General features: G+C 34.0%; 3 protein-coding genes across 3 annotated transcripts; all 3 read right to left on the bottom strand.

Annotated features, from left to right (window-relative positions):
* Window positions 1-5,190: 5,190 nt before the first annotated feature.
* LOC128206698 (uncharacterized protein DDB_G0274171-like) lies at window positions 5,191-12,126 on the bottom strand. The gene is made up of 4 exons (XM_052909315.1): window positions 11,900-12,126; window positions 7,877-8,116; window positions 6,564-6,713; window positions 5,191-5,484 (listed from the first exon to the last, which is right to left on the bottom strand). The coding sequence occupies exons 1-4, from the start codon at window positions 11,970-11,972 to the stop codon at window positions 5,465-5,467; spliced, it is 483 nt and encodes a 160-aa protein (XP_052765275.1). The 5' UTR covers window positions 11,973-12,126; the 3' UTR covers window positions 5,191-5,464.
* A 26,611-nt stretch (window positions 12,127-38,737) lies between these two features.
* Window positions 38,738-48,847, bottom strand: LOC128206692 (uncharacterized). Its single transcript, XM_052909306.1, has 9 exons — window positions 48,740-48,847; window positions 44,725-45,756; window positions 44,340-44,402; window positions 43,273-43,335; window positions 43,012-43,063; window positions 42,550-42,647; window positions 41,373-41,569; window positions 39,807-39,949; window positions 38,738-39,338 (listed from the first exon to the last, which is right to left on the bottom strand). The coding sequence occupies exons 2-9, from the start codon at window positions 45,634-45,636 to the stop codon at window positions 39,304-39,306; spliced, it is 1,563 nt and encodes a 520-aa protein (XP_052765266.1). The 5' UTR covers window positions 45,637-45,756; window positions 48,740-48,847; the 3' UTR covers window positions 38,738-39,303.
* Window positions 48,848-52,688: 3,841 nt separating this feature from the next.
* On the bottom strand, window positions 52,689-57,652 carry LOC128206693 (uncharacterized). The gene is made up of 6 exons (XM_052909307.1): window positions 57,479-57,652; window positions 56,285-56,351; window positions 56,015-56,170; window positions 55,432-55,545; window positions 54,913-55,031; window positions 52,689-54,186 (listed from the first exon to the last, which is right to left on the bottom strand). Exons 1-6 carry the CDS (start codon window positions 57,551-57,553, stop codon window positions 54,130-54,132), a joined length of 588 nt encoding a protein of 195 aa, XP_052765267.1. The 5' UTR covers window positions 57,554-57,652; the 3' UTR covers window positions 52,689-54,129.
* Window positions 57,653-72,089: the final 14,437 nt, after the last annotated feature.

Genomic DNA, 72,089 nt, shown 5'->3' with positions numbered 1-72,089 from the left:
TACCTCCTCACACATAGTGGGGCCCGCAGTCAACTCCTAGCAACGTTTGAACGTTACAAGAAAAAAGGCTTTCATTTTGATTTCCTGATCTGAAACAGAAACTATCGTGCCAGATAAGAAGTTAAGATTATCTTCATTGTTAATGTTTTAACAATTGATAGGCATGACTTTACCAAACTGATTTTATTCATAAATCGTAAATGCGGTAAACTCGCCACATTTTAGAATCATGTCTTCATTAAAGAAATTGCGTAAGCATAAACTTTATGATGGATGTAAACTTTGTTTACAGTAAATGCATCACGACTTGCTACTGAAAAAAATATCAAAATTCATATAGATTATATTTAATGACGATATTTGCATAATTAAACGAGCGTTGATCTTGGTTATGTGCTCTGATGGTGTGGCGATATTTAAAGCCGGATATGCGAGTTAAATGACGTCTGAAGTGGTTTATTGTTTTAGGGCAACATGTAGACATATCACTATGTTCAAATTCTTTCAGGAAAAATTTCCTTCACGGTTATAAACATTTGCAATGATTGTGTTGACAAAAGTCTTGGTATTCCTGAATTCATTTGGTAAAGATGAGGTAATATTTGAATTATTCATAACAATAGACATTGATTAACCGCAGACGGATCCTCAAATTTCCTTTAAATTCTAGAAAAGGATCATTACCTCGATATAAAAAAAATATTTTAGGTAGCGCACTAAGCAATATGTTATATCTCATGTGTAAAAAAAGAATTGAATCCACAACAACATTTCGATGTTGAGTAATATTCACAGAGCCAATGTGTTTCGGTCTCCGATGGACAGGATCAATTTCAGGGTACGACAACATAATATTCTGGATCCGCTTCTCAATATAATCATTGACAATGGATATAAAACAGTAAATAGTATTATATTTAACGAGTAATTCATATACCCTTTTAATTTATAGTTCTTTATTATCAAACGAAACCATGGGGCTACTTAAAGATTTTAATCTGGAAGAATCTTGAAGGTTTCATACCGGATGAATCTGGAGTAAGTATTATACCGAGGGTTAAGCGATTACATCTTACGAATTTGAATTAAGCATGCTTCATTTGTTTTCCACTGTTGCTCTAATAAAGCGCAGTTTTTACCTCTGTGATTATCAGTTCTTATATTGATTGTTACACGATGCAGTGGAAATGCGTGTTCTGTCTCATATGTGAGCGTTTTTTGTCTCGTATGTGAGCTTTGAATATTCAAATGCGGTAACCCTTATTTGTATTGGCAGACGAAGTAGTAAAATTACGTGTTTTGTCTCGTCTGAAAGCTACTGAATAGTCCAATGCAGAATCCATAACATATATTGACAGACGAAGCAGTGAAATTGCGTGTTTTGTCTCGTCTGAAAGCTACTGAATATTCCAATGTGGGATCCATAACATGTATTGGCAGACGAAGCATTGAAATTGCATGTTTCGTCTCGTCTGAAGGCTACTAAATATTCCAATGCGAAATCCATAACATGTATTGGCAGACGAAGCATTGAAATTGCGTGTTTCGTCGCGTCTGAAGGCTACTAAATATTCCAATGCGAAATCCATAACATGTATTGGAAGAGAAAGCAATGAAATTGCGTGTTTTGTCTCGTCTGTTAGCTACTGAATATTCCACTGCGGGATGTATAACATGTATTGGCAGACGAAGCAGTGAAATTGCGTGTTTTATCTCGTCTAAAGGCTACTGAATATTCCAATGCGAAATCCATCACATGTTTTGGCAGACGAAGCAGTGAAAATGCGTGTTTTGTCTCGTCTGTTAGCCACTGAATATACCAATGCGGGATGCATAACATGTATTGGCAGACGAAGCAGTGAAATGGCGTGTTTTATCTCGTCTGAAAGCTACTTAATATTCCAATGCGAAATCCATAACGTGTATTGGCAGACGAAGCATTGAAATTGCATGTTTCGTCGCGTCTGAAGGTTACTTAATATTCCAATGCGAAATCCATAACATGTATTGGAAGAGAAAGCAGTGAAATTGCGTGTTTTATCTCGTCTGTTAGCTACTGAATATTCCAATGCGGGATGCATAACATGTATTGGCATACGAAGCAGTGAAATTGCGTGGTTTATCTCGTCTGAAAGCTACTTAATATTCCAATGCGAAATCCATAACGTGTATTGGTAGACGAAGCATTGAAATTGCATGTTTCGTCGCGTCTGAAGGCTACTTAATATTCAATGCGAAATCCATAACATGTATTGGAAGAGAAAGCAGTGAAATGGCGTGTTTTGTCTCGTCTGTTAGCTACTGAATTTCTAATGCGGGATGCATAACATGTATTGGCAGACGAAGCGGTGAAATTGCGTGGTTTATCTCGTCAGAAGGCTACTGAATATTCCAATGAGAAATCCATAACATGTATTGGCGGACGAAGCATTGAAATTGCGTGTTTTGTCTCGTCTGTTAGCTACTGCATATTCCAATGCGGGATGCATAACATGTATTGGCAGACGAAGCAGTGAAATTGCGTGTTTTATCTCGTCTGTTAGCTACTGAATATTCCAATGCGGGATGCATAACATGTATTGGCAGACGAAGCAGTGAAATTGCGTGGTTTATTTCGTCTAAAAGCTACTTATTATTCCAATGCGGGATGCATAACATGTATTGGGAGACGAAGCAGTGAAATTGCGTGTTTGTTTTCTCGTCTAAAAGCTTCTTAATATTCCAATGAGGGATGCTTAACATGTATTGGCAGATAAAGCAGTGAAATTGCGTGTTTTATCTCGTCTGAAAGCTTTTGAATATTCCAATGCGGGATCCATTACATATTTATTGGAAGACGAAGCTGTAAAATTGCGTGTTTTATCTCGTCTGAAAGCTACTGAATATTCAAATGTGGAATCAATAACATGTATTGGCAGACGAAGCAGTGAAATTGCGTGTTTTATCTCGTCTATTAGCTACTGAATATTCCAATGCGGGATCCATAACATGTTTTGGCAGACGAAGCAGTGAAATTGCGTGTTTTATCTCGTCTGTTAGCTACTTAATATTCCAATGCGGGATGCATAACATGTATTGGCAGTCGAAGCAGTGAAATTGCGTGGTTTATTTCGTCTAAAAGCTACTTATTATTCCAATGCGGGATGCATAACTGCGTGTTTTGTCTCGTCTGTTAGCTACTTAATATTCCAATGCGGGATGCATAACATGTATTGGGAGACGAAGCAGTGAAATTGCGTGTTTGTTTTCTCGTCTAATAGCTTCTTAATATTCCAATGAGGGATGCTTAACATGTATTGGCAGACGAAGCAGTGAAATTGCGTGTTTTATCTCGTCTGAAAGCTTATGAATATTCCAATGCGGGATCCATTACATATTTATTGGAAGACGAAGCTGTAAAATTGCGTGTTTTATCTCGTCTGAAAGCTACTGAATATTCAAATGTGGAATCAATAACATGTATTGGCAGACGAAGCAGTGAAATTGCGTGTTTTATCTCGTCTGAAGGCTACTGAATATTCCAATGAGAAATCCATAACATGTATTGGCGGACGAAGCATTGAAATTGCGTGTTTTGTCTCGTCTGTTAGCCACTGAATATTCCACTGCGGGATCCATAACATGTATTGGCAGACGAAGCATTGAAAATGCGTGTTTTGTCTCGTCTGTTAGCTACTGAATATTCCAATACGGAAACCATCACATGTATTGGCAGAACACAAGTCGAATAACTGAATGTGAAAAGTGGTTACCTTAATATGTTTTGGTAGACGATGCGTTTGTTTCTTCTTCTTTATGGCGATTGGGCCTTTGTGTACCCATTTAAATAGCTCATATTATATTTTAAATGAATATTGTTTTTGTTCTTTTATTTACAATTGTATATCATAAAATAATAAAGTTGGATTACATTTTTATATTAAATATGGTTTAATACTTAAATCAAAATGTGATGTGTCTGGTGACTACACCTATATGCTGCTTTATTGCAAGACTTTTTGTTTTTTCAGGAATTGGCTCATTAAACATAAAATGAAGAAGTTGCAGAATTGTGAAATAAATTATTACAATAAGGTCCCGCGTGAGGGAATGCAACGTTATCTGATAGTATACTTTTTGAATGCTTTGCCTTTGACGGCGTCTCTGAAAGGTCTCGCCAAAACACAGATTTAAAACATTTTTCACTGAATGTTCCGACTGTTTACTTAAAAAGGTATTTTGATGTATATTCGTTGTGTTTGTACATGTGTCTCTCGTTCAGTGTCGTTAAGACCCTACCTTATGTTTCTATGCAGGGTTAATTATAAGTTACGGGGTTAGTAGGTTTACGCCATTTTGGTACGATATAAATTTCCAAAATATGGGGTCACCGCGTGACCAGTCCTGGACCAATGGCGCTGCGTCATTTATGTTGGAGGCGTAATATATTTAAATGTTTGACTACTGTGAGGTTACAAAGATTTCTATAGAGTAATATTTAAAATAAAACTAGTTCAAATTCTCCCGCAAAGAAGAGTATAGACTGATCCTGTGTACAAGGCATAAACTGCAACATGCATTTACAAGGATAGTTTTTATGCCAGTCTGTATGCGTGGTTTTGGATGGCGTTTGTATCTCGTTCAGTGCATGTTTATATCTGGCTTAAAACGGGGTTTTCCAGTGGTTATTCTGGATGGATTTTGGGCTTGTAACTGTAGTTTCCATTGGAGTTTTGGAATAGCGTTGAAGTTAAAGAAACGTTAATGCAACAGAAAGACATATCATGATAGAGACAAGAGAGCAGTCTCTGTTTCTAAAGGAATATTGAATTCCTATGGGGTTTGTGTTGTATAATTATTGCTTTGCGCTAAGGTGCTTGAACAGTAATTTTGTAAAACACCATGTTCGGTTGGGGAGGTATTATATCCATATGTAAAACCATGTTCTCTTTCATAAAAAATAAGATGAAATAATAAAATATTCACAAAAAAACATTTGTTTCTAATCAAAAAAGGTATTAAGGCAGTAGGAAAAATAAGATGCATGTAGTTGACCTTTTTATATAATACAATCAATTATCAAATATAATCGATTTATATGTTTGGCTAATTCAGATAAATAAATATATAAGATAAAGTCAACAACTGCTGACAAAGGGACACATTTCCATATTGACTAAAAGGCACACATTGATTACAGTAACACATGAGTGTTGTTATGCATTTATTGTTCATTCTAAACATAAATGTTATATGAAATACATTGCGTGCATTAAAATTATATTTATATCATCTAACATATCAGTTTGCAATGGTTAAGCTTTAATTATAAACGACATCTAAGACACCATTGTTGAAGTGCTAAATTTGAAATACACCTAAAAAATGTCATTTATTACGATATAGAAAACCTAACATTATAATTTACTCAAAAACATATGTTACAGTCCTTGATCTTCACGTCGTTTGTAACTTTATTTTGACTTCATCTGCGATATTTTCCCACTGCAAATAACAAAAGGTGATGGAAATGGTATGCCAAGTTGCCGCCCATTGAAAGGTAGATATCAGGAAAAACTCATGCAAATACACGCGTTATGTATAAACAATAGCCGAAATATGACTGTATGACCCAACGATTTTGAGAATGCAACGTTTATATTGGATAACATGATCGACAACAACATTTAACTACTAATATTTCTACTACTTCTACTACTACTACTACTACTACTACTACTACTACTACTACTACTACTACTACTACTACTACTACTACTACTACTACTACTACTACTACTAGTACTACTACTACTACTACTACTACTACTACTACTACTACTACTACTACTACTACTACTACTACTACTACTACTACTACTACTTCTACTACTACTACTACTACTACTACTACTACTTCTACTACTACTACTACTACTACTACTACTACTACTTCTACTACTACTACTACTACTACTACTACTACTACTACTACTACTACTACTACTACTACTACTACTACTACCACTACTACTACTACTACTACTACTTCTACTTCTGCTACTACTACTACTACTACTACTACTACTACTACTACTACTACTACTGCTGCTGCTCCTACTGCTACTACTACTACTACTACTACTACTACTACTACTACTACTACTACTACTACTACTACTACTACTACTACTACTACTACTACTACTACTACTACTGCTGCTGCTGCTGCTCCTACTGCTACTACTACTACTACTACTACTACTACTACTAGTACTACTAGTAGTACTACTACTACTACTACTACTACTACTAGTACTACTAGTACTACTACTACTACTACTACTACTACTACTACTACTACTACTACTACTACTACTACTACTACTACTACTACTACTACTACTACTACTACTACTACTACTACTACTACAACTACTACTACTACTACTACTACTACTACTACTACTACTACTACTACTACTACTGCTGCTGCTGCTCCTACTGCTACTGCTACTGCTGCTGCTGTTGCTGCTGCTGCTACTGCTTCTAAATAATAACCATCATATTTAAGGTATTCTTACCAAACAAAGGTCTAGTGCATCGGCGTCCACAACCGTAACTGCAGCATTTTTGACTTCCGGGACAAGAGTAATCTCCGTTGCATTCAGGATGCACGGATCTACAAGCACTGCCGCGTCTCTGTGGACATTGACCAGGCTTTGTACCTGTATCTAAATAGACAATGTGTGTTTCAATCTTGATCGCTTATATAATATTCAAGCTCCTGTGGTGGTATTCAATATTATTGTTATAAAGCTATGTCTTTATTCTGTCCGTTATTTTCCCGTAATTATTTATTAGCTTTAATCGTTTTTAATCCAATTGAGATAACTACTATATAAATTAAAAACATACATCTGGTCATATATTATTGATATCATTCATTGTATCAAGCAATCCGAAAAGCTACATCATTTTGCTACAAAACCGCATAACATGGATCACAATTTTATATGTGATACTACTTTAAAGGCACATTCTTGCATATTTTGTGTTGATAAAAGTACTTCATTCAACAGTAAAAAAAATCAAGAGCAAAACTCGAACTAAAGTAAAGTAAATTATTCTTGAATAACTACTCAAGAAAATGTGTGCCCTAGAATTTTATTTTTTGTCAAAATATTGAGCCATGATGCTAATCAACAAAATAATGCACACAATAAAGAGTTTTCCAAAAGAGTAAAACAAGAGTATTTTCGAATGATGTTATGCTGTTATGTGGTAAAATAAACTGCGCTGCAGATAGATAAATGACTTGAAAATTATTTTGATATTGTGGCCGTGTTTTTGTTATTTCCTTCATAAATGTTAAGTGTTAACTACGAGTCAAGGGGTTGGACCAATCCGGAATCTAGATCATACTCGCTGAATCCCTTAATTCTGTAGTAATTTTGTATTATTATTTTTTTAAGTGTTTTCTAATTGGAAATAACCTTTTATAATATGCTTTCCGATTATTATATGGATTTATCAGTAAAAAAGGAATATGATCTTTCACCATTTGAAAGGGTAAATATATCAAATTGATATTTTTTACTATTTCGACAGATAAGCCCGCTTCCAGTTCCAAATAAAACTTCGGCACTCACAAGGCTGGGAAAAAAATGTTCGTTTTAGTAATATATTTCATTTCATGAACACCAACAGTGATTATCTCACTCGTTGCTCTCACTCGATGAAATATATTACGATCTTACACTGGAATAAACAATTATCTTCTATGTTATGCTATTCAAATTGTAGTGTTAAATGTTGATAACTCATCCGAAAAAGTCACAGGTACATGCCATAATCGCAAATTACATGTATTACTTATTCTATGTAAATATCTCACTTGGTGGGTCGATGCATCGTGGACAACATTCTCCAGGTGGGACAGAAGCTTGCCGCCCGTCCGCACAAATCTTAATATCCAGTGTACAAAATGTCCTTGAGCAATCGGGTCCAACGGGCGGCGGGCAAGAGGGACAACATTGCTTATGTATTATCTGTGGCTTAGCCCCGCCAGGACATTGTGGCCGAATACATCTCGCACGGTCACAGATTGTTCCACCTGGAGGCCTTATAGGAATACCTGAAAGATAATACAGACTTTTAAGGTGGTATGATCGAGCATTAGCAATCCTCTTCCATCCAAAAGGAACATTGATGTAACCGCACCAGAAGTAACACTTTAGCCTATAAGTACCAATTTTTCATGTCATAGCTAAAGCATATGGACTTTGATGTCTTCCTGCGGGTGGCGTAGAATGAATACTAAACCATTTTTTAGTGTAAACTATCGTAGAAAGCGTAGTTCAATCATAGCATGAATAAAAAATCATTGAACACATTACAGAGCTCGAGATTTATAATGATGTATTCTTAAAAATTATTTCACAAACGTATATAATAATGATAAAGTAATAATAATAATAATAATAATAATAATAATAATAATAATAATAATAATAATAATAATAATAATAATAATTATTATTATTATTATTATTCAACCCTACTGAAACCCAACGAACTCACTAAAATTTGTGACTTAACAGTAGACCCGTTATTCATTGGGCAGTATTATAGTCTGGTCCGCTCTTAAAAGTGTGACTTAACAGAAGGGTCGTTATTCGTGGGAGATTATTGTAGTCAGGCCCGCTCTAAAAAGTTAGACTAACCAGTAGCGTCGTTATTTGTGGGAGAATATTGTAGTCAGGCCCGCTCTAAAAAGTTAGACCAACCAGTAGCGTTGTTATTTGCGGGACAGTATTGTAGTCTGGCTCGCTCTAAAAGTTAGACCAACCAGTAGCGTCGTTATTTGTGGGAGAATATTGTAGTCAGGCTCGCTCTAAAAAGTTAGACCAACCAGTAGCGTCGTTATTTGTGGAAGAATATTGTAGTCAGGCCCGCTCTAAAAAGTTAGACCAACCAGTAGCGTCGTTATTTGCGGGACAGTATTGTTGTCTGGCCGCTCTAAAAAGTTAGACCAACCAGTAGCGTCGTTATTTGCGGGACAGTATTGTAGTCTGGGCCGCTCTAAAAAGTTAGACCAACCAGTAGCGTCGTTATTTGCGGGACAGTATTGTAGTCAGGCTCGCTCTAAAAAGTTAGACCAACCAGTAGCGTCGTTATTTGCGGGACAATATTGTAGTCTGGCTTGCTCTAAAAAGTTAGACCAACCAGTAGCGTCGTTATTTGCGGGACAGTATTGTAGTCTGACTCGCTCTAAAAACTGTAACCTAACAGTAGGGCTGTTTTTGCGGGGAAGTATTAATGTCTGACCGCTCTCACAACTAAGACCAAAAAGAATAGCTGCTATTGATGGGGCTGAATTATTGTCTGAACCGCTTAAACAAAAGGTATTTTTTATGGTATTTATATCTTAAAACAACAACTTTATAACGGATAATGCCACCAATGATGTCTGCAGTACAGGTCTAGTTTAAAGGTCAGTCATCTGGCACGTAAGCCATCGGCAAGCCATCGACGATTAACACCTGGTGTTGGCACTAATTTACGGGCCAATGACCGTCGAAGTGTTGTCCAATTGCCTGTAGACTAATGTTATGTTAATCAATTTTAACCGTTGGGAGAGTCAATGATTTTGAAGGAAGCAAAAAATGTGCGTCTGTTTCCAGTATATCGCTGTTCGTCTATTTCATGTAAATCTTTGCGCGTCTATTTCCTGTTTATCGCTGTGACGTCTGCGCATACGCTGTAAACCTTTATTTGACTAATGAGGTCATGAGGTACGATCTTCTTAGGGCACTATATGTATTTATCGACTGAACTTCGTATGTCTATTGAACTCAGATAATATTCACATGGGAATTGATCACTAAAAAGCGGTACCCTCACATACATGAATGCCGACAACTATGCGTTCTGCTTAATTTGATATATTGACATAATCCACGTCAGGAACTTTATGACGTTTACTTAATGAATGTTATTTCCAGGTGACGAAATGCGGCGATCATTATTAAAACAAAATTCAGCGCAAAAATATTTTAATATTTCTTTGCATATTAAAAATAGCTTAAAACTTGGAAGAATGATAGTGGGAAACAATTATTTTACCAGAAATAACGATTAAATCACAGTAAACAAATATAAACACATACCTCAATAATTAATTATTAAAACGTCAACATTGTCGGTTTTGTCAAAAAGGAACACAAGCATATTTTCTTTTAGCTGCTCTCTCTCCATGATATTGTTCTTTTTTGACAGTAAATCCATTCCCATTGTAACCATATCAAATCACCTTTTCGAACATTTAGACGGCTTTTATCAGCAGTGATAATTAAAAGAAGCAAGCGGCTAAGTGGTTGTATTTGCCGCTAAAATATCACGTGACCGTAACTTCCTTATATGGGGTTGTGTGAGTCAAGGAGTTGTATGCGTTCTTGCTAGCGCTCTATGTGTATGTACATGGTCAAAATTGAACAATAAAATATACGTTAAGAACACAGTTTAAATTCGGATACTTGTGAAATTCTCGGAATAGCGCCATTTTTACAACATTGTATTCCAATAGTTGATATAAGAGGGGTTTCTACTCTTGCAGAATTGCATGCTTCTGCGATGAGAGGGGTAACAAGGACGATGTTTGTTTAAGCTGGTATCATTTTTTCGTTTAAATTGCCGAAAAATTACAGTATTATATTCGGGGTTCATTCGATGTAATTAAAGTTAAACAAACAAGTTTCCATAAGCTATTGACATTTAGATCCCCCATTGGTCAATAATTTTCTTTTACAGTTTAATTACACACATGTTCGCCTTAAATGATTATATTCATTCGGTACCATAATTAAAAAAAAATATACCTTAAATATAATCAGTGAATACACAAAAACATACTATATATATATATATATATATATATATATATATATATATATATATATATATATATATATATATATATATATATATATATAACTTTCAATGCAAAGCAATTATGTTATAAAATAAATAGATAAATAATTTATCGCTGTTTATCTGACTCAAACAAATGTCACAGACATGCAGTTTGTATATATATAACTTTCAATGCAAAGCAATTATGTTATAAAATAAATAGATAAATAATTTTTCGCTGTTTATCTGACTCAAACAAATGTCACAGACATGCAGTTTGAACATTTTGTTTAAAAATCCATGACAATTATTAAAATAATGGATAAATTACAAAGCATAGCAATTCTATACATTTCATATAATTAGGAAAAGACAAAGCGATTTCATTAATCTATCTGCAGCGCAGTTAATTTCTAAGTTAAACATAAAGTTCGAAGATTTGTTGCAAAATTCCAAAAAAAGTCCATTTAATTAGTTTGATAAACAATATTTAAAGTATCTTATTATAAAATATGTTTAATTTCAATGCATAGCAATACTATGAATTTCTCAATCAAACATGTATAGTGTGTTTACTATAAATTAATTTAAGGAGTAGATAGGATAGATTGTGTTAAAATTTTAACCACTGAATGTTATAAATTAGTTTTGTGGACCATGAAGCTTGTTAAACTGTTTATTAATTTTGATGTCACTTAAAAAACACCTAACAAAACAAATAAATGAGCCATTTTAAAGTGCTTTATTTAATTTGAAATAAACAAGCTAAAACTCATAGTTTATTGGTAATAGCAACATGTACATGACGTTATCGGTTTCAAACGTAGTCATTGCAAAATATAAAATACAATCATAAACAAATAACACACATATTTATATGTCATATTATAAGAGTGAAAACGTATGGTATGAACTTTAGATCAAAGAGCTATGCTACTTACTTGTGATGAGTGGAACGCATTTATATATAAAAACTATTACAATGTTTACAACAGGTAAATCTTACCTCCACCGGCATATTCTTGTCCGCAAATAACTCCTAGCACCGTTAAAACAATAACAATGAGAATTGATTCCATTTTATTTTCTTAAATTTTGATTTTCTTAAATCAAAAACGAAATGCACCGGATCATTCTGTCGTTGTTGACTAATAGCAACATTTAATTATATCTCTGATTGATTCATAAATGTGGTCAAACCTTCCCCATGTAAAACAATGTCTTAATTCAAGAATTTACGTCAGATGAAATTGATTGATATAACGTGTCTCATGATTGTGTTACAAACGAGCATGTATCCCAGTTAAAATAATTAATTAAGATTTTTTTGCACTATTAAACACACATTTGTTGTTGTGATTCTCTAGTTTTGCGCAAACATCCCAAGACGGAAATGCGGTTATATGGGAGACCGCAAGAGGAAAATAAAATTGACATGCCATCATTTTAAAACAGGATATTGTAAAAATTTCAGAGAAGTGTCTCCCTTCGTGTAAACATGTTTAGCAGTTTTCTTTCCTCCTTATCTAATGTATGTATACGGATAGGTCAGACGTGCTGATGGAAAAGATGACCGAAAATTACCTGCGAGGTTCACCCTTCAAAAAACTCCCATCGAACAAATGACCATTGGTACCACTTGTCTGTGAATATATTAACACAACTGGTTATCTACTTATGATTTGCGAATTTCACTAGGTAAGTGGTAACACGAATGGTATTTCGTAAACCAGATATTATGTTACTTATTAAGTGGAATTCGCAAACCATAGCTAGGTAACTTGTTAGCGCCTGACTCTGGAATGCATTTAAAGCTAAGTGGTAACACGAATCTTATTACGTTTACCAGTTAGTATGTTACTTAAGAAGTGGAATTCGCAAACAATAACTAGTTAACCTTTTAATGTTGTACAACTAAAAAGGTTAAAGGTGGCAGTTCTGGGCATTTTCAAGCCTGTTGTTAGTCCTATGATATTCATCTTATCATAAAAGTAACGCGAATATAAACTAGATAGCTAGATAATTATCGCTGAAATTAAGTGGTTAAAATGAAACAATTCGCGAACGTTAACAGGTTATATTACAGTTGTTATATGCACCATTAATTTGCATATTGAATTTGTTTAAAATTTCCTTTTTAGTTGCATCAACTTTTACCTATGTAAATCGCGATAGCGTAGTATTGTGTTTTGAATGTATTTCGTAATGATATTGCAAACGCATACATTTTGCAGCTGTCTAAACTATCGCTTATCATTCAAACTTAACAACATGGTATCAAAATTGTAAACTGTGATTTTGAATCTGTTATCATTCCTAAGGGGATAAAAACGTACATAAAGACTTATGTACGGAGTTGATATTTTAGATGTTATGACTATGATATGAATTCAAGCAACTATATTATATGCAACATGCCTGATAAGGATACAACAAATTCAGAAAAAAAAACTCGCATGTCTTTGATATTATCTATGTATTATCTACATATTTTGAATGCGTTTGGAAAGCCAAGAAAAATAAATCGGCCTCTTCCCTTACCTGTGACAAAAATGTGTTTCTGGGACGATATTTATTATTGTCTTAAGTCTTCTGTTCAAACTTAATACATACTTATGACATTTCCTGCTTCTCTTTCAGGTAATTTAGATTAATTTTACTTATTTCAGCTTTGTGATGTGGCAGTCTGCGACTGTTTCTTTTGCAATGTGCATTTTCCATGCTTAACATTGGTCTGTTCTTTTACTCTGCAAATAATATGAGTAAGTTCACAAATACTCGAAACAAATCTTCTCAACATTGAACTTAAGTCTTGATGATCATGCTTTTGTTTACAACTAACCCAGTGCCAACTATTAATCTGTTAGTTTAAACTGTAACAACAAGAGACGTTCATTTAAACACTGTTTATCCGAATTCGTCAAATAAAAAATTCGCAATAACGACGTTTCGGATAATCAATTTCAGAAAATGACAGCGTACCTTATAGATTCGATATAATATTAAGTCGTGAAGATTGCAATGTCAGTTACACGTTATCTACATGTTGCATTTGGTTTGAGTGATCCAGGGTCGAGTGGGTTATGTGGCCATCGAATTTGATGAAACATTTTCAAATCATTTTCAGATTCTGTAAAACAGCAATGATATAGATAGATATGTATCTTTACAAGCAAAACCAGCGAGCTGTTTTTGTCTCATTTGAATATTGTTATTATTATATACCACGTGATAAATTAGGCGGGATTGGTTACGAACAGGAAAGCAAAATGGAAAATTAATTAATTTCAAGTATCTAAAACAATTTTGGAACATGGATTTAATGAGTAAAGGTGCTATGTTACATTTGTAAAATGATATAATGACTAAATCGAAAAATAAGAAGAGGAAAGATAGAAATAGTAGTGACAATGAAATCAACAGTCGGAAAATATGTAAACAAAGAGGCCCGTCCGGGGGCTCGGATTACAGTGAACTTCCAGTAAGTGAAGTACTTAGCAGAACTAATTTTGTATTATATGCGGAGGATAACTTGGACAGTAGTGTTTTTGTGCAAACTGCAAGTGAGGAACCCTTTACCATGGCGGAAAACAACCCAGAACCTACCAACCGGGATCTAATGAACTTATTAACATCTATGAGTGGTAGGCCAGAAACTGTTGAGAAAAAGTTGGGGGCCATTGAATCGATCGAGAAAAGGATGGTTAATTTTGAGAAGGAAGTTACAAAACTTTGGCTAGCCCTTGATGATCGGGTGAAGAAGGTGGACGAGCGGGTGACGCGTCTGGAGGACAAAGTGGACGGGGCGGACATACACGCGGCGGAAGTGGCGGAGAGGATGCAGCGACTCGAGAAGGAGAGAAACACCCTACGTGACGACGTTTCATATCTACAGTCACAATCGATGAGAAATAACTTAGTGTTCACTGGGGTGCCCGAGGATAACACCAGCGGGAGTGAGACGGCGGAAGCCACGGAGAGGAAGCTACGCCAACATCTACAGGACGCCTTCAAGATCGCCCGCGAGATGGCCGAGAGCATCCGGTTTGAGCGGGTGCATCGGTCACCAGGCGCGCCGGTGACGGGGAAGATCAGGAACATTGTGGCCAAGTTCACTTTTTCAAGGACAGAGAAATGGTTAGGAAATCGTGGAAACAGCTGGATGGGACCGTGTTTCGTGTTTTCGAACAGTTTCCGCCGGATGTAATTCAGAAGAGGAGAGTACTAGTTCCGAAGATGAAGGAGGCGAGGCGGCAGGGGAAGCGCGCGTACCTGGCCTACGACACCCTCTACGTCGACGGAACCGCAGTACGTGCGTAGGGTCACGAAGGCGGTGAGGTTTCGGTTTAACATGGAACGTACATGGACTCACTGATTGTAAAAAGAGTTCTTCTGATTTTATTGATATTATTAGTTCACATGATATTTGTATTTTATATGAAACATGGACAAACTCATCTAGTAACATTGATCTAAATGGTTATATTTCAAAACATTATTATAGAAAATTTCAACATCGAAACGCTCGTAGAAGCAGCGGTGGTGTTTTAGTTTATTTTAAGGAGCATTTAGAAAACGGTATTCAAATTGTCAGAAACCATTATGATTCTATTATTTGGCTAAAACTAGACCATAATTTCTTTCATACTGAAGAAGATGTGTATATATGTCCAAGCTATATTTTGGGAGCTGACTCTCCTGTATATAATACTATAAATGTTGATCTATTCGATATTCTAGAAAATGATATAACATATTTTTCTGAAATTGCCAAGGTATATATTGCTGGCGATTTAAATAGCAGGGTTGGTAATAAATGTGATTTTATTGTACATGATAATGTAAACACTGTATATGATGATATTTATTATGTTCCAGACTACACCTCTGTTAGGGCCTCAGTTGATACGGTTAACAATAGTCATGGGATCAAATTGCTTGATCTTTGTAAATCTTCATGTATACGCATTGTCAATGGTAGAATTGGCGATAGTTGTAAACATACATGTTATTCTCATAACGGTTCTTCCGTCATTGACTATGTATTGACCAAGGAATGTAATTTTTCATTGTTATCTAAGTTTACTATAGGTGATTTTACTGAATGGAGCGATTATGCCCCGTTTCATTTTTCATTGTATTGTAATAATTATTCACCGAGTTATGAGACATTCAGTGATGTTAAATATAGATGGGATAATACGCTACGTGAACAATTTCGTTCAGGATTAATTACAAAATTGCCTGCATTAAACGATATTGTTGAAAATATAGACTATACAAGTAGAATGTCAATTAATAGTGTTTTAGATAGGTTTACAACGACTATCCGTGATATTGCAGATCCGTTATTTTCTAAAGTGTTTAGTTATAGTAATAAACCATCGTTTGATGATAATAGTTGTATGAAAAATGCTGATTGGTTTGATAACGATTGTGTTGATGCAAGGCTATTATACCAAGAGGTTTTACGTTGTTATAACATAGACAAATCTGATGTAAATAGGATTACTCTTTGTTCACGAAAGAAGTATTATAAAGATTTAATTCGTAGAAGGAAACATTGTTGTTATCGACAGAAAATGAAGGAAATTGAAAATTTAAAGAGAAATAAGCCAAAAGATTTTTGGAAATTTTTCAAGACAAAAATAAAGTAAATAATCATAATATTACTTTGGATCAATTTAAAGATTTTTTTGAAAATCTTAGTAATAATACTTTTGATAGTAATAATAATGAAGCAGAGGATTTCTGTTCAAACCATGATTTTAATGAAGATAATTCTACATTTCCAGAATTAGATCAACCTATATCTGTTAATGAAGTACACATGGCAATTAAGCATTTAAAACATAATAAGGCTGCTGGTAGCGACTGTATACTAAATGAATACTTTATTGATTGTGTCGATATTTTATCTAGTCATTTATGTGATGTATTAAATGGTATTCTATTGTCTGGTTATTTTCCTGAAAAATGGACTGAAGGTGTTATAATTCCTTTACATAAAAAAGGTTCTGTTAATGATGTTAATAATTACCGAGGAATTACACTTGTCAGTTGTTTTTCCAAAGTATTTACTACTATATTAAATAAGCGTATTGAAGCATTTTGCAAATCTAATGATACTATTTCTGATGCCCAATTTGGATTTCGGAAAGGTTGTTCTACTGTTGACGCCATATATATATTGACGTCCGTTGTAGAAAACTATTTAAATGAAAATAAACGTCTATACGTTGTGTACGTTGATATGTTTTGATAGTATTTATCGCAATGCCCTATGGTTAAAAATGTACAAATCTGGTATTAAAGGTAAACTGCTTAGAATAGTAAAGGATATGTATGAAAATGTTAAATCATGTGTGAAATCATGTACTTCTTACTCAGACTATTTCAGTTATGCTATTGGCTTGCGTCAAGGGGAGATAATGTCCCCAATATTGTTTTCTCTATTCGCAGAGGACTTGGAATTTTACCTACTGAATAACGCTGCGTCTGTTTATTCAGGTTTAAATATTGATGATATTGTGTTAATTTTATTACTCTTTGCAGATGATATGGCCATTTTAGGCAAAACACCAGAGGAGTTACAAGAACATTTAGACAACCTTAATTTATATTGCATTGCATGGGGACTAAAAGTAAACACAATTAAAACAAAGATTATGGTATTCCGTAAGCGGGGTAGAACACGTCAAAATGAGACATGGACTAATAATGGCCATAACATTGAGGTTGTAGATAATTTTAATTATTTAGGTACTGTTATTAACTATACTGGTACTTTTGTATTGAACCAACAACATTTAGTTGGAAAAGCCCTCAAGGCTATGAACACATTGTTATATAAATGCAAGCAATTTGATCTTAAACCTAAAATATTTTGTCAATTATTTGATGCCTTTGTTGGTTCTATACTTAATTATGCATCCGAAGTATGGGGTTTTAGTAAATCCAAAGAAATAGAACGCATCCATTTGAAATTTTGTAAACGATTGTTACAAGTGAAATTTAATACATGTAATGCTGCTGTATATGGCGAACTAGGAAGATATCCTCTATATATTAATAGATATGTACGCATTATAAAGTACTGGTTTAAAATTGTTAATAGCAATAATATCATTCTGAAGTCTATGTATAATCATGCACTTGATGATTACAATAATAAGGGTTATACCAACTGGGTTTCAAATGTGAAAACTTTGTTAAATAATTATAGTTTTGCATATGTGTTTGATAATCCCAATGCGATACATGTAAATACATTCATTAGTGAATTTAAAAGTAGAATCGTAAATACATTCAACCAAGAATGGTGTGTAACTGCTAGTAATAGTCCAGTTTTAGATATGTATAGAGTGTTTAAACCCACTTTAGATTATGAGCATTATCTAGATATTGTACCTAGAACTCTACGATTGTATTTTGTTAGATTAAGGGTTTCTGTACACCCTTTAAGAATTTAGACAGGAAGGTATGCTCGTATAAATTTACCTCGCAATGAGCGTTATTGCTTATGTTGTAATACTAACGATATAGAAGATGAATACCACTTTATTTGCATTTGTCGTTGTTATACTCAATTACGAAAAAAGTACATTAAACGTTTGTATTATGTTAATCCATCTGTATATAAGTTCCATAATATGCTTACTTCAACTGATAGGTTGGAGGTCATAAATGTTTGTAAATATATGAAAGAGGCATTCGTTATTAGAAATACATTAATTAACATTGTGACTTAACTTTATGCAGTTTTTTTTCCTCACTGCCTATGCTAAAAATTGATCTATATACTATTTATTACTCATACATATTAGGTTTGATTGAATGATTTTATTTAATTAGTTCTTTTGATCTATAGTCTATTTATTATTCATAAATATTAGTTTTACTGTTTGAAGTCATGAAATTATTTCTTTTGAAAGTTATAATGTTTAGACACGATTTGTGTATACTATTATGTATTAAGACGATATACTATTGTATAAGTCTAATAAACTGTCTGTTCTGTTCTGTTCTGTTTATATACAGACTACATCACCAAAATAATTTGCTCATTTTCTAACATCGATGTGAGTAACATACGCGTGCTCAATGTCATTTTTTAACAAGCGCTAATTATGCTTCATTATCACCTCAAGCTGATGCCTGAGTGCTATCGCAGTATGATGTTGTTGTTGTTTTTCGAAAAAGCTATTTCGGATAATTGATTAAAAATTTAGATTAGCAAAGAATGAATAAAATAGGGACCGAAAAATAATTTCGAAATAGCGATGAATTCGGATAAATAGTGTTTAGAATAGCGGTGTTTAAATGTACATTTTTTCCCAATTTGTACGCTGTCAGGGAGCATACTTAGTATCCATCAGCTGCCTTGCTATTCATGATTCATGTCTCGAACGTGTTAGTCAAACTTTATGAAGGGGCTTGTTTGATAACCATTTTCCCCCCAATAATCATGTCATTCTTACACTTGGATAGGAGGTGTGGACAAGTATGCCTCATAATAAAATCATTCAATATGTCTTTATTCTAGATAATGCCAGCTGATAAAGGTAATAGGGAAAAGTCCGGATCTTTACGGTATAAATAAATATTTTTTAATTGAGATCAAGCTAATCTTTAAGTCAATCAAAGCAGCTTTAGCAAATACTTCCAAGTAATGTGACAACATGTATATGCAGCTTAATTGATGGACATCTTTGTTAATGGTACCAATAAAGGAACGTGGGGGTGCAAACTTGTGAAGATTGTGTAAAGCGTAATGTTCAATGAAATAACTTAAATATTATTTATGCACTTACCTAAGAATACTTCCGCGCAGTTGTACCATATATGCCGATGTCGTTTTCGTGGTTCGAGAATGGTGGACCGCCTTGGGAAGACTTTCTTCGGTCGTTTTCTCATTCCAATCAACGGTCAGCTCATACTAAGAGTTCAAATCTTCCTGCTCATAAATATTGTACCATCGGGGTGCGTCATGTCGATTCGCAGCTCGTACCGATTTTGGCGAGTTATGTAATTTAATTTTCTGAAGGCCAAGCCAGAAGTTTGTATTAAAACTCCCGAAGCCTTTTTGCTATGTTATCTAGTTTGGGAAGATGTCTGAGTCGGATACTTGGCTATATTTTGCGGATACTTACCTTGATTACTCCTGTAGTGGAAACATTATTGGCCATCTCCTTTATAAATTTGTTATTGGAATGTATGACAGTAAATACCATTTAACAGTAAACCCGACTGTAATAGACTTTTGAAAGAATTTTCGTTAAAACTATCCTGGGTTTTTAATAGGTCTTAATGATTTGATACAATGATTTGTATTCCAGAAAGATTCAGGCCAATCGCTTGATAATTTAAAAACAGCTTAAAGATAGACTAAATTTAAGTTACTTATAACTTTCACTTTGAATTGTAATATTTCTTAGGCTACCATCGAAACAAATTTTCTGATGTAATAAGAGTTCTGCTAGATGGCAAATACATCGCAAACAAACATACATCTATATTAGCGATGCCAAATGCCCAATGTTAATACACATTATATAATAATTAATTATTCGAGGTTGACTGCTAGATATCTTGCGCGATAATATCAGAAAGCCAGGCAACTTAAGATGAAGATGCGTTCTCAAGGATGGAGTACCAACGGCTAAGGTGTGAAAATGTAATCTCGAGCCTCCAAAGGAAGAACGATCAAAAAGAAGACGTAAGGTCGGCACCATATTTTTATACGCGCTCTCATTGTTTGTCAATCAAGAGCCAAATACATAAATGCAAAGGGTTGAACCCTACTTCTTACCTGCTGGGACAAAGAGGAATATTTATCGCCGTTTGTTATGAATCGAAGAAATACTTCATGACCTCCAAAAACAACAGCAAGAGAACCTCGGTTCAAGCATTTGGTTATGTCGAGGACAGTGACCTATGACGGCACAATATCCTTGCAGTATTACATGTGTGCCCGAAGAACGGCTGGACAGATGGAGAGAAAAAAAAGTGTACCTTGAAGATTCACTTCGATACCGGGCACATGTAGCAACGACTAGTTTGAACAACTACAACAAATAATTATGAACATTGTTAGAAAGTTTCTACCGTCTAATTAAACTGAGCTGTTTTAGTTACAACAAAGCGAATGACCACAGCAGACCTATGATAATTTCTATAAAGTGGCACAGAACACTCAATGACTGAACGTCTTGCCTTTTTCTAGGGCACCAGTGGATACAAAAGGTGACCCTAGGCTATCCACCGGCACAGCAGGGTATGGTCCTAACGGAGGAGCAATTCATGGATGCGTTATACAGTTCAGCTCTAGCAACGATGCTTTGCTCAACGCAATACAAATGAGGCATATTATCAAGCTAAAAAACATATTGTTTAATCGTGATGTTGTCCAACAGTTGTTTAAATGCTGATTACCAGACCACAAGTAAAGTAAAATAAGTTATAGCAGAACAGTGTACGTGCGTAATACAACGAGCTTTGTGAGTCGAAATGACGAGAACACAATAGTTAATGGTCGGGTACGAATGGAGGTTAGCAAAAACAAAATACATTATAGGAGGAAAATATTAAGGAAATGTGAAAGGTTACTATATATGAAACCTCAGTGGTAACCTAAGTAAAAGTCATACCCATCAATACAGTAATGGTCCTTGTGTAAAAGACGGACCTCGTGCAAATCAACACAATAGAGAAAATCGTGAAGTGGCGTATCACTCGAAACACACATACACAATCATTTGCCTAAAGAGTAGGTTTTTAAACTAAGCATATTCCAAGTAGAACGTACAACCCTTCCGAACGAAACTGACTTCATTGCATTAGTCGACACACATATATATATTTAACGTATGATTTACACGTTCTTGTGAACTGCACTTTATACTCCATTCAGAAAGGAGCATATGGAAATAAATATAAATACCGTGTGAAAAACGGTGCTAAAGTGCTCAAATATAAATGTTTAATGATAGATAATTCGTTATGTTTAATTCCTTTATTGAAAATGAACGAAATTGCATGTCGTCCATCTCGTTACATTTTATTGAATGTTTAAGATTCCCTGCTTCTATTAGAAAAATAGTCCACTAATGAAGAATATAAATCCATAGCCATGTATATACTTGGAAATATATTGAAATCGACGTATATTCGGCCTATGTTTTGCCCGGAACAACAATTATATAATGCACTGTCGGACCGAGATGGGGGAGTAAATCAGATATATGGCCTATGAAGTGATTAAATTGTTCATGCGTTAATATAACAACATAATTATGATAAACTGTTTCCGGTTAAATGAAATTTCATTTTTAGATGTTTGCGTCTTTTAACACGGAATTTCAATTTAACATATTTACTGGTACATTAATAAAGAAATTCAATAAACACATACTGAGTAACTTCATTCATTATCAAATTAATGAAATACAAACTAAGGAGATGGTAAATTAGTTTACAGTCAGCTGTGTTACCACAAGGAGTAAGGTGTTGGTCCAAAAGTTTTTTTTTCTGCAAAAAATCGACTCGATCTATTGGAAATTCAAAGTGTCTATTTTAAGACCTACGCGAGGGTAGCATAATCATATCACCCGGTGAAAAGCGTTATGTCAGGATAACAGTATCGATTAGATAATGTCGTGAATAAGATGATTTAACATGGACAGGTCACGTGAGGTATTATATTAATAGAGGTGTAATAATATAAATTGTCACTATCGCCATTACGGAATATTATATGACTATGTGTAACAGAACAACAAATTTTATAATTATTTATTTTTTTCTGTTTTTCACATTTTGCATTTGATTACACTTGGTTAAAGTAAATGCATACTTTGATAAGATTTACCTTTTACGTGATTTCTTTATTTAGGATTGTTCGGATAAGAGTAAGGTTTGTGCACGTAAACCGGTTTAAACCCCCAGTAAATTTACATTAAACTGACCGTTCCAAGGCGGTACCTAACAATCGTTGATACACATAGCTAGGTTTTGTATATTATATATGCACTGTGCTGTTTTTTGGAGTTTTGTGCTGTTGTTCCATGTTTCTTGTTTTTGATTTTTTGTTTTTGTGTTCTTTGTCTTTGGCGTTTACTCAGTGCCATTAAACGGGGTTTATGTTTAAACTTTTGGCTACTGAGCTTGTTTCTGTAGTATTTCACATAAGTATTGGAGACACGATTCGTGATGAATATGCGTATTGACTTATGGGTGGAGCCTGTAATATGTATCGACTCATGGGTAGAGACTTAAATATGATACAAAAAACTCTGATGCTCAATACATCTTGGGAATGAAACTATGGTGATAAATCGACAAGAAATTACTAGGGCATGAGTAGAAAGTTCGGAGCCTAGTACCTGATCTTCAATTACCCGCGGATACCCATATACAAATATCACACTGCAGAATAAATACAACATACACTAGCAAATAGACGGTTGAATTGACGAAAGAAAAGTACAAGGATTCATAGACATTTTCATAATGAAGTTAAGCATTAATTATTAAGTTCCTGATCGAAAAGGGAACACAAGACTAGAATCTTCCATCGATGTTATAAATAAGGATAGAACGTTTGTTTTCCTTAAACATTATTAATTAATATTCTTGACATACTATTTGATAATGATTGTATATGATTGTTTAAAACAGCTTTCAAGAAATTACTGTTATTCGTTGTTGCATGCATATAATACATAAATTTATACACATCCATACACATTATTCACTCTCCATGATCTAGTGTCTGCATGCTTCTAAACCGGGAGTTTGGGGGTATAATATTTGACGCTAAAATAATTATAATTATACAGTCACATATAGTACATATAGCAATAAACCCATCATCCAAATAATCTCACCATTGTTTTTTTGAATGGTACAAGGCTCAACTATACGTTGCAAAGGCCTTTTCTATGTGTTTTATTTACTGAGTCTGTATATGTCTTGAAGGTCTGGGTCTTTTGGTAACTTCATCACGCTTTAATAAATATTGCTGCGACAATTTCATTGAGTGTATTGTTATATATATAATGGGTAATTGCTTGTATAACTTTCTTGATAATAAGATCATAAACAATGTCTTTTATGTTAATTATTTAATTTTATTTCAGATAATGGTGGCTTTCTTCTAATTATCATCTCGACTGACGTCTGGGAGTTGAGATATGTGCTGAATGTCAAGGCAATATGTGAGGCCCTTCCCGTAAGCCTCGTTTCCGAAATGTCCGTTGAGGTTAGACTGATGACAGGCTTTGTACCACCATGTACCTAGAACATAGGAAATTAGGCTAAACCCAAGAATGTTAAAGTGTGTATATATAGTAGAATTGCAGCTGCTGAGAAGCAAAACCATTTTTGTGACACGGTTGGTGATATAAGTACCAGATCGACACATATCACCTTGTCTCATGAAGTAAGTCATTCAGCATACACAGTCATATGTACAACTATAAGTTCCTCGCTTTGGACATTTTGCAGTCCAATGTTCATGTTTTCTTCCAATTTTTTGAGTTGCAGTCAACAATTAACAAGACACAACACGTTAATTCCAATACGCTTTCAGTACAAACAAACATACATACCTTTTCATCAACATTATTAATTCCTCTGGGGAGAGTTCCAAACCTAGGGAAGCAGCCATACTTTTCCAACTGTTTGGCGGTGGTGCACCAATAATGACGGAGATACAACGTCTCGTTGTAAGAGCTTTCGTAATGACATATTCCATAAGGTGTGACCTATACAAAAAACACGGTCAAGCAAATTGAATTTGATCATTGATTGTGCCCATGTGTAAAATAACAAGGTTAACTTGTGCCATATATATATATTTATTTTGAGTTTTCATAGTATAAAAAAATCGTTTTTAAAAAAGCATATAATCAAACATAAAAAAAAAGATCTAGGAAATTGGTAAACTGTCGATGATGAGATGTCTAATTGTTAATGATAGTTTACTTAAGTATATTAACTTTAAATAGAACATATCAAAATGTATTGTGAGTGTGATCTCAAATCTAGCGTTGCTTACGCAACACTGCGTATGTACTTTGAGGTCAAAACGAGCATCTGTTCTCCGAAGACATTGAAAATGAAAACCACTGTCAACGCGGCTAAATCGAGGATACATTCCATTTCTTATTTACTTGTCCGCTTTATCACTCTCAAAGACACCATCCCTTTGGCCATTTATCCAATATCAGACCGGTGAATCCCAAAACACAAACAATTTTTCATAAAAAGTTAATTATAATATCTAAAAAAAGTCCAGCACTATCCTTGACAAAGTAAACGTTTCTGATCTCCTATATAAATGAGAGCAACATTTAATCCATCATTAACTGACCTGTTCACATCGTTCAATATCACCGTTTACCCCTCTCATCATACATAGTATGTCCATATTATCACCAACTTCATATTACCATTCATTTGATTCATATCCCCCATTTTATTAATCATATTTCATTTTGATAATCTTCGAACGTATATGTAAACGTATTAATGAACACAATTTGGAAGATGAAGGTGGTATTTCTCGGAAATAAATCGAGCTCTGCAAAGATTTACACAATAGTAAGACCGCTAACTTGTTCAAATAAATCAATTTAAAAAAAACAGGTCTGAACTAAAATCTAAGAACTGTGTAACACTTGAAGTAAAACAGAATTCCAGCATAGTAAAGAACCTGAATTTAGGTTCATGGAGCTTAACATACATTTAGAGAGTATGACAACACATATTATCCATCAACGAAATTGAATTGATTACAGCTAAAATTGCAATTATTTATAAAAGTTTTGGAACCAATTTATTTCAACGTTTGCTAACATGCTTCCATACTGATTATCTCATAAAAAACGAAAAGCAAGTATGTATTTTTAAGAGAAAGAACAATGACAAAAATGTAAATATCTCTTTTAAATAACAGCTGCAAAAAGTCCGTGGTAATTCGATATCAGATTTGAACAGGCATCGTAATAAAAGTAAAAAAAATGTTTTAAGTTAGCAGCAAACAACGCCATATAACTAAGATTTCTTAATCAAATCATCGAGTTTAATAATTGTATTTTCAGCAGTTTTCAACGCTAAACATTCCGAGGTTGCATTATTTTTGTGTATATGATAAATATATATGAAATGCAAATGTCACTTATTGTTTTATCAAACACTCGTCAACATAGAAATTCTTAAATGAAGAGACTTAATGTAAAGATGAAAACATGCCATTATTTAGGCTAAACTTCATGTTCTGAAAACAGAGGTACACATAGAATTGCAGCAATTAAACAACTTCTCAAACATACGTTGTAATGTTAATATGACTATTCACTGTGCATCAAAATAAGCACCCTCACCTGAACAAACCAACTACATCAAACTGAGAAATTCTAAGAAATGAAAAAAAGCCCTGTTTTTTTCTATTGACGTTATATTCAGATATTGTACAAACATTGATGCATGGTTGTTTTTTTTTAGATATATTAATGAGCAGCTTATAAATAAATTAACTATATGTACTTTACCTGTCATTGTTTTGCTTCAGGGTCCCGAGATCATAGACCAACTTCTATCGAGGTCAAATCAGCAATACAATACAGATTTTAAAATAAAATATTTAGATTGAAGAACATACTCATTTTAAAAATGATCAGCTCAACAATGAAATGTATGGAATTACAAGCTCAATGTGTAAAATAATTACCACGTTATACAGAAGTATCCATGTTATTTACCATCACCATTCCTGTGCACATGAAACTTATCTTGTTTCCCTTTTCAAATGAAACCTTCAATAGTATTCTATACATCACAAACAAACATATATATTTCACATTTATACCCAGTATCATAGATTAATATTCGTTGTAACACAGTATTTTGGAAGAATACACAAAGAGTTTTCCGAATAAAAAAGGCGTATCCAGCTTCAAAGCTCAGTCGGGGGGATTAAACCTATATTCACACAAGTTTAAAACTTATTTTCATTATAAAGATTTTGCATTGATAGTTATACTTGGCGAAGTATTAGTTAAAATATGAATAGTGATGCTTCTACAAGTACGAATGGTGAAAAACAGTCATACAAATATGTTTAGGTTTGTAGATATACAAGACCATTTACATTCCTTGATGACTTGGAAATGATAAAGTAATACAACAATATTAGAGACATTCCTGTAGGTCCCTTGGAAAACATTTTTTATAAACATGTCCACGATAATCATGTCTAGAATATTCCATGGTTTTCAATTATCTTCCGTTTTGTCTATATAGATTGTATACATTTAAAAGCTCGCCCAATCCACCAATAATGGTAAACAAAGTATTGTACTTGTATTGGCGAAAACAAATGTTTCACAACTTAAGTTACGAGTATTTTTAAGCCGTAATCCGAATTTCTATATAATTAAGTCAAAAACCAATCATCATTCTAGCCCAACTCTTTATGATTCATATTAATATTTTAGTCGACCGAATAATTTCGATTATATTTTTTTCCAGCTTATGTTTTTTTTTTTTTAATCACTTCGGGATAATGTTTTACAATCACTTTTTTGTGAACTGGTAATACCAAGTTGTCATGACAAATATGAAATATATTGAACAAACTGGTTTTGTATGTAATGTACCGACATTTTTGCGGCAGAAATACACACAAGCCCGCATGCTCTACACTGTTGAAATGCCATCTGGGCTTGTTTAGATTGTGGAGTTTATAAAACAAGGCTTGTGAAATATTTTGATACCAACACTAATTTACTAATGAAAGATTTGTAAGGCTTGTTTACCCAAAAATCTAATTCCAAACCTGATATTTTAAAAAATGACATTGTGTTAATTTGTGTATGTGATTTGGTAATGACAATAGTCCAGATGGGGAATCTATCACTTGTTGGTAGATAGTAATAGTCGGTTTGTACACTCTATTCATTTTAATCATAACTTGTATCAACAATTAAAAGATAAAATCCCGATTCGATTTCATTTGCCCAATGAAAGGACAGCTTCGATTTACAATAAAGGACACTGACATTGTCAGTTCAGCCTATTCCAGGTCACGTGCACTTGAATGTAGTGTCCCACAAGGAAGCTGTCTCTGCCCTTGGCTGTTCCTAGCATATGCTGGGACGTTATTCGACGTCATACCGCCATCTATCACAGTGCGTGGTTTCGCAGAGGATCACACTGCCGATAAACATATCTGCCAGAGCGATCCTGGCAGCGATGAAATTGCTAAACATGAACTCGAACAATATTCCTTAATAATTAATTACTGGAAGAATCAGAACAAACTAAAGATGAACGCTTCCAAAACGGAGTTTATCAAGTTTGGTAGTCAACCTCAACTAAATAAATGCGAAACAAATTCAATCAAAGTTGTGATAACACCAATTTGAAAGCAGAAAACTTTGTAAGATACCTAGGGGCGTTTCTTAAAGAAACATTGAATTTCAAAGAACACGTGAAAAGAAAATGCCGCACTGCTATTTTGAATTACATGAGAATAAAGAGCATTAGAGCATTATTTGACGAAAGAAGCAACAGAAATTCTGGTGTTATCTCTAGTCATGTCCCACCTTGACTATTGCAACGTCATTCCTTATTGGATAGCACAGTGCGACATACAAAACATGCAGCGTATACAAAATATGTGTGCAAAACTCGTTCTATCTCGCTCTCGATATGCGAGTTCCAAACAAGCTTTATACGATCTGCACTGGTTACCTGTGAACGCTAGAATCACGTTCAAAATGTTAACTTTTATGTACAGCTGCTCAGTTGGAAACGCTCAAGGGTACCTCACCGAACTTCTAAAAATACAACGACCAAAGCGCAATCTACGCTCAACACAAACTTCAGAGAGATGTCATAAAAAACATTTAATAAAAGAAAGACTTTCGCCGATAGAGTTTCAGTACCGTTGGTCCGAAACTCTGAAATGAGCTTCCAAGTAACATCATAAACTCTGTATCTTCAGACAGTTTTAAGAAGAACTTGAAAACGCATTACTTCAGGGACTACTATGCATTGTTCTAAATAAACACCGTGTTCGTGAGCGGACTGTTTTAATCCCAATCAATTTTTGTTTTGTGCAACATTTATGTCTATATTATTTAATCCCTTTATAAATATTCAAAAAAAAGATAATCTATGATAATCTTAAAAATGGGCCACACAGTACTCACAAAGTCGTATATAACGCTTTGGGGAATGGCTCTCCAAGAGGGAATGGTACTTAACCTTCTCCGGAGGGCTAGTGTGGTTTCAAGTTGAACTATTTCATACTATCTTAAGCAGTATAGTTATGAGATGGTAATTTTGCGACTTCCTACTTTTTCGGTTCGTGGTAGGGAGGGACACCGGGTATGATATTTTGAGTTTTCTAAAACAATACCTTAGATCTTTTTCATGTTTTGCAGTAGATACACATAAGTTTTAATTTAACTAATTCTTTTTATCTTCACACGTTTTACGAAAATGTATTGATTTTGATTTTAGATTGGTTTACATTACTGTGTACAACGCCATTGAGTATATTTATAAAATTAGGCGTTTAATCAAATAAACAAGTTTCAAGTTTCTGACTATGGAGCCTTCTATTTTTTTAATTGGGGTATGTTCAAGTTCCATTATTCATTTATAGTCATTTTTTATTATGTATTTGAAAAAAGTTTTAATTATGTTCTTCACAGACGTGATTGATCAAAACAAAAATAAATTCGTCCGATGTTTACTGCATAAGAACTATGCCAACACGTAACTTTTGTCATATTCTATAGGAAAAATTTCCTTTCATACTTTCCGGAAAAATATATATGGGGTTTTATCAGTGAAATACCATAAGGTTATTTTTTATATTTTCACTTTAAACTATTAAGTAAAGGAATATACTTTTAGAACTACTTTAAAAATAAATCGTAGTAACTTCCCTTTGATTTAAACCGTCGATCCAACTTATGAAAGAGCAATTCTTGTTAAACAAAATAATTATATTTCAAAATAAATAAAAAACGAGTGCATATGTTAAAACAATTGTTGCTGTTTATACACCAACATAAAATACCGCTCATTTCGGAAGCTATAATCCCATTTACTTGATCATAGTTTCAATAGTTTCATGCTGTAACATATCAGTTCATACACATAGATTAATATAATTATCCCATTTATCAATTTGACCAAAATATGCCTTTTATAAAATGGTTATAAAAAATCACCTTTTATTTAAAGAAGTGTTTAGTTCTTTTGCAAATTTTGAAATGCATGTTGCTAACATGAAATGTTTTATTAGAATAAGTGAAACCAATCATTTTCGAAACATTATTTTGAGCGCTGGACATGTGTTTACCAGAGTTACATAATTCATCGCTTTTCACATATTCATTTGATATTATCAGTCTTCTTATTTAAAAAGCGAATCAACAAATATGTAAAATGTAAATGAAAATTAATTCCTCTACTTATTCAGGACTCAAACGTTTTGTCTTTCATTATTTAAAAATGAAATAGAAGTATATAACTTTTAATTGGCACGGACTGTATTCGAGGAAATGAATATTTAATTCAACAAGCAGAAAATTGTGTTCTGACCTTATACGATTGTATAGTATATGTATTAAGAAATGTCAAGTACATCATTGATAATTGTCCTTACCATTACTTGTCAGAATTAAAAGGGTTTAATAGTGCGAGGTAGTAACTTAAAACAAATATCAATTGGACTTAATAAGACTTGTTTTAGTCTTACTGTACCGATTTAATTGGACCATTACAAACATGAATGCGACAGTTTTGCAAGATCTAGTGGATATCGCAAATAGAGAACGGGCCACTGAAAATATTCCTGCAATTGTTTATATCGCTGTTGTGGCCATAATTGGTATATTTGGAAACTTAGCACTAATCTTGTTTTATGGCTTAAAGAAGATTAAGTCTACGTCAACATATCTGATGACACTGCTAACTGGCAATGATCTTTTTGTCTCAATACTTCCATTAACAAGCATTGCGTTTTGCCTGAATGAATTGAACTTCCCGTATATCTGGATAATTCAGTTGTTTATGTTCATGACATATGCATTTAACCTGGCTTCTTTGCTTCTTATTCTGATAATAGCAATAGATACCTATAGACATGTACTTTTACAAAAACACTTTAGTATAAAGGCATTCGTAGTCATTGTGACGGGAGTGTACATGTATCCATTTATGACAGCGAGTAGATACTTCTTTCTTCTTGGCACGATTCCAGTCAACAAAACGATCAACAACGTATCATTTGAAGTTGACAAAAGCGGACTTTTGCCTAAAAAATACCCATTTTGGTATTGGTTAACTCTCGTTACGGATTCACTGACGTTTTTCGTGGTGTTTACAGGATCCGCAGTGGTATACTGGATGCTTTTCACGAAACATAAGGTCAGGAATAAAATGACCATTAATTCCTTCCCTACTGCAAACACAGAAGTTTCCATTGAGATAGCTACAACTTCAGAGCTAAGGATTGACAAAACGATACCAAACAGGGATGGCAACATATTGGAATTAAATACGTCCGCACCTGACATGTACAAACAGACAACAGATGAGCTACCATCTCAAAAAAGTGACAACAAAATGGAAGAAAAAACGACCGAAACGAACAAGAACAGGAAAATCCAAATGTTGATTACAAAAATGATGTGCTGGATAACAGTCGCCTCTGTTGCATCGTACATTCCTTGCATAACTTTATTGATTACCACAAATGTTGGATCGGATGAGATAACTGTTTGGCATAGATTGTTTTTTAGATCGTATATGGTTAATACAAGTATCAAGCCTTACATAATTGGATATTTTAATGCGGACTTTAGGCGTTTTCTGAAACGCAAGATATTTCGTTGCTCCCCAAGGTGAAAATACGCGTTGAATTAACTTTGATGTATATCGATAATTAGCATTTCGTATAATTTATACGCACTTTGTGCTTTGAAATTCATTTACATTTCCTGTTGTCATTATATGTACATAGTTCAAAAATAGGTGTTTTTGCAATGTTATATTTTGTATGATATCTTCTTAACTTCGAACCGGTTAATTATTGTTGTGATGCTTTGTTTAAATTTTAAACAAAATATCACGCCAATATTAGTTGGTTTCAAGTTAGGATATTCCGTTACCCTACAGGGTGAACGCATTCTTTCAATTGACTGTTATCTGTGGTTATCTGTAAATAATTTTACCATTTTTCTCTTAATATGCGATAGAATCAACTTGCATTTTCTTTTGTAATTATATATAAAATATTTTTATAGTTAGTGCTCTAACAATGTAATATGTTTGTATTTCATTTATAAAAAAAACACGATAATATCTAAATATGCTTTTATCTAAAATTGTATGGATTTCACGTACACATTTTCTTATTTTGCATATTCACAATAAACTCGATGTTTAATTCAATTGTCACAACTATTATTATACAAAAGTGACAAGTGAACATCTGCCACGGATACGGTAGTGGACATTATATTCGAATGCTTCAACCTTTTGCAATGTTTAAACGATGATGTAATTAAAAAATGTTTTCCATGTAAATAAAATTGTATATCAAAATAATGACGTTTCGTTTGTGGCATTTTAGCAAACATCCGTCATCTATGTTGGTAGTTTAAAATTGAGTGTGTGTGTTAAGTGCCCCCCCCCCCTCCACTCCCCATCCCCCACCCCTACTTCTTGCTTACCGAATACTTGATTATTTTCTACCCGAATCCTGCGCAACAAATACTATCAAACTAAATTTAGAAACTGCATACAGAATATTTCCGGATACCGCGCATAATCTTTTTATCATTTCAATCATAATTATTTATTACGCAGGATTTTGGAAAAGTAAAGGCCTATACGGATATCAAGAAGGCGTGCTTACCCGCTGTCGGGTCATTTCGTTAATATTTATTCTCGGACGTCTTTAACTGTATACATGAATGATAAAAATACATTTACAAGCTACATTTTGATCGGATTAAACTAACCATAACACCGACTTTCATGGGGCTCAGACGTAGCAGTTGCGTATGCTTATGACGCTAATAAATATGTTCACGTCCTCTGTTTCTTGACGTCACTGTAAAGAATTGTTTACGGATGATTTATTTCAATGAAATATGCATTAAGTGTTTCAATTAAAACAGTATATAAATACTTATAATATTTTTTCTCTTGTATGAACTATTCTATTTTTAATTACTGATTACTGAAAATAAAACCTGACATATTAAAAAAGGGAATTGCAAAATAAAGAAATTATAAAGTATATCTTTAGATCAAATATAAATATAAACTTGGAATCAAACTCGCAAGATGTTCTTTATCATCAGGAAGAGCACATTCTTACTGTTTTAAAGTTATATACTCACTAGTGGAAAGTAGGTGAAATGCTCAAGGTTACCAATCTTGAAATCAATCGAAACAAAACCCGATTTCGACTTGGTCTGATACATACTAGAATGAAGCAGGCGGAGTACACAACCTGGTTAAATCATCTTAACTTTAAATTTAATAATTTAATGCTTACACATTTTATGAGTTTAAAACTATAAAGCCAAAAGTAAACTTAGCAATAAATAAACTATTCTGCAAATATAGAACCTTATCAAATCAGATACTTTTAATTCATCCTTAACATTCAATTTAACATTTAATTGTGTGTTTATTTGGTTATGTCTTTATCTGGAACCCGTTGCTATGAAAATATTGATTTGACAACCAATGACGGATAATCTCATAAAAAATGTTTCTATGAAATCGCAAATACATGGAACAACTTAAGAATAAATTTCCTTTCAGAATTTGAATATGCTTAACATATTTTATTTCCTTACATTGTTAAATTTCATAGTGATTGTTATTTGGAGTTCTTAGAAGCTCTTCATGGGGCTCTGACGTAGCAGTTGCGTATGCTTATGACGCTAATGAATATGTTAACGACATCTGTTTCTTGACGTCACTGTTCAGAAGTGTTAACGGATGTTGTATTTCAATGAAATACGCATAAAGTGTTTCAATTAAAGCAGTATATGAATGAGTTTATTTATTATATGTTTTCTCCTGTAGGAACTATTCTATTTTTTAATCACTGATTGCTGAAAATAAAACCTGCCGACGTATTGAAAAGGGAATTGCAAAATAAAGGAATTGAAAAGTATATCTTCAGATCAAATATAAATATAAACTTAGAATCAAGCTCGCATGATGTTATTTATTATAAGAAAGTGCATATTTTTAATGTTTTAAAGTTATATACTCACTAGTGGAAAGTAGGTGGAATGCTCAAGGTTACAATCTGGAAAACAATCGAAACAAAGCCCGAATTCGACTGGGTCTGATACATACTAGAATTAAGCAGGCAGAGTACATAACCTGATGAATTCAACTTAACATTCACATGGTTAAAAAGAGTATATGCGTTTATTCAACCTTCATAATCATATATAGAAAAATCCAAATTTTAGGGAATTAACTAAGAAACGATGCAATGAATCCCAGTTTTGATAAAGGTCATTTTCCAAAAATAATGAAATAAACAACAACCTCATCGCACAAAATATCCTCGAGTTAATAAAATGATTAATAGCTTACAAGATTATTGGCTCTTCAGCGTTAAAAATCACTAACGAAAAATGAGATTTTGTCTGAGCCTTTGTGTTGTCAATGTTGTCAAATACGGTATTGCTAAAGCGATATGTTGTTATGAAACTGCTAAAATTTATGTAAACTTATCTTTAAAACTCTTAAAAATAATAAGTAAAATTATATTTCATGAGTTTAAAACTATAAAGCCAAAATAAAGTTTAGCAATATATTTAATATTCTGCAAATATAGATCCTTATCAAATCAGATGCATTGAATTCATCCTTAACATTCATTTTAACATTTATTTGTGTGTTTATTTGGTTATGCCTTTATCTAGACCCCTTTGCTATGATTATATTGATTTGACAACCTATGACCGAATATCTCATAAATAGTTATTCAGTAAAATCGTAAATACATGAAACAATTTAAGAATAATTTCCTTTCATAATTTAAATATGCTCAAAGTATTTTATTTCCTTACATCGTTAAAATTCGTTGTGATTGTTATTTGTAGTTTTTAGAAGCTCTAAGTTTATCATACCGACTACTAGCAGGACCCGGTATGACTAACATCATTATCAAGTGTTTCAAATTATACAATTGATTGTATTTCCGTGTTTCTTAAGTTTAGGTAATTGTCGATTAAGCATTTACCTCAGATGACCGTCAATCCATTGTGAAGTTGAAGCGATTGAAGGAGCCTCGCAACTAAAGTAATATTTCGCTGAAGCCAGTAGTTTATACTACCACGAAAGACAATGAATGAATCATACTCACAATTGTGCTTACCAAATGGTTAGAAATATGATTAGCTATTTGAGAAAATTGAGGGATCTGTCGGTTATGAGAAATAATGATTTGTATTAAAAATATAGTTTTCTTGTTCTGTATTGTCATACCACGGGAAATATTTCTCGCTTAACGAGTTTAAATGGTTCAGAATACCACCCAGAACGACACGTCAACTTACCACACTTTGTATGTCACCACTTAAGGTAAACTCGAGACAGTCAAAAATTGCCACACAATCCGTTTTCCGGCACATTCTCGAACTCAATCGTGGAGGAGGCGGGGTACCATCAACAAGAAGCTAATCGGATGGCGTGTGGCAACCTACCACCCCATTTAGACCACCAGTCTTTGAAAACTCGTTTATTAGTTTAAAGGACTTGCAAATACGGTTTCAAGACGATTCTCGATTTCTGGTTGGATTTGGTTCTCAATCAAATTAAGTAAGCGGATAACCACCTACTAGGTGTTTACGGGCTACGCCTGTCTACCGTCGCATATAGGTTTACAATCTGGGAAAACGAGTTTAAAGCACTTGTTTAATTGGCCAATATTCGCAATAAAACCACTTTGAGTCTGCTACTAATTTGAAATAAGCAAATTACAGTCGGAATGTGTACCAGGGGACACGCCAAGGCCACCATTAGTGGACAGTTCGTTAACTCGTTCAAACAATCGTTAACTTAAGCTGTTAATGAATCGCCGCAATTCCATTTCACGGTTGCTTCTGGTTCTCTCTTCATATATAAAGACAGAGTACCACCTGGTTAATGTTGTAAAGGATCACTACCACCTATAGATATCACTTCTCAAATATCGAACTCCGCCTTTTTCATGGTCTCACTAGAGGAAAGACTGAATACCATCAACAGTTTGGTTAGGAGATGAGACCAACACTTTACGTTAAAACCCGCCTTATTTTACGTCCTATTGCTACTTCGTAAAGTATGTTGTACACTATGTTTCATTGAATGTTTTATAATGGCAGATAGTGAAATTTACTGGCACATTTAATTAAATATAAATTATGCATTATACATGCACCAAAGGCTAGATCTTAAACGGAAAAAATATTCAATAGGAAACACCACACACCCCTGATTTGCCGTTGTATTTCCGTTGTATTTAAAACACTTTGCTTGTCAAGGAAGATGACTTTGTCGAAGTTCAATTCGAGGGGTGAATGCGAAAAGGTTCTAAGTGACATTAAATAAATAAGCAGATAGAAACCTTTCGCTTTCGCCCCTCGAATTGCTTATATACTGGTTTGGCAGGTATCAAATGGTTGTTCCGGAAACGGTCTATACTTACATGTAGTTGTTGTAAAATTTTGTAACAATATGTTTTCCTTACCGATTCGAACATGTTTGATATCTAATCAGCACGACCGATTTCTTGTCGTGTCATGTATTACGCTTAAATACAACTTTCTAATACAAAGCTTTCCTACTTTGTCCGTCAATACACAATATAGAACCCGCCCTTTTTACGTGCTTTTATACTCTAGGAAGGGATGTCGGCTGCGTACCAAATGTTGGTTCAAGCATGCCCTTATATAACTACTTATCTAAAGAAGAAATTAACTTGAATTAAGCATCGGCTTATATATTGTCAAACGACAGATAAGGCGATAATGAGCTGTTTTGGTACTGTGATTTTGTTGAGTTGTCGACATAAGCGAATGACTGTGTTACGTTGGCTTTCCTTAACGTTTAAACCTCAATCCCTTTAGATCATGATTTTTGTATATACATATATAGCTTACAATTCTGTTAGTATATTATTAATGTACAATAATAAGTTTTAATGAATGTTGTTCGCGCTGCGCCAGGACTTCAACTGGTATGCTTTATCATTAAAATAGGTTAGTGTTTGCCTAATGTGAAAGTACAATGTGACATTATCTTTCGATATCTTAAATTAAACTGACCAAATATAAATTGAGATAAAATAGTAAGAATGTGTATTTAATTTTGGCAAAATTCCGATAATCCAAATTTGATAGTAACGTGTGTAACAAATGCGTGTTTTCTAATTAAAAACCCATATAAACAAAAAAGGCGTGTTATAATAATGAAATACACAATTATAAAAACTATAAAGACAAAAGTGCATGTCAATTTACCAAGTCTTAGGAATACGTGACTTAATATTATTAATAGCAAACAAAATCAGAGTATCAGTCAAAATGAGCAAATTGAAAAAAAGATTAAGTTGGGCAAGACCAAAGTGCAACATGTTAGTGGTGTTTTAGATCTTTCATAAATTGGAAAAGTGAATACTGTTGTTAATATTGAACTGAGGCTGTTGCAATCCATCAACCACCATCAACCTAGATGGTCAACAGGACTACCTGGTCATTCTCTCAATATGTGATGAATGTTGTTGATTTGAGTATTCATGTGTTAAGAATAGTTTTGCCAAAATTACAATTAATGTTTCATCCAAGCTAAATTCCCTGTTCGCTTTTTCGAAAATGCTTATTTTCACCTTTTGTATATCATTTTGTACTTTTAAAAACAAAGAATTCGTGAAATATAAGATTAAATGGTGTCCACTTTTCAACAAACACGTGAATCATTCAGCTGTTTAAGTTCTAAACTCAGTCCCGATATTATTGTAAATTGTAAATGCCCGTTTAGCAAATCAAATATTTTTTTGTCGGCTAAGTTTTTGAGTACCTATATTAAGTGCTTTAATTATAATAATACAATTGTATGTAGTTTGCAAGGAAATGTGACAATAAATCGTTATTTATTGGTGTTCGTTCAATTCCCTGTAGGGAATTTTGAGACCAACGAACGGAAAATGCGCCGCATTATACTTGCGCCCGCGCCATTATCGTACAAAATCATAGTGGTACTGCGACTGCTTGTTTGAGTACATCTGCTCCAACAGACATCAGGAAGTGTGTTCTATCGCAGGTTCCTAAGGCCCTTACACAAACCACTCATTGAGAACAACAGCAGGCACTGGTCTATACACAGGTCATTCATGATTTTGGATTATTTATTTTCAATCTATGGTTTTATTGTTCACCGTATTTATTATCACCCGATTTATCTTTTATATCAAATATAAATCCTGTGAACAACAAATATCATAAAGTGTTTATTTATATATCGTTAAAAACCTGTGACAGGTACAGAACTCAGCCACGTAAAACCTATCTAGAGGTGTATGACGTGTATGAGAGATAAAACATGGAAAATCACTAGTGAAATTGAAATTTAATTCATTTACATGTAAGAAACATTTCTTTATTGTAAAGGACATTCGAACAAAGATTAAAATATCAGTTAAGTGTTGTTTTTTATATACAAACAATACATTATGTTGTTTATTAAACATAATTTGTAGAATATAGAAACATGTATACGCTATTTTATATCGTAAGAAAAAGTAACATTCTAAGCAAATACTGACAATAGATTTTAATAATTTAAAAAATAATTTTGAATCATTTAAACGCATATGTTTATATGGATAGATGTTTTAAAAATGCTAATATGAATGCACCTTTTATTTTTAATCAAAACAAATATTACGACGCAAATCGTGTTGAATGGACACGAGGAATATCTTCATGATTATCTTATGTTTTCTGATGTTTGTTTTGCTATCTTTACCAAACAAATTCGAAATTATTTTTTAAACTGCTTTCTGAATGTTACTCATTTGAACGTTTATCACCCGACAAATAAAATAATCTCAAAATGCAGAACTTTGTCACAGATATAAAATAAGTTATCACACCCTGTTTATAATATAAGGAACAACTCTGTACAACACAGTTGACAATGCACGTAATGTGTTCCAACAACATATCATGGGGAGAGAGAAATTCCACAACAGTAATGTTATGAAAGATTCGGACAATCGACCGAAAATGTCTCTTTTGAAAAGTCCTTTAGGATCTACATTCGCCTCTGTGATGACCTAGTCCGCCAACCCCACCATCAGCTCCTTTAAGAACTTAGTGCAGCTTGGAGCAAAGCTAGTCCTGAAATATTAAAAAAAAATGTATTTCGAGTTATCAATACATTCAGTACAATAAGTGTGCAGGAACAAAGTACCACCCACATCCTGAAATTGTCATTGCCTTAACTATAATTGTGAAATCGTAACACAAGATCATTTTTCATTTAATATATAATAAATGATAGACGGTCAGTCGTTCTACTATGTTTTTGAAATCACACACATTTTTTTGTCAATTATGCCGTTATAACTCGAATGAAATTAAGATACTGCAATTGCCATATGCAAGATGTAGCATTATCATTTATCGTTTTAAACCATTTATTATTTAATATTCCTTAGTAGACATGCAGTTTAAAACTAACTTCAAAAAAAAAATCGACAGTAAAGAGAAAATTTTAGGATTGACATGCCATGTTACAAACAACACCTGAATGCATATACTTCAATGTATGGCGATATTTCTCAGAAAAGGAATAAAGCCACGGACCATCGACAGTTACTGTTTCTTCAAGATGTTTCATCTGATCTGTGCCGGCCTCTGTTATGCCTTTGTCTGCAAGCTCCGCTTTCACCTTCTGAATGTATGCAACGTAGGAGGCACGTTTACTTCCAGTTAATCCAACTAGTTCACTGCAACGATACATATAAATTATATTCAAAAACAGTTATAAGTAAGATGGCATAAGCAATTATTCCAAATTAAAACCTATCCAACAATATTAGGTTAACTACAATCATACCGTCAAAGAATATTCAGGAATACATTTAATTATCACCTGTCCTTCAATACTCCCGGACGGAGTCCGCCCAATGAAGGACAGGGTGGCCATCATTGTAGCCCAACATATATAGTTTTGTATTTGATTTTCCTTCTTTAAGAACTTGCAATATTGTATAAAACATGTATTCATGTGTATACATATATTTACTCCAGCCTGTTCTTCATTTAACTGCGTTTGAACCAGTAAGATTGAGCCAGTGTCCGTTTTTTTCTCTTAATTTGTCCTTTATCATGCAGTATATTTCAATGATTGAACACAATTGTTTGTTCTTATATTTTACACCTGGCACTGTTATTTGTTTTACATGTTTTAAAAATCACATTTTCAAACCAAATCTAAAGTGATAAGGCTTTTACAGTCAACTTGACGATTAATCGAAATAGCAAAACATAAGAAATATGTAAGACGAGTAGACCAAAGACTGACCACGACAACAATGTAGATGACTAAACCTTTCTCATGACAGGCACCGCACCCGATTGGCGGAAGTCCAGATATACATTCTACACTTCTTGTAGTTCCTCAGTGTCAAACGATTGTTAGTTTTAACTTTTATACACAACAACTTTATATTAAGTTAAATTAATACAAAACAAATATACATCCTCACGTTTGCTAACATAAAATCATTAATATAGTTTGTTTTATTAATTTTTCCGAAGAAAAATACTCATTCATACCGAAATTGTAAGACGTGATTTCAATGATTAAAACATATAACTGACTGGCTACTGCATTCACATATTTTTTATCAGCCGCTTTAATATCGAGTTATTACCTACCGCCAATTACAGGCTGCGTATTGTATACTACATCTTATATGTGTAGATTAACCAGTAATACTAGCCTCTTACAATTTTAGAATTCTACACAGTTTCACATCGAGCAACTTTTCATTACAATTTTCATTTCCTTCCAAACAGTAAACATTTATCTCATTCAACGTTTATCACACCACAAACTATTTTAGGTAGCTACAAATGCTGGGAAACTAACTAACCTGACCGATATTGAACTACCACCACTGGGCCATTAACTAGTTATATGCTATCGATAATGGCTTCTACTATCTACCGCCGTTAACAGGTTAAATACATTCTGCATATGGTAAGTGTAGACTAACAAATAATACTAACACAGAACATTCATTAATTGGACACTTCAAAGGCGAGACGCCATCTAGGACAAATGTCTTGTAATCCCTAATAGTGAACGCTCGTTCTCTTATGAACATCTACAGCTGACTATTATTTCTGTAAGATGTTTCTTACCTGTATTCATACACTGCATGATCGTACAATGAGACCCCATTTGGGACAATTTTCCCATTCTTCCCAACAGTGAACATCCGTCCTGTACTGAACTCCGCCTTCAACGCCATGCATACTGCCAAGCCCTCACTGTTGTTGGCCAAATATCCTTTGAACGTGCCGCCTTTATACGATTTTCCCGGGGACGGATGGTGACTCTGCAAAGGGGAAGACAAACGTTGTATTGTACGTTTTGAGCTGGATACAGTTTTCTATATGTGTTCGTGTGTGTGTGTGTGTGTGTGTGTGTGTGCGTGCGTGCGTGCGTGCGTGCGTGCGTGCGTGCGTGTGTGTGTGTGCGTGTATTCGTGCGTGCTCGCGCGTATGTGTCACTCTGTGCGTGCGTTCGTGCGTGTGTGCATGCGTGCCTGTACGTGCAGTGTAATTGGTGTTTTCTGTTTCCAAACAGTTATACTGAAATATACGGCACACGTGGTAATGCTTTGTTTATTTCAAATTATATGGGATGTATAGCATTTCCTCAGAGGCGAGTATATGAGCCGTTTTGGATGTTGGCTTGTTTGTTTAGACGTGTGTTGACTTACATGGTTTGGGGTACGAACCTTTACTGATAATGCCCGAGCTGTTACTAAAATATAGTGCCTACATTTGAGTTGTGGAGTCATTGTGGCTAAATGGGCCATTCCTCCACCATGTGGCGTGCAATGTCGGCGCGTGATCAGATTGTTTTTCTTGCCAGCAGAATCTATTTAGGTCCATCATATAAGATGTAATGATTTCGGGGCTTTATAAACACAATAACATTATGAGCCCTGTACACTATTTGCCGGTGCAGGAACGTACTTAGCGCATAATGTAATATTCTTTTTTTATTGCATTTGTGTTTGTAAAAAAACTAGATACGTTGCACTGTGTTAGTTGTAGCCTTCAGCATATCTATAAAAATACATCTTTTTAGCTTTTGAATACTATGTTAAAAATATAACCTAGATAATTGTCTGCGACGAGAACCATTCTGTGAATGGATGTATTTCACCACAATGCACACAACGTAGGTTTTTGTGCACACTTGTATGATAAAATGCTGTGATATTGAAATTTGTTTTGTTTTTTTCAACTGTCTGTTAGCTTTAAACACATGATTGATTAAGTAAATACATTTACACATAATGATTACCGTTTGGATGCCTTCCGGAAATGTAAATATCAACTTCATGATTGGATGAACGACTTCATAGTCGCGGTTGACCTGAACTGTTCCACTGGGCTGTGTCCCTAAGAAATAAAGTGACCCTGAGTAATAAACAATCAAAAACGCATGCGATCACATATGGTCAATTCCGAGATGTTTTGTTAAAAACAACTCCTTTTAACCATCCGTATCGAACTATAAGACGCTTCGTCTGCATTTCCTTCTGATTTAAGCATTGGTATAATATTTTACGTAAAGGACAAAATATACCATCTGACATTTAACAAATGAAATATTTTAAATAATTTACCACCAATTTCAGGATGAATATAATATTGTTATTAATATTTATCAATTTTTAATTTTAAGATGGAGATATTATAATGCGTTGCCAATTTACTAATGTTAAGGTACTTGCATCATACATAGGTATTAAGGATAACTTACAGTTGAATAATTCTTTGATTGTTGTCCATTTCGTCTGGACTATTGCTCTTTCCTAAACACAGATAATATATCGATGACTTAAACTATTCATGATTGATATTTGAAACGAATTGGAACAATAGACACACAGCTATGAATATGAATATACACTGTATAAATACAGCCACGGCTATTTCGTATAAAATTTGTTAATCAGTCGTTAACAAAAGTTAACGTTATTCATTTTTGCCTATGCAATGTCATTTAATTATCTATGATTACCTTTTCAACTCGATTCAAGTCTGCTTTCGTTCTTTTTAACTCAGCCTCGACAGTCAGTCGTTCCTAAAAGAAACATAGTGCAACGTTAGCCTCGGAAGCAGATCAGCATTGTTGGAAATATTTAATAAACACTAAAATCATGTACAATATATCCATTTCAATCCTGCAGCCTCAACTTTGCTTACACAAAGCGAATTTCTGAGGTAAAAAATACTGCAATGATATAAAGGACACTATACTAAGATAAAATCAATATCTGTTATCAAATTTCGTACTTTAACATCGATAACTTCTATGCAACCTTTATATATTCTACATGCAATAAGACTCGCATGTGCACACTATTGTTTCGACTATAAAACTGTAGTTTATGACGTGCAGACACGTCCACAATTTTGTTAAGACTAAACAGATGTAGTTTACGACTAATAGGCACGTCAACACTATTGTTTATATTATTTAGACTATACAGAGAAAATATTTGTACAAGAAAAGATTACATAGATATTTTAAATGACGGAATAACAATATTTACTAATGTAACGGTACATATAATTGAATATAAATTATGAAACTTAAAAGCCTGTAGTAGTTCCATTTTATGATTCCTTAAAAAACAGTTGTATACAAAGGTATGAAGACATAAACATTGGGAAGACATAACAACAACGAAGCCTAATTTAAATCGTCCTTTACAAGATAAAACGATTGACACGATAATAGCATAGTAAGAGTGGTAAAGCTTCTAGCTAATCCGTAAACATTTTAAATATATAGACGACACTTGCTCTAGCCAATGTATGTTTAACTGTCAGGAGTAGTACCGAGACATTGAACAACCGGCTACCTAATATTAAATGACAAAGGTAAAAGATCGCCATTGTATCTCTCGAGGTATCGACTGATAACTATTTTAACTTGGAAATTATTATAACTGTGGACTTGAGGAGCGGATCACCAATTGTAGTAATGAATATACAAAAATAGACCGTAATTACGATAGTCTTAATGCATATGCAACAAAACATAACGTTATTTTGCTTTACCAGTGTTGTCCTTTAACGTACCTTTATTGATTTATCCAAATATTCTTTGGCGTTATGTGACAGTGCAGTGAGCTCCCTCCTTGTCTGTAATCACACGCATAATTATCATATATATATATTATATTATTTATGCACTGTGCTGTTTGTAGAGTTGTGTGCTGTTCTATGCATGTTGTAAGGATGATTTTCCAATCGGTGATATTTGTATCTCGAATTAAATATACAATACCACGCATAAACTAAGCAGATGAGAGCTTCAGAAACAATGATTTACCTATCAAGGAACATTTAATTGCTGAATAAATCGAATAGCTTGTTGACACGGATATTATCATTACGCTGTAATGCAATATTGTGCGAGTATTATGATATTAAACATTTAAGCAATCGACACCTTACGCAATACCTTTTGTATTTCTGTAGTGGGCTCGAAAACATCGTTAACACTTCCATCGTCACTCCCAGTAACTTCGTCTTGATGTTCACAAACATCCTCCAAGTCCTCAAACACACATTTCAGAATAACTCTGTTTTCTTTAAATTCAAATCTTTTAAAAGTGTGTTTGTGTTTGATTTCTCTCAGGTTGGATCTAACGTCCGAAACCCCTTTATCAAATTTTCTACTAAGTAGGTACAGGTACCCAGCCATATTATTGTGAACAAATTGATCAATCTTTCTTTCTTCATTTTCACACCATGTGATTTTCTCATTATACGTCCTAGTAATACGGGAATAGGTGCTCTCGTTTTCATTGTGCTTCTTTGTTATCTCATCTATTAGGACATTTGTCAATTCATCTACACGTTGTTTAATTTTAATACCTAATTCCATACATTCCTGTGCACAGTTATCAGCATTAGTTTTGAAGTTCTCCTTGCTATTCTCTGCGTCATCTTTCAAAAGCAAAATTTCGTTTTTAACCTCCATCAACAGTGACTTCATTGTGTTAACCTTCTCGCAGTCGATGCTGCCTACTTCACGCAGCAAGTCAACAACTTCTTTCCCACAAGAAAGATGTTCCGAATGAAGACATCTGCCACAAATCATGGTATCATGTCTTGTGCAAAGAAATATAGCTCTCTCAGTCGCATGCTGCTTACATCTTTCTTCTGAGACGTCCCGAATGATGACCTTTGGATTTTCTCTATCATCCTCATGCACGTTGACAGCCTCATGCATAATGACAGAATGTGTTTGAAACACCTTTCCTGTGTTGTGAATGTCAACGCAAGCGTCTCCAATGTGTCCGCAGGTTTTGCAATATCCGACTGCATATTCTTTGAAGCATATTTCACATTGAATTTGTTTTGATGCCATGTCAGATGGTAATGCGGGTTTAAGATATAAGAATTCGCAAGATTATTGATAAAGTTGTGCTTTTTTGTCCATTAAATATTTCTTTGTTGCCACTATATTGTAAAAAGAATACATGTATCACTGAAAATATAAATACATATATGATAAGCAAGATCACGAGGATATCATGATAATAAATAACGAGTGTATTAAAAAGCTATTGGCAAGTGAAGTTGTAATGAAATTACGTTTAAACAGATAATTAATAATCTTACTCCGTATGAATCGATGTTTCAATAGCAAATAGCTATGTCTTTTTATGAGGTCGTGTGGTTTAGATATTGGACTGTTTAACGATCGAATATTTGATGTTTGATTTTTTTAATGTATAACTGCACTAATGTTTAAGATATTTGACTGGTACGTATTCAACGTGCATGATGGAAGGGTATCTGTTATACCTATATGTTTGATCGATAGGTACAGAAACTCAGCATTAACATACCACATATATCGCATCAGATTTACAGCAAGCTGATGGTATGCCAACGCCATGACATCAAGAGACATGAAACTCACACCATTATCTGAACAAAAACAGTAAAGATACTAAAACTTCTATATTTTAGCCCTGCTGTGAAGACAGTTGAAAGCTAATATGGATCACCATCGATTTCATGTCCTGTGCATAGACCAGAACTGTGCATTTATTCAGACGCATAGAGAACGTTCCTCCAGTGAGTCTCAAACCAGCAATGTATTTGTTGAAAGAAGCACATATCCCACTATAGCATTCCCACCCTTCAGTTTCCAGTCTGATCCATATCCGTTAGGTTAGCGGCCCCAATTCCACTTTAGCATCCACACCCTTCAGTTTCCAGTCTGATCGTTATCCGTTAGGTTAGCGGCCCCTATCCCACTATAGCATCTTCACCCTTCAGTTTCCCGTCTGATCCATATCCGTTAGGTTAGCGGCCCCTATCCCACTATAGCATTCCCACCCTTCAATTTCCAGTCTGATCGATATCCGTTAGGTTAGCGGCCCCTATCCCAATATAGCATCCACACCCTTCTGTTTCCAGCCTGATCCATATCCGTTAGGTTAGCGGCCCCTATCCCACTATAGCATCCACACCCTTCAGTTTCCACTCTGATCCATATCCGTTAGGTTAGCGGCCCCTATCCGACTATAGCATCCACACCCTTCAGTTTCCAGTCTGATCCATATCCGTTAGGTTAGCGGCCCCTATCCCACTATAGCATCCATACCCTTCAGTTTCCAGTCTGATCCATATCCGTTAGGTTAGCGGCCCCTATCCAACTATAGCATCCACACCCTTCAGTTTCAAGTCTGATCCATATCCGTTAGGTTAGCGGTCCTTATCCAACTATAGCATCCACACCCATCAATTTCCAGTCTGATTTTTATCAGTTAGGTTAGCGGCCCCTATCCAATTATAGCATCTACACCCTTCAATTTCCAGTCTGATTTTTATCCGTCAGGTTAGCGGCCCCTATCCCACTATAGCATCCACAACCTTCAGTTTCAAGTCTGATCCATATCCGTTAGGTTAGCGGTCCTTATCCCACTATAGCATTCCCACACCCTTCAGTTTCCAGTCTGATCCATATCCATTAGGTTAGCGGCCCCTATCCCACTATATCATTCTCACCCGTCAGTTTCCAGTCTGATCCATATCCGTTAGGTTAGCGGCCCCTATCCCACTATAGCATTCCCACCCTTCAGTGTCCAGTCTGATCCATATCCGTTAGGTTAGCGGCCCCTATCCCACTATAGCATTCCCACCCTTCAGTTTCCAGTCTGATCCATAACCGTTAGGTTAACGGCCCTTATCCCACTATAGCATTCCCACCCTTCAGTTTCCAGTCTGATCCATATCCGTTAGGTTAGCGGCCCCTATCCCACTATAGCATTCCCACCCTTCAGCTTCCAGTCTGATCCATATCCGTTAGGTTAGCGGCCCCTATCCCACTATAGCATCCATACCCTTCAGTTTCCAGTCTGATCTATATCCGTTAGGCTAGCGGCCCCTATCCCACAATAGCATCCACACCCTTCAGTTTCCAGTATGATTCATATCCGTTATGTTAGCGGCCCCTATTCCACTTGCATGTGCACAATGTACCATAGTATCTTACTGCATTTATAGAGTTGCAAAGAATAATTTATCCCTTAGTGTTTAGGCCTAAAAAATATGTCTGTTTCGGGTTACCCGACCCTACCTATAAAAATGCGCCAACCCTAACTATTTTTTTCCGTTTCTGAGCAAAAATATATTCGTTAGCGAATAGAGAGTTACGAAGGGCGGAAAATTGCGAATTGGACGATCAGAATTATTGTTTATATGATAAAACAGTCAGGCAATGACAGAAATGTAGGAAAGACTGGCATGTGCAAGAAAACACTCTAAACTTACGACAGATTTTGAAAAAAAAAATAATAAAAAAAAAAAAAAAAAATCCCTACCCACCCTACCTAAATATTTTGGGAAGGTTACCCTAAACAAACAATTATTTTTGGCCTTATGTGTAAATGCGATATGTCTTCGCTTCTACAATGGTAGTTTAATTTGCATAGTCATTGAACTAAATACAGCAATAAAGTTTAATGTATATGCCTAAAAATGTCTTAAACTTTTTGTTATTTCAAGAATTATTTCCAAAGTGCAAAAGAGTTCTCCTTTACCGGCACAATGGGACCGAACTAGAATAAAAGCCTTAATTAGGCAGATTTGTATATTACATGGTACATGTTCACTAATTAATTACGTAAATCGGAATTCACAGATTATATGCGATAAATTATAATGATAAAATGACGAAACTAAAAGTTAGATGAACGTAAGAGTGTGGTCTTGTATTGTTCGGAAACACGGAGGAAGCCCACTTTTTTTTGTCCAGCTTGTTGACCACAAGCTAAACTCACATGATCCCCGGCCGGGAATTGAACTCTGGTGGCGGAGTTGAGAGGCGATTGCGAAAAACAACAATAACAATACTAGCAACTAAATATATAATACGAACATAAATTCGTTAAAGTTAATGTTCAGATTATAGCCCTCTTAACTGACTTGAGCTTAATCTGATTAAACAATATACTCACTGAATACTGGGGCTTCTAACCTGCGTTGTATTTAGTATCCAATATATTTTTAACACTAATTTCTCATCATATAAAAACATAAATTCTTTATCAAGATATTGAAAACACTCCTAAATATTCTCCCTCTTAAACATATGGACAATTATAAGTAGGGTTAAACACAAACATACTACGCGTACGTAGTTAACGGAGCAGTCAACAGTTTAATAAGCGACGATATTCAGTGTCTTCTTGACATAAAAAATGCTTTAAGAAATGATATAAAGTGTTATACGGGATAAACAGCTTATATAAAATTGCTTAAATAATTTGCAGTAGAATGCATCTTTATTCATTTAATTCAAAATTCCAGGACAAACCAAGTAGTCAAATCAATAACGAAGACCCTGTTAAACGATACAAGATTTCGACATAACAGACTCTAAGAAAGACACAATGTCACTATCGTCACTATTATCATCAGACCGGCACAAAACATTGACGGACAACAAATGTTTTGGTTAAAACAATATTTATTTCGATATAATATTTACAATACGTTTAGTCTAACAAATTTGAGCATAATCAATGTTAACAAAGACAAAATATGTAATTAATTTAAACAAAGAACATGTAAATTATGCACAAAACAATAGTGCTAACATAAATGAGAAGCAAGCCTTAAGGCTTATACTATATTTCGCTTCTGTAGGTCATTCACGCTTGTTAGGCTGGTGCGCAAGTTGCGGTGACTCAAATACAAATAATCTTATTGTCGTTTGGTGTAAACTATGGTATGTAAAAACAAGTTGTTTTAGTCTGTAATCAGCTAGTTAAAAGGAAGAAAGGATAAAGGTAGAAGAAAAGGAAGGTGAAATAAGAGGAGTGGTACAGGTACTGGTCAGATCGGGATCGGGATAAGGTTTGCTAGAATGAGTACTCAAAAACGGTTACATTGACGTATATAGTTCTGGAAGTTGTCAAAGATAAGTTTGTTCGTTTGATAAGAGGCTTCCTTCGATCCAAAGAGTAACAGTTGAAGAGAAATTTGACCAACGGTGGATAACTGATCAATCAGATGATTTCTTTTTGAGAATAGGTGTTCTTTAAGATTGTTACAGTGCAAACGCAACCTCGCGTGATTGACACAGGATTTGTGGTCACCTTCATAGTACAAGTCAGGAACTTGTTTTGTGTTCTTGTAAAGTTTGTATTTGAAAGAAGGCACGGACGGCGATGACTGAACTTCTTCCGTGAGTGCGCTCCATGCGGATATAGCTGATGGCAGAAATGAACTCTTCAACAACTGTGATTTGCATGAAATGTTCCGAAGGTTATCTGCATTTCGAAGTTATACGAAGTAGTATCGCCAACTCTTGTTGGAATCAGTTAGATATGCTGGTGTAAGAGAGTAAAACATCTGATAAAAAATAGGATAAGTTTATGTTTACGGCGCCTTTCTTTGAGCGGTTCGATTCAGTTTCAACATAAAGATTGGTCAAAGATGGTAGTCGAGTTGCACCTGATATAATTCTGGCCACCTCATGTTGTACCTTTTCTTAGTCATCCTTATCAGCTTGCGTCAGATTATTCCAGACAACATCGGTATATTCCAACAAAGGCCTAATGAATGTGAAATACAGAACCTCAAGCAATTTACGATCAAGAACTTATATGAATGATCGCATGAAGTGAATTACCTGCCAAGCCTTCAGTCATCAGAAATGTGTTCATAAATAAATTTTGGTTTTACCTCCTTGAGACGGTCATGGAATCATTTGGGGGTTAAACTTATTTATGAGCACCAAGTGCCACTAGTATCCCAACATGTATCATTTATATAGACGATAAGAATATCATCAACCTTATGACAATGGAAAATAACGTTATATAAATCATTCCAAAACAGGTATGCTTACTGCAAGATTTCAAATTCCTGAAACGTACACACGCGAATCCAACCGCAGCAATAGGCCAACTCCTCAAAGATACGATACAGTCAAACATAGACATGTATCGCTCGCCTAAATAAAGTGTAAGGTTAAAACGCATGTGGTCGTACGGTCTATGGTACACACCAGGAGGTGAAACAAAACTATATGAATAGAAACAACAAAAAATATCAAAAGAAACAATCAAATAAATATTTGAATTCGTTAAAACATATTTATTGATTGCGTAATAATTATTTTTATTAACCTTTGCTACTATTTTTGTTACAATAAAATATCTCAACTAGTTAAAAACATATAAAAACCGCCAAGCAAGGGTTAGATAATGGAAATGATCATGGACTATCATAGTCTACTTCATTGATGTATATATGTGTGTTGTTATGTGTGGAAATAATCTAGTGTTCTGTTCTGTTCTGTAAAGTTTTCCCTCGTACATGTCATCAGATTTCTGTTTTTTTTTTCGTTTGCCCATATTTCTCCTTCAATTTAAACTGTATCATTGTACGGTATGTGTTACAGAACTTGTCTATTTACATTAACATTTACCTTTGTAATATGCATTTTTTAACGTTATCCTTTATAATACTGAATAGCGATATTTTTGTGCTGTATGATATGTGTTATGGGATGTGAGCGCCATAGATGCGAATTATCTTCGATATGGGCGCGGCGTTTGGCGCTAGCGTGAGTGTGACATTTCTTACATGTGACAAATGGTCACAGTCAATCATAACAAAAATCAGACAAACAGGGCGTGGCAGTATGTCATCGTGGTTTAAAACTTTCAAATTAAATAGTTACACTTGAAATTATGTTGTTTACAGCTCACAAGTCAAAACATAAGCTTAACTGCAAAGTTATTCAAAGCCTGGGCTTCAAACGAGAAGTCTAGTACCAAGGCAATAATACAGACGTTTGTGACACTTCTGTATTATTCTTTTATTGCCAACAAATAGGAGAAAATAAGAATGATCGCAAACTCTCCCAATCCACGGCACTAACCTTTTATTCTCTATTTCGTCATTTTGAACATTTTCATGACCCTTTCATCATCTTCAGTCCCACTCAGACAATGTACTTATTTTTAATGTGTTAAGGTCTGACAGTGTCTGACAGTTTGTATTAGTCGCATTATGGCTTGATCCAACTGCATCCTTCGAACAGTTTAAAGACTCGCTGCAAGTGGTATTTGCTTGAATTGTTAATCCAGAGCCTTTCTTAGTTTATTAGTGTTGTGAGGTGTTTGCAGCTGGGGAGTAAAACAGTGACTTTAGTGGCTCTGAATCACGGCTTTGGGCAGTTGTTTTTATAAATATTCGCAAAAAGTGTCGAGGAAAAATTTGTGTTTTTCATCTGTTAAACATAGGCTCGCCTTGTGTTGAATAAATTATGTGACGATACGTGACAGATCCTTTATATATGTTGACAACTTTAGCTGCAATGTTGACAAATCTTGCTCTGGATCGAAACTTTTTTATCTCGTTTTTAACCATATTTTTCTTAATTTCATGGATAACATTCATGCTCGTTCATTATCTAGAAATTTTCGAATTATATTTATTTTGTTTATCGATTTCATAGCTTATTGGCCTTGCGCGTTGATGTATAGGATATTGCAGTTTGGTGTCGAACTATGAGTGTTTCCTTATAACAGAAGAATGGGAAAGGCAAGGGTTTGTCTGAATATTGATTTCTGGTAAGAGTGTATCTAAAGCACTTTCACTTAGATTTAGTCACAACTTTTGACAATATATCTTAAACAGACAATTAGCCACACTTATGACAAACGGAACTAGAAACAATAGCTTGGTTTGAAACGCTTAATCATACAATTAATATTTAGTAGACGCTTCATATAAACCACTATGAAATTTGTAATAAGAGAAAATAATAAGACAATCAATAGAATTCAGAAAGGAAATTTATTCTCAAGTTGTTCTATGTATTTGCATATTTATAGAAACATTGAAATATCAAATTGTTCATAGAAAAGGGGTGTGGATAAATGCGTACTCTCATCGAAATACATGTACAAATTGAAGTGAACTTAAAGCAAAATTTAATATACAGTTTTTAAACTGACATTTTTAGGCAAAAAATATTTAAAAAGGGAAAACAGCAACACCAGCTATATTTACCGATGGTGGAAAATTTACAGAAGCCGAAAACACACGTCTCATGTCCAATGATGTTATATTTATTAAGGTTTATTAGTGGATATAAAATTATGAGTTTTGAATTTCGCTCTATTTATTAAATATCTGCTTCATCTGTTCTGGTTTTATAACAAAATCGATAGAATAAAATTGAAATAACACCAAACCAACAATAACTCTCTATATGTACATGTACATATAAGAAATGCAAATGAAATTATAACCATGAACACAAACACAATCAGATAAAGCATAGGCGATAATCACAAATCTGTCGAAATCACGATAAGTTGATTTTTTTTCCACTGATTAAGCAAAGTTCGAGTAGTGTATTTATGTCAAAAACCATTGTTTTAAATTAGTTTTTCTAAGCTCAGTCACAGATGTTCTTCATATTTTACATACATAACAAGTTGATTATCAATGAAATAAAATACATACATAATTATTCCCTCTTTTCTTACTTGCATATGTTTCAGTCGGCCTTTAAACAAGTATAAATTCAAGTTAAGCGGGCCTTAGAAAAATAAAGAGTTACCGGACACTTTTGTTTAAGGTCTGCGGAAGAATAGTTGTGTGTAACCTGCGAGTGACCGACAAGTCAATAAAATCCTTGAACATACTGCAGATTTCGCATTCTTACTTTTGCACATAATCCATAACTTTTTAAATTAACCTAAACTTAAATGCTTAACCAATACATCGATCACTAGAAGGTTTCTTTCGTTTGGAATGAGCGGAAAGCATTAAGTGCAACGTATCAAAACTGACATTCATTCTAAAATTTCTTTTTTCAAAAATTCCAAATATATAAATGACTGGTTCATAGCTTGTATTATGAGTTAAGATTCAGTAATATTCTTTAACGTCATATAATTTGTGGCTCAGACAAAATAGTCCTTCTTTGGTATTTCTTAACACCTTTTACAATTTAGTAAATGACAATGTCGCAGCTAAATATCAGACAATTATCTTAAGACTGTTTATCGTGAAAGTTAAACATTTACTTGAATATAGATAACAACAGAAGAAATATTTGACAATTGAAAATGTTATGTTATTTTCTAAATGTACATGTAACATGAATGAAAATGTGAACATATCGATGCTTATTTGGAAGAGTACAATATAATAACTTTATGAAGATGAAGTACTTGGCTGATGATGTTGACATGGAATAAGCGGAAAGTATTCGATTTATTGCTGCTGCTGTCGCTCATACACTTGAGATTTAAATGCGGTGCTTCTTGTTATGTCTATGGTTGGCTTGTCATATATGTGAGAGAACTGCTCCTGACGATTAAACTGCAAACACCTGTGTTCTTTGGTGTTCTGGTAGCTCATTCGTGTAACTGACCTGTGGAAAATATGTTGACCGCTGTTATGCTAATAACATAATTCTAACAATAAGGTTGTTTTGTTTGAAGATATATATTAAGATGTGCTTCATTCCTATTTAATGATTCCCGCTTACTCCTCTACTTCCTTTCACCAGGTATCATACTGTAACGTTTTTGATTTTTCGTTGCAGATGGAAAAATCAGACTCAAGGTCACAAGAAAAAGAGCCGAGTAACCGAATATGCAATATATGTTATACTGTTTGACACTGACCGTACATTTATATGAAAGTTTCACCATAAAAACGTTTGCATTGTTTTATGCTGACGTCATAACTCTCGGTTAATTGAAATCACAGCGGGCGTCACGGAGTTCCTCAGAACATTGTTTATTTTGAAATAAGTAAAAGCAGGACCTCCAGATCTACATTCATTTGATGTTGAACATTCGCAAAGAATGTGTTTTGATTGTTCACAAAATAAACTTTATAGCAGAAGTACATACAACTGTAACGTCACAAATATGTACGTTCCAAATCAGGTCATTGGAAAAAAAAATACATATATAGTATTTAAATCAGTTTTATTCAAGACTGTTCATTGACATCAACGACGAGGAGAGCGCCCACAATAACCAACATTGACGTTATTACGTGTTAAAGAATCAACTAGTTATATTTATCGAACCAACATGATAGGAGAACTATGAAGGAACATACATGGAAATATATATAACTAAATTACCATGCATCCAGATGTTCTCGATTTCTTATGAAGAAGCCTTCTAACCATATAGTAGATCATGATGCCAATGAGACACGTACCAATAACCACAACTCCTACGACAACAGGGAACTTCCAATCTTAAATACAATTTGTTATTTCTGATTTGTTCACACGAACTACTTTATGCTTTCATACAATACTGACTCATAGTTTTTAGATGCCGCCGAATAACTTTTCTCACCTTTATTGTGCAAGAACCCTCGTTGAAACATAAACCCTTGATAGTCACAAACTGTAACTCTATTGCATTGAATATGTTTGAAGGTACTAAGCCGAATCAATATATAAATAATAACTCATACGATGGTGAACTAAACATAAAATTGTACATAAAATTACCGTTAAATTCTGTTTTGCTTTCTTGTCATTGCTACAGGTGTCAATAAGAGACATACTTATAATGGACGGGACAGTGTTAAATGTACCATATTCTCAGTTCCTTACACCTAGTTAATACAAAAACAAATATGTAAATACCTTTAAGGTCTGCCGCGTATACAGCACACGTTGCGCAACATGTTGAAGAATCTATCAGACATTCAAAACGACCTACTGAAGCGCAGCTCGACTTCTTGTCACCATATTCACAACCTGCAAAATGTGTTGGTAACATAAATCAACAACACATGCAAGACGATCTACTAAAGCGCAGCGCTACTTGTAACAAACCTCGCAGCCTGAAAAAGTGCTGTCACACCAATTTCTACAAGCATTTAAGGCACCCAACTGATGAGTTTACTGAAGCGCGACTTCTTATCACCAAATTTGCATCCCGCAAACTTTGTCGGTAACAAAAAGCTGGTACTCACGGTAGGCTGCCAATAGATAACCGTGTTACTTAACAAGCTTTTACTACGTATGTATTAATCTCGGTTTTGATTTTCGAAGAAGAAATATGGCATTCAGCTTGGGTCCTTGTCGTTGTCGACGGACCTGTATATAAATGAACCCTTAGATCGGTTTTACTAAGTATACCTAGAATGCTTATCTGAAACTCACCTGGTAATTGCTGTTATATTTGTATAAACTACAGTTGAAGAACTACAAAAACTATACTTACCGGGTAAAATAGTATGAATGGCATTACATGATGCGCAACAGGATGCATATAATTCTCTCTCATAACATTTGTATGGTTCATCGCGAACTACTTGTGAACACACGGCACCTTCAGGTTCCAAGGGAGGTAATTGATCTCCAAAGGGACAGAACTCAGCTGAAACAAAGGCAATGTGCAGAAAAGGAAAACTCTTGTTTCTGAACCAATGTATATAAAGTCAACCTGTCAATAGAAACATAAATATCAGAATACACTTTAACCGAAACTAACCTGGTGCTGACATGGCGCTGGTCTTGCTTGAATCGCTGTTTCCAATACAGAAACCATTTGAACAGACCTGAGGCAAATAAAATAAAACATACGTCAAAATAATTACATCTAAGCAATTTACCTATGACATTAAACAATTTATGCTTCTCTTGCCCAAAGTACCAAAATATTTCTCTTATGTTGAATTATTCTTCAAAATATCTTATCTCATTTAAGTAAAAACTCACGCTCAAGATTCAACATAACACCGAATTCATGACAAAGTTGGCTTAAAACTAGATTATCCACTAAAGGGCATGCCAAGTTTCTCAAAGTTAACACCTAAAATTAAAACAAGGCCATGTTTTCCAAGGTCTAGTCAGAAACAAATAGGTTCACAATGTTACCTTCGTAAACAAAAATAAGGCAAATCTTTCCAAGGCTTAGCCGGAAACGAGTACAAATATTTATTTCGAATATTCATCATGAAACTTAACATAAAACACAAGTGTGGCAATAATCAAAACAAGGGCCATCACAGTAGTAATCACTGTCCCTACACGCTGGCTTTAAACAGGATTTGTTTGAGATTTCAGACGTTTAATATTTAATTGAACCAAGCGTATAAAACAATAAGATATGAAAGGCTGCATATTTCAGGTTTATGCAAATAGAGTATCGATGACATGTTACTCTTTGCAAAGCAAAACTCTTGATGCATTTCAAGTAACATTTGTTGGGTAGTACAATTTATGCTGGTAATGTGGAAAACGTTTCAAAACAACCCCTCTACTATTGTGAAAGTTTTACACTAGAAAACAGAAATAAGGCTTACACGTAACCATCTTATTTAAGAAAGCATGGCTTTGAAAGACTCGACCATAGACAACGACAATTATCATACATTATGTAATTCAAGGTGATCATTCGTACCAAATTTAATTAAATTTAGTAAAATGGTATACATTGCTTAAACAAGTTGACGATTTCTTACAAAACTTATGCTAACATCAAAAACACGGCATGACAATTCAGTGTACCACTTTTTAAAACACAGAAGGTTTAAGTATGTAAAATAATTTCGTTCAACAAAATGTTTGTAACAGACCTATCGCCCGTCCAATTACCAACATGACGTCCAGTAACTTAACTTAAGTATACAACGCTTTAAAGCTTGTTTGTGAAAGTGTAATTGGAAGCAACAATTAACCTTACCTTATTTGTCCCACAAAAGGTACCATCCAATGCCACATGAAAAGAACACGAGTCACGTGACACCCAGCAGAACATCAACGCACAAATTTCTCCATAACCGTCATGATACTTGTTCTTCCAAGAGTAATATCATTCAGATATAAACATGTTACTGATAATAAGAACTGTTTACTGTCTGAAACTAAACCAGCGGTTTTAAATAAGTGAGATAAAATGACAATACGCAACATCTTATTTTTAATTGATCAAATTAATGTCAATGAAGTGTGTTAATGACAATGGTGAACATGTTTAGCAAACATAATATTCGCGATCTTTTCACCCCACGGTATACATTTATCACCACTGCTATGTCATATAAAATGGTTAGATTGCGGAGATATCGTTGTATGCATAGCCTTCTTAAGGCACACCTATATTGATGTATGGAGAATTGTGATTTGTTTCATACTTTATGAAAGACATTATCTATGTGAAAAGGTACAGAAACAAGCTCAGTGGCCGAAAGTTTAAACATAAATACCATGAGGCTGTTTCATTCTTAAACGGCCTTTATTAAGATACATGCGTTACTGTGTAAATCTATTAAATAATAACCTAAGGTTGTTATTAACTGACAAGCACACTAACAATCCATATACTTGGATATCCAAAACACGACAAAAAGGTAAATTGAACTAACTTTTATCATATTACAGCTGATGGCAACTTCATTTAGATTGTTCGATAAGAGGTTCTAAATGACATTATTTATTTTGTTTTGCAACCTTTCACTGCTAAGAGGTCTTGTAATACTTCGAGCATTTACATTGTGTTGAAGAAATCGCACAAAAAACACACAGTTGATTTGATGTTTACAACGTATACATTCCTTCAATGTAATTATAACAAAAAGCTATTATTCTAAAGTTCTTACTCTACATAGGTGTGATCCTTGCCCTTCAAGCTCTTGGCATTGTACATCAGGGGAGGCAACTTGGAATGGCATCTCAGACACCACGGATACAGGTACTGTTGTTTTGTGCAAGCAGTTTGCGTTGGCCCTGGCCCCAATATCACGAAAACACGTAAGTCAAATCTCAAACTCAATTTCAACTCATTTTACCATATGACATCAGGATTGATTGAAAATAATATATATGTTGTTACACATTTTTTAAACCGCATTCTATCATTCAATATGTTGATTGAAACCTTTGGTCTAGATTCCAATGGAAAAAATTCTTCAGTCAAAAAGTACAATCCATTGTTTTTGTAAAAATTACTGAAGTATATTTTTTGCTGTAGATTAAGTTATCTTTAAAATATTGTCAAAATCTTTCAATAACACATTCTATAAGAAAAAAAAAACGTTTTCAATTAGTATGCGGAATATAGAACAACACTATATTTGGTAAAATGAGTTGAGATTGAGATTGAGATTTGACCTTAGTATTTTCGTGATATTGGGGCATGGTGTGCAAGAAAACATAGTTGAATCATTAACTCAATACAGCACTGTTGTAACCTTTATTGCAGAAAATCAGAGAGACCACACATAACCAATATAAATGTATTTTTTTTTAATTAAATTGAAATGGTTATTGGAGTACTTTCTCGGTTAAAATTTAAACGACGTCTTTATGAAACTATATTATTAAATTTATCAATCAAAGATTGAATTTAAAGACATAATTGAATTTAAATCATCTATATTTTATGTCTTAATTATAAAACCAAGGCGTTTCTAGTCGTTATAGTTTAGCACTAAATGATCAGTTCTTATTTTGTAGTTAATCACACCTTTAGTCTCACCTGTCTAATACCAACAAATTGCTCTGAAACTGCTGTACGCTGCAGTCTGAAAATATCCAGGAGTTGCGGTTCTTGGACAAATCACGTGATATCTCGGAGACTTCCGACATTATGTTGTTATTTTCACTTGAACATGTGTCCTTATCTCCGTCGTGCCAGCATCCAAGACTAAAACAGAAATTAAGGTGAATGTACATTCATTTTGACTTGATAATTAAACTTTTCAAACCTTTTGAAAAATGAATTTCACTGAATAGCGGTAGTACAGAGTACGAACACAATCGTCCTATGTGCGTAGACACTTGGGGAACAATAACAATAACCTAACCACTATGTTGAATAAATAAATAGTTATTCAATGAACTTAAATTTAAATAAAAGTGGAAAGGGTTATAAAATAAAACCAAAACAAAACAACATATATAAGGCAGTTGCCATGCTGACATATACTGTATAATATTTAATTAGAACCTCGCTACTTTTATAGGCGCACTGCCAGATACGGACGGTTAAATGAAGTAATATATAATTCAGGATATGTTCAACAAGGTTGTTTTCATTTTATCAATGTTGTAGTAGGTATACCAGAGGGAAAAATATTCTAAACAAAGTTGTATCCTCTTCCAAAGAATTATACATTGATTTGTCCATAAGACATATTTGAACGTCTTTTATTGACTTATGCATATGTTTCAGTCAAGCTCCAATGAAAGCACTTTTCCAAATATAACTCGAATAAGCACTGAAAATAGTTTTCAGTGGTATATTTTCCAGCGGCATATACGTACCTGTGACCTAGCTCATGCGTTGCTATGGTAACCAGTTGGTTGGAGTGTCTGTCCTCTACCACCGATACACTACTTCGTGTACATATACCCCCAATATAAGCCAAACCTGAAAATCGACGGCATATATTTCCTTTTTTTTAAATTCGACATCACTCGACTGGAAGTTTATTGGGTTTAACCCCAAAACGAAACAATTATATATATGAAAATGTTTGTTTTGAAAGTATTGCGACAACTATTGCTTTTGTGTTCTATGTCTTTGGCGTTTACCCAGTGCAATGAAACGGGGTTTATGTTTAAACGTTTGGCTACTGAGCTTGTTTCTGTAGTTTTTCACATAAGTATCGAATGAAAATCGATGATAAGTACCCGACAATTAAGATATAGAATTGCATTTCACTTCTCGAACATCTATGAATTTATATCAAAACAACATTATACAAACCAGCAACAGAATTCATGCCCCCACCCTTGAGGTCATATCTAAAATGAATGAACGTAAAATACTAAATATTTATAATGTTAAGCATACTAAACATGCAAAACAAAGCAATGAAAGTGCAAAGCAATTTTTTATCAAAAGAAGTTATATGGACCCCCTCCCCCCAACAAGTATACAATGTTATACAAAACATAATAAGGATGTTTTAAAGTACCGCCCTCTCGCAATATCGACTATTGTCTATACTGCCTATAAGGTTATTGAGCGGGTTATTAGTTTTAACATGTTGATTTTACAACGATTGTGAAACAAGTTATTACAATATTATGTTAATTACTCTCGTTCGCCCGATTTTACCCGAGAGTGTGGTCTAGCTTTGTGGGGGAAACCGGAGAACCCGGAGGAGCGGGTTATTTATGACCAATCAGAAAAAAAACTAGTCCAAATTATTATTTTTTATGAGTATCAGCCAGCATAACCACAAGATTCTCAACTGATACCTATCTGATTCTTCTTACTGATTATATTCACTTTTAGATGGACACTATGTTCTTTTTATATCTTCAGAACGCTTTCCTTGATAAACATACCTAGTTTTTTTATAAATAGTATGTATGCACTGTGCTGTTTGTAGATTTTTGTGCTGTTCTGCCATGTTTCTTGTTTGTGATTTTTTGTTTTTATGTTCTATGTCTTTGTCGTTTACCCAGGCCATTAAACCGGGCTTATGTTTAAACTTTTTGCTACTGAGCTTGTTTCTGTAGTTTTTCGCATGAATTTAAATACAATAAATCACTCAATTTTGAATAACTAATAGGCGATTGGCTTCACTGAATTGTAAACCATTAGTTGGTTTATTTCTTTCATATTCCCACGGTAAGAAGTCGGTAAGTAGAAATTTCAGGTAAGTTCTCATCATCAGCAACTGTTTCTTATGGCTGCATTTGTCAACTCTCTAGTTTATGCTCATGACGTGTCTGCTGTTTTCAAAAATAAGTTACCCTTTTATGCAGACTACGCAGCAATTCTTGTGTTAGGAAAATTTAAGTGGATTATTTTTACGTGATGACTTGAAGTGGCTAAGGTAGCCTGTGGCCTATATTCAATAAGCTTTCTATGCATCTAAGAAATACTGATGCTATTCTTTTCGGGTCCCAACAACGCTTGAAATCCCAGTTCAAAATCAAAATAAAATGAAACTGCCAATTCATGTTATGAAAGACTTAATTTAAATATCTCGGAGAAAGAAAACAAAATGCAAAGGTTAAATGTCTTCCTGTATCGTAATGTAAAATACTCATCGTACATACACAAACACTTCTAGTTACTAATGTGATTCAAGGTCACTTTGATTTGAACATAAATTGTTCATGACATGCCTTTCCTTGTTCATACATATTATGTTTCAACTTATGTCCTTAATACGAATTACCATGAACATTGTATAGGTTATGTTGAAATGAATATTTTAATCAATCTATCTGTATAATTAATTCCAATTTAATGGCATCAGTTCTAAAGTGCCCGTATGTAAAAAATAAAACAAGGAAATCATCAAGTGTTAAAAGAAAGCTGTTTACCATAAACATGGTCAATGTCCACATGTATATATACAATACATACACATTCAACATGTACGTGTTGACAACATTACATTTCTTATTTACTTCAGTACCAATGACCTTTTTATCAAAATCACTGTTAGAATGTTGGCAGAGGATGTGCCATTATAGGTCAGAACATCAGTTTAAAAAATCAAAATGTAGCAGTCTATAAACTCACTTAACTACTAGGACGTACAATTAGCACGCATTGTTTGTACCTTGTGAACAGCATAACGTGGTCGTAGTTGCCAAGGAAAGACTTTGCGATGACCCAATCTTGGAATTTTGACAACAATTCTCTTGCTTCCACCACTTCTGTTTCTGGGTCACCCTGTGTCCATGGCGGTGAAGTATTCGACTACGTAATGGATATGTTTTGTTTGAAATACAAATGCGTTGCATTATGTTTTGTGGTCATACACTTAAGCGAATAAACGCATACGTCTGATGGCTAAACGTGTTGTAAATTATGTCCTCACTATTATATTGTGGTCAGACACGTTAAATACGTTTGACTGAGTTTAAGTTACCTTAATAAAAAAAAAAAAATTTTGGTTGGTCATTGCCAATGACGACGAAAGATCTCTCTGTTAAAACATTGGAAGTATGCTGTGTTATATGCAGAAATAAAACCAATGAAATTTTTAGGGACACACCTTGATATTTTAACTTTCGATCAAATCTAGTTTATCTTAGTTTATGGTCATTCAGCTAATATAATTTAATTTCAATGTCAAAAATTTGTGAATTCAAAGTAACATAACATAACAATGTGAAAAACTACAGACCACCATTAAATAGGGCCTGATGGAACCTTTCGATAGTTTTGGCTAGTGTACAACGAAGCGACCCTTCCATCAGCTAAGGTGCTATTAGAGGGTGAGAGTGGTCAATCTTTAATCTTTAACCAAAACCGTTTTGAGTAAGTGTCCTAAGGGTAGTACTTTCTCATGGCCTCTCAAACAGGATTAAGTACTCGTTTCTGCCCCCCCCCCCCCCCAGGAAACAGACACGTGAGTGTTTCATACCAGCATTCAGCTGTCTTAACAATTGAGAAAAAAAACAACTATCCTTAGGAAATTCTCAAGGGTGACATCAAATGACATCAAATGTCATCATCATCATCATCATCATCATCATCATCATCATCATCATCATCACTACCACCAACAAAATATCGAAATGGTGGATTTGGTAGCAATATAGTTTCTTTTTATTGTGATTCTAGTTGACATTTCTTGTTTAATCTGTTCCTACCTCGAGAATAAGAATGTCTGAAAATCTTATCCGAATCTGCAGCTGCTTATTGTCAATATTGGCAAAACGTCGGTCTATCTGTAAGTAGACGTATGGATGTTCTTTTACATGATGATCAAGATATAAGCTTTTCTTTGTTTGCACTTTATATTCACTTGGTCGGTGCTTTTACATCAAAATATACTCCTCGTTTCGTAATCAATGTCATTGTCACCATATTTTACAAGGATATATAAATTGAAAATAATTAACATTTTTTATGTTAATTTACCTTAATTGTTCGTGAAATATCTATATCGTTTTAGAATGTGCATTCAAAACATGAACTTGTCAATCGGATAAGGGTTTTATTGTACATGGCTGTAGATCAAGCTTTAATCCAGACCATCTTATATACATAGTTTTGTAGCAATGTTGAAAATTGATACCAATGCATTTTGAAGCAACGTGATCTTAAGTTTAACTTTACCTGTTCAAATATGTAGGAGTAGTACTGGCGAATGGCAATGTTGATGTCTTCAACCGTAAGTTTTATTTTCCAGCTGTCAAATAAAATGGGTAAGCGTTAATCAAATAATGAAAACAACAGTGACAAGGCCTAATAAGTAAGTAATACCTGTAAGTAAAACCCTGTTTGGAGTCATTCACGTTCCTCATAGTGAATGGATCTTTTGAATATGTTTATTTTCGAGTAAAACAATCCTTCAGAGGTATAAAATAGTTAAATTGTGAACAGATTAGTCTCTTATCTCATAATACAGCTAAACTGCAGGGACAAGCCCAGAAGGCAAAGATTGAAACATAAACCCTGTTTAGGGGCACCAAGCTAGAGCCCACACTGCATTAAACTAGAGATATAACCGGTAAGTATGGCTCACAGTCTCACACTTAACATTCATTCTTAGCAATACTGCATATCGAAAGTGCAACACTTCAAAATCCCCTATGTCATCATATTTTTTTTAATTCAGAAATTGCTTTAAATTAATGTGAATATCAGAGCTTTAGTGTTGAAAATAAAAGAATTCTAGGTTACTTTTTTAAAAGGGGAATCATAGTTCTAGATTTGATAGTTTGTCTACCTTCGAAATACGATATAAGAATATGCTTAAGAAAATCAGTTATTTACACTTATATGGTGTTTTTAACAACTGTTTTACAATATTTTTAAAATTTAATCACTGTTGGTATATTTTAAAAGTATATATGTCTTTAAACTAGTTTTTGAAAAGCGTTAAACATAGTTACTCTTGAACATTTGTTACTCATGTTATTATAGAAAAACCCATAAAAGTCTGCTTTGGGCCAATATTACAACAATTAACGTATTCAAAATAGTGTGCCTGTTGTGAGGCTCAAATTACAGACCATCTTATTATCAACTAGCTGCGATATCAACTTATAAACTACCTGTAATAAAAAACAAAGCATACTTTACTTATAATCATTACAATGTTTACAAAAAAGATTATTATTACCGCTTCGCCTATTCAGTTACCTTAAGGATATACACTTCTTATTTGTTTCTATATACGTTTCAATGCGAACAGGCGGCACTTCAGATTGGCAAAAATGCCTTTTCTTGTGCTTCACGTGTATGACAACGGTCTGTTACCATGCATTTCCTTCAGTTCCGTTTAAAGTCGTTTGATTTAAACAATTAACGGCATGTTGCGTTTCTGTTCAGGAAATTCGATCATTTAACACTTAGGTACTGTTATTTTTTCATGGAATTCATGTTGCATCAGGCCGAAATAAAGTATGTTATTTATTAAGTAAAAAAACCTCACATTTAAACAAAATACTAGTCTGAAGAAGCATTCTGAATCTTAAATATTGAAATTGCATCATGGACAACAAACGGGCCGTTTGCATTTGGTTAAAACCTACCTCAAGTGTATTATTATTATAATAATAATTATTATTATATTATTATAATTATTATTATTTATTATTATTATTATTATTATTATTATTATTATTATTATTATTATTATTATTATTATTATTATTAATAAATTATGTTTTTATTTACTATTATTATTTTTTATCTATTTATTTTATTTTTTAATTTTAATAAATATTATTATTTTTATTATAATTATTTTTATTATTAATATTATTATTATTATTATTATTATTATTATTATTATTATTTATTTACTAATTATGTTTTTATTTATTTTTATTTTTTAAATTTATTTTTAAACTATTATTATTATTATTATTATTATTATTATTATTATTATTATTATTATTATTATAATTATTATTATTATTATTATTATACTATATCTGACTGTTGCTATGTAGTATTAAGTCAGTATTACTCATAGTGTGCTATCTGCGGGACTAATTGTGCATGACCTGGATCATCATACCATGTTATATTGTGTTCATTTAAAATACATATCACATAAAACTTTCCCATTGATGATTTTTTTGGATTCAATTATTTTCAAAATTTACTTTTTTCCAGTCATTTTTAAATCCGGTATGTTATTGCATGGAAAGTCACTTGTTACATCGAAATTATATTTAAGAAAAAATATGTTTACTCAAACAGCAAATTAGTGCGAATAAGACAACTTCATCGTGATCAGTATTAATATGAGTATATTGCCTTACTGTTCATATAAGGATGGATCGATAACAGCCAACACTTCCATAACAAAGGGACCGTCTTGATTTCTTTTAAATCGTTTAAACAATCTACAAACATAACAAATGTCTTAAATTTATTAACAAACATTGTGGAAATCATTTTAATTTCTAATTCCACTTTTTATTTCATTTTATACAATACTTAAATTTAAGTTAGAAAAAATTAACATGATTCTAAGACAAATGCATACTAGTTATAAATAAACAGATGTATCTGAAATAGTTATATTACATAAAAGAACTAAGAAGAGGCATACATTTAATGAACGTGCATTCACATGTCTCTCAACCAAATGAGAGTCATTTGTTAAGAAAATGGAAGAATGAGTTAACCTTTCTTCGGCCATTTTTGTCGTTTTATGGTCAAATTCCCTGCTTTTCATAGTACCGTGTATTAGATGGCTCAAACGATCAGCAGTGTCTTTGTCTGCTATCATTTCATCATAATCGATAACCTTTCTATGTCCAAATTGAAATCCTCGTAAGTCCCCGATAACGCATAATTCAACGAAAAATAACCAAAACGAAGTCATTCCATTCTCCACATTTGAACACTACATGTATAAGGAAGAGGCCACTTGTCATGTATGTTACAAGTAAGATACTGCCATATACCCGATGAAGTAAAACAATCAGTAATTGGGTATTGCTGGTGCAGACGACATACTGATTATTAAATTAACACGTGTGGGAAAATAAAATAAAACCTTTCGTGACAAAGTCATCAAATATTGATAAAGGTCATTATTGATTCAAATGGAAAGAATGCCGAAAACACATTGAATGTGAATAGATTATAGCTCATGTTGTCAGCGAAGAAATAAGTTTGTTTTATTAGAATTATCATAAAAATTTAAGTGACTTTGTGTACTTAATAGGGGCCGAAGGTGAGAAGATCATTAAGAATGACGTTATGAACCAATGCCAATAACAGGAACACATTGGAAAACATTGCACTTACTATTTAGCTCTGATTTACTAGTTTTAAGCGACGACCTATTAAGTACTATAAGTACTGTGTAGAAATCGCCACATATACTAGCAGAAAGTGACATATTACAGTTACTTTGTATATATAAATATATACATAAGTATTCCACTTCACCGCAACGTTTAAATTGTAAGCCCGGAAAGCCCGTCTAACATTATAGCATTGGTATCGTAAGAAAGATGACAGGTTGATGATCATAATATATAGTAAAACTTAACATCATGACATAAATATATAACGTTTGGTAAAAAGTGATGAGGCTGATATACGTTTTTTATTATATGCCTCAAAAAACTTTTTCCATATCCAACAGTGAAAATACAGCACGCCGTATTGAAAAATCCGTATCATGATACTGTTGCTTTCTGAATCCGTATCATGCGAGTACAGTGTGTAATCTCGGAACTACTTCCGCGTTGCTAAAAATGCCGTGACCAAATATATTGTGAAACCTGTCAATTTTTAGATACATTAAACTAACTAACTTTACTCACGCTCCAGAAGCATTTGTATACTCAGGAACATGGTTCTCGTGTTTTTCAAAGAACCATGAGGATAGGCACGAAGAAGAGAATACTTTAAATCAATCTAGAGTCTAGAAAGCTACTTCACACATGCTTCCCTGAAGCAATTGTTTGCCATTTCGAACATCATAAATTGTTGCATTATCCATGTTAATTATCATAAATATGAGCAGCTCGCCAATACAAAGAAAAAGGCGACCTCGCATCATCGATAGAAATAGCGATTGACTAATGAACGTCCCTTAATTCTGCATATAATGATCGTCGAAAAATCCCACTAATATTTACTCTGTTTAAAATGGCCGCGTTACGTCTACAGGAAATGACGATTAGTGTATACTCGTAAAATAGTACCATTTCTTTTGTCCTGTTTTTGTGTGCTGTGACATTTAACAATTGTTTTCGTATTAGCAATTTGTTAATTTTGCTAAAACATAAAATATGTTGTTCTTATTTTGCTGAATATAGTGAATTCTCTAACTTCTGACTTCGTTTCGCTGTAGTAGCCTGCCTTGACTTCATTACACAAATCGACGTAACACATTCAAATTCATACGCGCATTCGACAGATGGCGATAAAATTAGATAAAAATGAAACTGAAAAATAAAAAGGAATAATTAAATAGGCAGGTATATAATAAATGGAATATTACGATAAAACGATTTTCTGGTGACCTGCATCACGTCTCGTTCGGTGAGTAAACATGTATCCGTCTCGACGGATACGTGTTTACACACCGAACTCGACGTGAAACAGGTCACCAGAAAAGCGTCCTATTATAATATCCCCTATATATAGTACTTATCGATAAATGGCATGGCAAGTAAAAGTTTATGATTCAAGGCCTCAAAAGACTCTGATCCGAGTGTAATCGGGTTTTACTGACCGTTTCAAGGCGGTAATCCCATCATTTATCGGTAAAGGTCTTTGATGAGTGGGTGGTCTGTTTGTGATGTGTGTTATTGTGTATGCGGTGTTTATATGTGTGTCGCATCTAGAAACATGCTTATTTAATTAATAAGCTGTGTAGGTCCCTAGCGAGTACATTTCATTGTACGAATGATAGCAGTAGTTAATCGGACCCATTGTTTTGATTATTTTGCCGGGATGTGCAAGATTCTAAAACAATATATATTTAGCATGGGTTCTTTATACCTATTTTGGGTTTTGACTGACTGGAAGCTGCGAGGGATCCAGGCGAAAGTATATTTGGTCATAAAGTAGGGTGCAAGTGAAAAGACATGAATTGATGTTTCGTTTGTGTTAAATAAAAAACGTACCAATGCAATATTTTTGTAACAGTATTGCTGTTTATAAATGAAGTTTATTGATATTAAATAATGAAAGCTTAGTAAAGGCAATTTCTGATGGCTTGACAATTTCAGAGCATTTGTTTGTAACTTTAAATAATTTTGAATGTCATGCGAACTTCAAGTTTTAATGTTAGTTGCATTAGTTTGATTGTTATAATATATATATATATATATATATAGGGTTCGGGTTAGGGTACCCTAACACACACACACACATATATATATATATATGATGTATGCGATTGTTTCCTATTATTCGTGCGAATTGTTTTTTAAAAACTGGTAGATTTTCACTTTGTAAGATTATCGCCTTGTACAAATATTTGTCAATAAAACGTTTTAAATATGTGACACTTAGCCTGAAACCTACGAAACGTTTACATTAACATGAGAATCCAGACTTTGTTATTGACATTAAGCTCAACATGAATGGCTAAAGCTGGAAAATACAATATGTTGGTTAAAAAGCGGATAGATTAAATGGACGACTTATTAGCAGAATTTCAATTGAATCGGAGTGCTTCTAAAAGCAACTACAATCACTAGAGTAAATCTTAATTGATCGAATGTACATTTATAACAAACGTTTTCCACGACTTTTTCGTCCACATTTGTGATTTCCTCCCGCCTGTCTTTTAAAAGTAAACCTTTTGCAAATTCTGCGAAAGCTCTTACTCGTTTATAAGCGACACACCTAGCATTGTATTTATGGGATTGAGTAGCAATATGATCAACATCCTTAATAAAACAAGATCGTTCATCGAAGAATTCTCCCTCGCAGACGAATGTTAGTGTCTTAAAAATACATTTAAACACCCTTAAACCCAACATTCTTTATCCGAATTTATCGTTGTTTGTTCGAATTTGATAATGAGACCACAAACAATGAATGTTTATTATTAAATTTCAGATAATGGTGGCTTTCTTCTTATCTTCATCTCGACTGACATCAAGGACTTGTAGTATGTGCTGAATGTCACCCAGGTGAGGCCCTTCCCGTAAGCCTCGTTTCCGTAATTTCCGTTGAGGTTAGATTGATGACAGTTCTTGTACCACCACGCACCTAGAACATAGGAAATTCATGAATGTTAAAGTAAAACTCTTATTCAAAGACAATATGATAAAGACAAATTTGAGTGATTAACCTTTAACTTTTTACTAAATAATGCATTTATGGAAAATATTAGATACTGATAACACGATTGTAACCGTGTATTGAATAGCTAATCACGAAAAATATTAAATGAATGGTGAATGCAAAAATATTAACTGTGATCTACTATAGTCTCATCAGGTAGATATACCATGTTTTCTGCACCTCTCTTTCAAATTAAACTCAGTATCCTTCAAATGAACCACTGTTGTCGACATTAATTCATCCTTTTTGGTATATCAAAACATTTGTATTAAATGTGGTAATTTTATCTGGGAGTAAGAGTGCATCTCTAAAATATATATTCATAAGCTTTTCCACTTCACCGCAACGTTCATTGCATTCATTGTATGCAAACACATGTTAAAACACGAACTGAACATAGAATACACAAACACAATATATAGTTCACTAACCTAAATAGATCTCCGCGCAGTTGCCACCATAACTGTCGCTGTCTTTGTCTCGGGTCGAGAATGGTTGACCGCTGTGATGAAACAAGCTGTCTCCGGCTGTCCCCTCATACCCATCAACTGTCAGCTCATATTTAGATTTCACATCACCCAGCTCGAACACCTTATAGAAGGCATATTTTGTTGTATCGTTTGGGTGCGTCATATCGACTAGCAGTTCGTATTGGCCTTGGGTTGATATGTTATGAATCTGCTGAAGGCCAAGCCAGTAGTTGGTATCAACACTCCCAAAGCCTATCTGATATGTTGTCCAGTCTTGGAAGAAGTCTGATGCCGATACTCGTCGCTGTATGACGGTCCATCCGCCTCCTAGTGTTTCCATGTCGCAACGGACCAGAAAATTTGATGAACCGTCCGGTCTTATCCTGTAGATTCCTGTTGTGGCCTTATTTTGGCTCATTTCCTTTACCTCATCACAATCTTTAGGTTCTGTAATAATACGATGTAAGCTAAAGGGTCATACGCATCATAAGCCAGAAATCTACCACATCTTTTGAATATGAAATAGGTAAATATATTTGTGGCTCATTTGCAGATGCGAATGTTCATCAAATTAAATACTATGGTATTTAGACATTTTGCAATAATAATTACACAGGCTTTTAAAGCAATTGTAACACAAAGACTATTTGTTTGATGACGGCCTTCGGGTTGGACGGACAGATGCACATGCAAAGTAAAGATGCAAACCTGTTGCTTAAAAGCCCATATAGCTGTTGAGGGACACTTAAGGTCATTTGTATGAACTATAAGTGCCATACACAATTTGGAGTGTATAAGGTAAAATAGATTTACATTTATCAGTGCTTATTTTGTTAAAGCAGGCACCTATTCATAGCAAGTCAAAACGGTGACACCAGAAATGACCATGAGATAAACATTTGTGTGCTATTCATGACAGTAAAAACATCTTGAATTTCGGTTTCAACTTCGCCAATTCATAAGTAGAATCCCATCAAACAACAGCTACAATTTTCGCTGGGATATTTCAAACTGAATCAGAGTGGTTCTAAATCTCTAAATCACGACATAAATCGCCGGATAACAAAACAAATTCGCCGCATCAGCAAAATTAGCCGTATGTTTCAGAATAAACATCATGTAGTGAGCACTCGAAACATTCGCATATAACTGTCGAAAGTCTAAAATTGAAATTACATCATAGCATTTACGACGCCAACAAATTAAAGAACAAAAACCGCAATCACTGACAAAAAACCTACCGATATAGGATGATATAATGGCATACCACTAGTCGAAGAATATTAATAAACCACTATTGAAGATCATATTTCATAAACAAAATTGATATTGAAATCCAACAAATATGGACCAACGTTTTGTCAGGAACAACAGGTATATTATGCACTTGCGGATATGGAGCGTGGTCGGGGTTGGTGAGGATCCGGCGCCCTCACAATACATCAGGAGCCTTATATGTCTGTTCTCTTTGGCCTAAAGCTACTTCAATAGTACAGACACTCTTGTTATATTATAAAATCATAAACTCGAAATGTGGACGAATGTTTGCCTTCAACCCGATCTCGTAGTCGAATTCAGTCTTAAAGAAACCGGTCCTGGAGTTCTATGATGAAGTATTTCGTAAA

Source organism: Mya arenaria, chromosome 10 (assembly GCF_026914265.1).
Source record: "Mya arenaria isolate MELC-2E11 chromosome 10, ASM2691426v1".
NCBI classification, from domain to species: domain Eukaryota; kingdom Metazoa; phylum Mollusca; class Bivalvia; order Myida; family Myidae; genus Mya; species Mya arenaria.
The sequence above is the reverse complement of the archived record's forward strand: the minus strand, read 5'-3'. Positions and strand labels throughout refer to the sequence as shown.

Coding starts and splice junctions, on each gene's coding strand:
- LOC128206698 (XM_052909315.1), bottom strand. CDS start 11,972: ATGGAATCAATTCTCATTGTTATTGTTTTAACGGTGCTAGGAGTTATT. Junction 6,714..7,876: donor ACGATGCATCGACCCACCAA/GTGAGATATTTA, acceptor TTGTCTATTTAG/ATACAGGTACAAAGCCTGGT. Junction 5,485..6,563: donor ATGCACTAGACCTTTGTTTG/GTAAGAATACCT, acceptor TGTTATTTGCAG/TGGGAAAATATCGCAGATGA.
- LOC128206692 (XM_052909306.1), bottom strand. CDS start 45,636: ATGGCATCAAAACAAATTCAATGTGAAATATGCTTCAAAGAATATGCA. Junction 43,336..44,339: donor ATTTGGATAAATCAATAAAG/GTACGTTAAAGG, acceptor TGTTTCTTTTAG/GAACGACTGACTGTCGAGGC. Junction 39,339..39,806: donor AGAAACAGTAACTGTCGATG/GTCCGTGGCTTT, acceptor TTAATATTTCAG/GACTAGCTTTGCTCCAAGCT.
- LOC128206693 (XM_052909307.1), bottom strand. CDS start 57,553: ATGTTCTGCTGGGTGTCACGTGACTCGTGTTCTTTTCATGTGGCATTG. Junction 55,546..56,014: donor CATTCATACTATTTTACCCG/GTAAGTATAGTT, acceptor CACATTTTGCAG/GTTGTGAATATGGTGACAAG. Junction 55,032..55,431: donor ATACGCGGCAGACCTTAAAG/GTATTTACATAT, acceptor ATTGTATTTAAG/ATTGGAAGTTCCCTGTTGTC.